At 38.6% G+C, this 71860-nt stretch overlaps 2 protein-coding genes across 7 annotated transcripts; one reads left to right on the plus strand and one right to left on the minus strand.

Moving 5' to 3' along the window:
- Positions 1 to 3359: 3359 nt before the first annotated feature.
- Positions 3360 to 58088, plus strand: Fxr1 (FMR1 autosomal homolog 1). 6 transcript variants are annotated; one of them, XM_028872682.2, is made up of 18 exons: positions 3360 to 3463; positions 23238 to 23290; positions 25174 to 25267; positions 32143 to 32214; positions 32581 to 32729; positions 33130 to 33223; positions 33941 to 34057; positions 35428 to 35598; positions 36436 to 36514; positions 40538 to 40647; positions 44229 to 44315; positions 45779 to 45836; positions 45924 to 45986; positions 49346 to 49549; positions 51813 to 52013; positions 52653 to 52733; positions 55819 to 55910; positions 56571 to 56741. In XM_028872682.2, exons 1-18 carry the CDS (start codon positions 3413 to 3415, stop codon positions 56739 to 56741), a joined length of 1947 nt encoding a protein of 648 aa, XP_028728515.1. In that variant the 5' UTR covers positions 3360 to 3412. The 6 variants fall into 6 exon arrangements, with proteins under 6 accessions (XP_028728515.1, XP_028728513.1, XP_028728514.1 ...); XM_028872680.2 differs by having other exon boundaries at positions 45779 to 45986; positions 56571 to 56994; XM_028872683.2 differs by lacking the exon at positions 52653 to 52733 and having other exon boundaries at positions 3385 to 3463; positions 56571 to 56994.
- Positions 58089 to 65662: 7574 nt separating this feature from the next.
- Positions 65663 to 69734, minus strand: Dnajc19 (DnaJ heat shock protein family (Hsp40) member C19). Its single transcript, XM_028872687.2, has 6 exons — positions 69574 to 69734; positions 68588 to 68639; positions 68438 to 68511; positions 67633 to 67712; positions 67149 to 67219; positions 65663 to 65804 (listed from the first exon to the last, which is right to left on the minus strand). Exons 1-6 carry the CDS (start codon positions 69574 to 69576, stop codon positions 65734 to 65736), a joined length of 351 nt encoding a protein of 116 aa, XP_028728520.1. The 5' UTR covers positions 69577 to 69734; the 3' UTR covers positions 65663 to 65733.
- Positions 69735 to 71860: the final 2126 nt, after the last annotated feature.

A 71860-nucleotide genomic window follows, 5' to 3' on the forward strand; every position in this document is an offset into this window, starting at 1 on the left:
ACTCCCTGGTACCAAATACTATCTTAGTTACTTTTCTACTGCTGTGATAAGACACCAGGACCAAGGCAACTTGTATAAGAAAGAGTTTATTGGGGTTTACAGTTTCAGAGGGTGAGCCCACTACTATCATGGTAGGGAGCATGGCAGCAGGCAGGCAGGCATGGCACCGGAACAGTAGCTGAGAGCTCACATCTTGAGATTCAACCATGAGGCATAGAGAGCTAACTTGGAATGGTGTGGGCTTTTGAAACCTTAAGGCTGACGCCCGGTGGGACACCTCCTCCAAGGCCATGCCTCCTAATCCTTTCCAAGTAGTTTCTCTAATTGGGGACCAAGTATTCAAATATATGAGTTCGGGGAGGGGGTTCATCACCCGGAACCTCAGCATGTTTACTAGGCACAGCCCAGGGGGAGGGGAAGCTCATCTCAGGAGGCTAAATCTCCTCTGGGAGGAGGAAGCCCACGTCCCTAGTCTTTTCACACACTGATCAAGAGAGGAAAACCTTGCCATTCCTCTTGAGCCTGGTTCATATGGGTAATGATGGCTTTGCCAAGTTGTACCATGGGTCTGAGGCCTTGGATTCCTTGGCATTGCCCTGCCCATGGCAACAATACACATTCACTCACTTACATTTTCCTCTGCTCCCTACATAGCAACATCATTTATTAAAAAAAAAAAATTATATTCACTTCATGCTTCTAAGTGTTTTGTTAGTATGTATGTCTGTGTCCACATGTGGGTCTGGTAGCCTTGGAGATCAGAGGAGGGTGTTGAGTTCCCTGGAACTGGAGGTATATATGCTTCTGATTGCCATGTAACTGCTATCAATCAAACCCCAGTCTTCTGCAAGAACAAGAGGTTTTGTTTGTGTGTGTGTGTGTGTGTGTGTGTGTGTGTGTGTGTGTGTGTGTTTGTTCTTTTTGTTTTTGTTTTTTCAAGACAGGGTTTCTCTGTGTTATTTTTGGTGCCTGTCCTGGGTCTCACTCTCTAGACCAGGCTGGCCTTGAACTCACAGAGATCTGCCTGGCTCTGCCTCCTGAGTGCTGGAATTAAAGGGGTGCACCACCGCAGCCCAGCAGAACAAGAGTTCTTAACTGCTGAGCCATCTCTTCTGCTCCAGGTTGTTTTTTTTTTTTTTTTTTTTTTGGCAAGGTCTATGTAACTCTGGCTATCCTGGAACTCACTATGTAGACCAGGCTGGCCTTGAACTTAGAAATCCTCTTGCCTCTGCCTTCTGAGTGCTGGAATTAAAGGTGTTCACCACCACACTGGACACCCACCCCAGCAGCATTACTTTTAACAGCTGAAGGAGAAAATGAGTCAACTATCAACGGGGTTTTTTGTTTTGAGACAGTCTCATGTAGCCCAGACTGGCTTGGAACTGGTAATATAGCTGAGGGTAACCTTGAATTCCTGATCCTCTTGCATTCTCTAGAGAAGTAATGAATTACTAGCTTGACACGTGGCCGTCAAATGAGTGATGAACAAATAAAAGGGCTTAAGTGGATGGTTATGTGGATATCTCAGTGGCAGAGTGGATGGTTAGGGTGTGCACCTGGTTTCAATTCTCAGCACCCTGACCCCTAAACACACTAAAAAACCATAACAGTATAATGTGGTGTGCTTATACAATGGTAATACTGTGACAAAAAGATTCCTAGTAATACCCGCTACGACATGAACCTTGGAAACAATAGTCTAGACGAAAGAAGCCAGTCATAAAAACATGATTCGGATGTGAGACATAGGCTAGGCAAATCTATACATAGAAAACAGATAGGCAGTTTCCAGAGTCCGGGGAGTTCAGGCGAACTAGTAGTAACAGCAAGCACCAGTGCTGTTTTTATGTTTGTAGTGAGAATATTTTAAATTGGTCATGGTGATAGCTGAACTTTGTATTCTAAAATGGGTTAATCTTATATATTTTTTAAAAAAAATGTACTTAAAAAAAAAGTCTAGCCGGGCGGTGGTGTCGCACGCCTTTAATCCCAGCACAAGGGGAGGCAGAGACAAGAACTCTGGAGTTCGAGGCCAGCCTGGTCTAAAAGCGAGAGCTCCAAGACAGGCACCAAAACTACACAGAGAAACCCTGTCTCAAAATAAAATAAAATAAAATAAAATAAAATAAAACAAAATAAAAAGCCAAGGAGGAGCTGGGTGTAGGGCTCCCACTACTAAACCCAGCACTCTGGAGGCTGAGGCTGGAAATTGGTAGGTAACTTCGAGGTCATCTTGGGCTGCTTAATGAGACTTCAGTCTCAAGCAAACAACAGATAACTGTGAGCAGCTGAGCAGTGCCAAGTCTATAATCCCACCCAGCACCTGGAGGTAGGAGGCAGGGTGGTCAGTTTGATGTCAGCTGGGTCACACAGTGAAATCCAAATAAAGCAAAGCAAACTACATCGACTTTCCTTTGAAAACAGTCCTAGAAGAACGCACTTACAAACGAATTCCTCAAGTACTATTTCCGAAAGCCTTGCTTTCGGAAGTTTGGTATTAACTTCTCACAATAAGCCAAGTACTAGACTAACGGTTTCAGAGCTGGGGTAGGGTCAGAGCTGGTAAAGTCACACATCGTGGTTCTTGGATCCTGTTTGCAAAACTTCCCGTGTGTTATGCATCAGGGGGAAAACGCACTTTCTCCTTGTTTTAAAAAAAGTCTTTGAAAAGTAATCCCCGCACTCAGATGGCCGGAGCCGGGGAATGGGGGGGGCGACTCTGTGGGTTCAAGGCCACCCCGGGCTGGAGAGACCGCGTCTAAAGCAAACTCCCCCACCAAATTGGCTCGAGGGTCCCGAGTCTTTCCGAACGCCCTGAGGTCACCGGGCTCGGTCAGGAACAGGTGGTGGTGAGCCGCCTTCGCGAGGGGCGAGGCCCGGGCCCCGTGCGAGCACAGCGGCGGCCCACAGCGAGCCGCGGCGCGGCGTTCCCGGGCTCGCCGTGCGGAGCAGCTCCTCCCCGGGCCGGCCCGAGGCGAGGCCGCCGGCCCGAGGCTCCCCAACGAGCTCCTGAGGGGCCGGCTCCTGAGGAGAGACTTCTCCCGAGAGCTTCGGCCGGCCACGTGTTCCGGGAGAGCCCGCGCGAGCGTCCGCCCGGCTGCGCGGCTCGGCCGGGAGGCTCGTGTGGGGAGCGTCAGGGCCTGAGGCGAGCGCGGCGGGCGGGTCCGCCTCCCTCATTGTGCGCGAGCCGGGACGCGCGGGAGTGGGCGTGGGCGGCGCGGCCCGCCGCAGGGAGGGAAGCCGCCCGAGGACCCGCGCAGAGCGGGCGCCGCACGCCGAGAGCCCGGGAGCGGGCCGGGGAGCGTCCCGCCCTCCTGCCCGCCCCTCCCCCGCGGCGCTCGCCCCTCCCCCCTCCTCCCCTCGCGTTGGAAAGTTTCTAGAATCTCTTCCCGGCGGCCTTTGCGGTTCCAACATGGCGGAGCTGACGGTGGAGGTTCGCGGCTCCAACGGGGCTTTCTACAAGGTGCGGGCCGCGGGGCGGCCGGGGGCGGGAGCCGGGCACGGGGAGCGGGGTCGGGGACGCCGGGGACCCCCCGGGGGCCGAGGCGCGGCGGCGGGCGGCGGCGGGGGACAGCCGGTCCGTGCTGCTGGCGTCTGCCCTCGGCGCGGTTTAACGGTCTCGGGGCCCGGGCTCCGTTATGTTTGGAAACAAGGCGGCGGGCGCCGGCCTGCCTCCTGCCCGGGAGCGCCCCGGGGCGAGGTCTCCGGGAGGCGGGCGGGCCGGGGCCGCGGGCCGGGGTGCGGGCGCGCCGGCGAGGCCTGGCCGGGCGGGGGGCGCCGACGGCGGCGGGCAGCTCACTGTGACCCCGGGGCGGCCGGGCCTGCCGGGCTGCTCTCCTCCCCGGCTCGCCCGCGGCACCCTGCCGGCCTCCCCGGCCTCCCCGGGGTCGTGCTGCCCCGGGGCCCCGCGAACCCTTGGCGTCCGCGGGGAAAGCGGACAGGCGGCGGCGGCGGCGGCGGGCCCCGGTGCTTGCGGCCTGGGGAGCGGGCGGCCCCTCCGCCGGGGAGAAGAGCGAGTTGTAGAGGAGGAAGGGTTCAAAGGTGAAGCGAGGCCGGGCGGCAGGTGGGAGGGACGCGTTTCTGCACAGCCCTCGGGGAAGGTGGCTTTTGTTTTGAGTCATTTTTTTCATCCTCTTTCCCGGGGGTTCTTTTTGTTCCCTGTGAGAGGAGGCCGTGCATTGCTGTGGAGTCTGGGCCGGGAGACGGAAAGAGTGGAGTGGAGGAATTTGTAAGGGACTTCCAGTGCAAAAGGGTGGGGGCCCACCAAGTTGATCACCAAGCCCGAATAGTTTCTTTTTCCCATAGGAACGGCCCCTTCCTTCGCCTTACTCCCTTTTTCCTAAGTGTGCGAGGATCTCAACAAATCAATACAAAACCTCCCCAGCTGTTGTCTGTCAGTCATTCTCTGAGCCAGCATCTCAGATGTTTGAGAGTCTTGGCTATTTTTATGAAGGCCTTCCTTCTCCTAGTGCATGAGTATTGTATGTACGTAGAATGGTTTCGCGCAGGCTTTCATTTCAGTGCATCCTTCATTCCAGAGGATTTGATTTGGTCTTAAGGATTTCCTAATTTGCAATGTTGTGTTTTCCCCCTTTTAGCTTGCTGATTAGCTCTGTGGATTTGATTTGTCACCTGGTAATAACATAGGCAGCTGCTTGTTGACAAAGGTGGAAAGCTCTAATATATAGTTTTTAATTTCGTGATTGTGCATTTCCTCAGGTGGACAACAAAGGAGTTACAGTGATTGTTGGAATCTTTAATATGACCTATTAGCATGTAACTGGCTTCGTCAGTGTCCCAGGTTTAAAACTCGATGTCAACTAATGATCCAAGCAATATTTGAGTAGATACTTACTTTGTTCTTACCGAAATCTTCTCTGAAAAATTGCAGATATGGTTAGCTGAACCACAAGGAACGGACTTAAAAAATTCTTCCTGCCTAGATAAAGTTCATTATCATACATCATCTTTCTCACCTATGGAAAAGTTTCGGTTTTTACTATTATCAGTACAGTTTTTAGGTGATACAGATAAGCATTTCTTTTCCTTGCACATTGAAAGTGTTTTAACAAGTTATTTTGCATTGTGTAGACAGTAGAAAACCACTTTTACTGTATTTTGTGTCAATCTGAAGTACAATACAGTTTGACTTTTTGTCAAGTTTCTTTGCAATCTTTTGGTGTCTTTTTTTTTTTCCAGTCAGTTCACAGTGAGTATCCGTGCTAGAACTCTGAAATATTAGTAATTGATAATGGTTGTATTGAGGATTCAACATAGAACTTTGCACATACTAAGCAAGTGCTTTTTACCATCAAGCTCAGTTTTGACCCTTGTTTTTTTTTTTTTTTTTTTTTTCTTTGAGAGATGGTCTCAGTAAGTCGTTCAGACTGGCCCTGAACTCAACTCTTGTAGTTCTTGCTGGCCTTGAACTTGTAATCCTCCTGCTCCAGCCCCTTGAGTAGCTGAAATTACAGGTCTGTACTATAGGGGCCCAGTTTATTGATCCCCTTTCATACTCTACAATCTGGTTCTCCTTAGACTGGACTACGCCCATTTTTATTCAGAATAAGATGGGGATTTGACGAGGTTGGGAAGGACATTAAGCCACTTTTTTTTTTTTTTTTTTTTTTTTTTTTGTATTTGAACGTTTGCAATTTTTCCTTCCATAATCGATTGTGTGTGTACTTTGTAGAAGATAGTTTTCAGGACCCTGGAATATCAAAATGGTAAAGGGGAAAAACCCTAACTAGAATAAACAAAAGGAAATTCTAGATTCGTACTTCGTTATCATGTAATGGATGTCAAATCAGGGATATGAAGTCCACTGGTCTGAAATATTTTTATACAGTAAAATTATCCATTTGGGTTGTGTCTGTCCTCCCTTGCTTTCCCCGAATGTAGGTTTATTAAGGAAAAATGAAGAAGAATCCCCAGGGTGGAAAGGTCTCCCAAGGGGAGGAATGCCTTTTTCTTAACTAATAACTGAGATGACAGGCATGTATCACCATCATACCTGGCTGAAAAAGTTCTTCACACAAAAGCTCATCATCTTCTGTCACTTCAGTTTTTAAAGTGAGGTTAATTTGCATACTGCAAAACAGCTTTTGTTTCCTTTTTCCTAAACAAACTCTCTAAATGTTTGGATACATGCGGACACTTGTGTGCAGCCACAACCCCTGCGGGATGAAAGCAGAGACTAGTTGGATCGTCTTTTATATTTCCCTGTTGTTCTTTCAGCCTCTAGTGTTTCCTGTCTTCATAGTTCTGTCTCATCTAGAATTTTGTATGTATAGAAGTAAGCAAAACAGTATGTATTGGTAGAAATATTTAGGCAACTCCACGTAGTTAAAAGGGAGGTTTATTTTGTGGGGTAACTTGCAAGTGGTTACAGGGTCTGGAAAAGGTGAAGGGCAGTCCAGCAGTGTTCTCTGGAGAACTCTGCTCCATCTACCTCCAGCGTCCAGGATCCAGGAACCAAGAGAGCCGGCCCATCCGGTCTTCAGGGGTCCTGTCCCAGCCCCGCCTAAGGCGTGACAGTTACCGAAGCCTCAATGGGGGTAGTACTTCCAGGTCAAAGCTGGAACAGACCCACTACAAGTATGCAGTGTTTGAGCTTGGCTTCAACCAAGCATAGAGGAATTTAATTTTTTCCAGTGTAGAAGATAATAGTGAAGGAATTTGGGAAATGGAAAAAACTAGAAGTAGAAGTTGTTCAGAGAGTCAGGAGCTGTTAACATTTTTATTTGTTGTCCTTTTTCTTTTTAGTGGTGGTTTTCGGTGTATGGGTGATTATGAAATTCTGAATTCACCAACTGTTAACACACACTACTTCTGGAAATGCGAGGACACACCAGGCCTTTGACCCTGGGAATTATCATTTGAGAGTTTGAGAGGCAGCATGGTGCTTTGAGCTTTGTGGTCAATATATTGCCTTGAGGCACTGCTCTTAAACATTGATTAAATGGACTTAAAACTTCATAAGTTTAGAGTTAGTGAAGAGCTGAATTTTGAAGATAGTACCCAATGCCTTTTCTTAAAAAAAAAAATATATCATGGTAGCATGGTAAACATGCTAAACAATATGCTAAGCGTTGCTTTGCTGTTAACAGTGTGTTTATAATTAGAGCTGTCTCTTTGCAGCTCTCTAAATCTAGGAATGGGAAAGAGTGGGAAGATGATGTAAAACATTTGGTGGCAGTTTGTAATTTGGTATAAAATACCTGCTTCTATCCATTTCTACCTAAAGCAAAGTGCTTTTTTAGAAAACTCAGGTAGAATGTATACATGCCTAGCTAAAAGGCCAAAAAGAGACAAGAATGTATATTCTGTAAAGTTTATTCAAACAGAATGGCTTGCTAAGAAGGATACTTAAAAGTTGTGCATCTGTTTTAACAGTCCCGTTTGCGATAAACATGCTTAGTTTTGTTTCCTGTTCCAGTGATAAAATACCCTGAAGAAGCGACTTAAGGGAGAAAGGGGTTTATTAGGCTCACAATTCAAGGTTATGGTCCATCATTGAGGAAAGTCAAGGCAGCAGGAACTTGCTTCATCTCATCCTACCACATCTAGTGAGGAGCAGAGAACAGTGAATTAATGCATGTTCGTCTGTGCTCAGCTCCTTTCTCTACTCCTCTCTGGTCACCCACAGTAGGTGAGTTTTCCAGCTCCTCAAAATAGTCCCTCACAGACATACCCGTAGACCTTACTTATCTAGACAGTGTTTCATTGAGACTGTTCCTGGGTAATTTCTATATTGTCTAAAATTGATAAACTAAAACCAACTGTCACATACTCCATTACCCCAAAATAAACCTTGCACCCATTTTCATCATTAACATGCTTTTTAGCTGATGTATATGACACTAAACCTTTGAGGTTTCTGGTTTGAAAAGAGCCTTTGGACTCCTGTGATTCTTTTGTCTTAGTCGCTGGAATAACTTTGCAAGTGTCATGCCCAACCCAGTGACATGAAATTTTGTAATGTCACTGCATTGTATAGTTTTGGGCTGAACATACAATGGTTTTATGGTAGGTAGTTGCACTTGCAGCTTTAATGCTTTATGTCTGTGGTGTATACTGCCACATTAAATAACAATTTTAAGTAGACGTTGAGCAAACCACTCAGTTTTTGGCTCTTGTGGAGGAATTTTTCTGTCTGTACAGGTGAAATGAAATTTGGGGCCTTCTCTATAGTAAGTAGATGGAATTAATTACATTTAGAGCTCTCTGCTTTAACTATATAATTGACACATCTCCAAGTATTGTAATAGATCCATAATTAATCCCATATTTAACTTACCATTAAAAGTAAAAATTGAGGTCAATAATGAAGTTGTGAAGTAGGTATTTTATCACTAACGACGGACACTAAATTAGCAGTGAAGAAGTAGTGTGCTAAGGACATAAATGACTTTTCAGTGAGTACAAAATCTTAGTTGAAAGCCAGGCCTGGTGGCACATGCCTGAAATTCCAGCACTTGAGAGGCAGAGGCAGGAACATCAGCATTCTAGGTCAGAAAAAGAACAGTAGCTAGAGAGATGAATCAGCGGGTTAAGGTGCTTACTTGCTGCCAAGCCTGACAATCTATGAGTTTAACCCAGGCAGTCCACATGAAGGAAAGAGAATAGACTCCCTCAAGTTCTCCTCTAACCTTGGACCAGGCTGGCCTCAATCCCACAGATCCTCCTGCCTCTGCCTCTGGAGAGTGCTGGGATGCACACACAAATAAACAATACTTTTTTTTTTAAAATTTCAGGCCAATGTAGGCTAAACTAGTGAGCTTATACATCCATGTCAACCAACTCCCTCACCAACTCTAGATTTAGTATTTGAGGGAGAAATGGTAGCTACCTTTGTATTAGATAGAGCTCTTTGTTAAAAGATATAGATTCAGATATAATAAGATGGCTTTGAGTTGTAAGTATTTAAAATATGGCTTCTATAAATGTTAAAATTTAAGTGGAAATGAATGGTCTCAATAACTTGAGGGTTTTGAGATAGAGTTGTATATAACTTTGGCTTCGAATTTGCAATCCTGCCTTACCTACTGAATATTGGTTGGGATTATAGGCCTGTACAACCATAACCCAATTTACAATTTTTATTTTGTTCAGCAATAGTGGCCAAATGTGGCTGTTTAAAAGGGGGAAAGAAACTGAAGGCTTGTTATTTTGGGACAGGGTCTGGAATATTTCAAGATGGCTTGGAACTTGCTATATGTTTAGCTCAGACTACCCTTGAATTAATGATTTTCCTGTCTCTGATTCTCCAGTGCTGGAATTATAGGCATGCACCACTGTACCTGACTATTGGATTCATTTTTTAAAAACACATAAATACCCGTGGTTTCATTTTTTTTTTTTTTTTTTTTGATTTTTTTCGAGACAGGGTTTCTTTCCTGGGACTCACTTGGTAGCCCAGGCTGGCCTCGAACTCACAGAGATCCGCCTGCCTCTGCCTCCCGAGTGCTGGGATTAAAGGCGTGCGCCACCACCGCCCGGCCTCATTTTTTTATTTATAGGAGAAATACATAGTAAAGCATCTGAAGACAAAAGCTATAAGAACTGTCTAGAAATAGATAAGGCTCGACTGTTTTTCTTTATGTACCTATATATTTATATATCATGTTTGTGTGTCTTTTGTAAGAGAATAGCTTGACAGCCTGTTATTAGATGTTCTTTTAAGCTTCCACATGTATTTCCTGCATACTCAGGGATTTCATGAGGTATGGTTTTGTGTGGGTTTTTTTATTTTTGAGACAGGGTCTCACTGTGTAGCACTGGCTGGCCTGGAACTCATTATAGATGTGTTAATCTGGTAATCACAGATCCACTTGCCCCTTCCTCTGGAATGATGGGATATAAAGATGTATCCTGCCATACTTGGTCCATGAGGTATCCACTTACTCATTTTATATTCAAGGAAATGATGATGTAGTTTGTCCAAGATTATGCTGTACCTTAAGTGGTATTTAGCTCTGTTTTTCACTTCCAATTGCTTAGTTTATAATACTTTCTTAAACTTCTTGAAAGGATAGTTTTGAGCAATGGACTTTGTCTTTGTATGTGTTTGAATGTGGGTAAGTGCCACAGGCACCAGTGTGGAGGCCCAAAAGCCAACTTTGTGGAGTCACTTCTTCGGGTCACTAAGCTTGTGTGGCAAGTGCCTTTACCTGCTGAGCCATCTTGTGAGCCTGAATTTAACTAGATTATGACTTAGTGGTTGTGTTTTCTATCACACTATTAAGAATGATTCTTAGTTTTGTAGTGGGTAGTTGTGAGGTTTTAGTTTGTTCATCTGCAGTATGAGATAATTGTATTTTTCTGACATTTGTAAAAGTTGATGAACATTGAGAAGTTTTGTGAGTTTCCTAGAGCCTGTTTAGCTCTAACAACAGCCAGTACTTTGAATTCAGATTGCTTCTTAGATGCTTCTTAGAGGTTGTACACATACATGCATTTCTAACTTAGTTTCAGCCACAAATAGTAAACATTTGGGGAAATCAGAAGCCCTGTTGCAGCTCCATAAATCAGGTTGATTCATAATTCCTAGTCTGTTTTTGCCTCCCTGGAGCTTATTTAACTGTTATTTAGTAGTTTCTCCCCTACCCCCCACACTTAAACTTGGTATGTGGACGAAAATGGTTTTGCATTTCTAATCTTTCTGCTTCTGCTTCCTAAATGTTGGGATTATAGGTTTGAGCTAAGATGCCCAGCTGTATGGTGTGATTTTCTTAAGCACAAAAAGGTAGTTCTCAAAATTATTACTAGTTGTAAATTATTAATAAGCTAGGAATGTGGAGGACTGAATTGGGATGATTGCTGCAAAAAAGACTGAAGCTGATTTCTATCACTTTTGCTTTCTAAGAATGTGCTCCTTTTCCAAAATGGTAGTTAGCAGCCACTGAACTGAAATACTGTAGTCAGAATTGAGGTAGTTTGAAAAAATACAAAACATTAACAGTTTTAAAAATACTAATTACATATTGAAATAATATTTTGGGCATATTGGGTTTTAAGTATGTTAAAATAGCACCTGTTTTCATTTAATATGGCTCTATTAAGTTACGTACACGATTCATATTTTATTTGTGGGATGGTTACATCTTCCACGGTTGTCACCTTTGTGTAACTGAGTATGTAAATTACTTTGAAATACTTAAATGCACATATTTGTTTAAATGAACTGCTTGTTCAGAGTTTTTTCTGACCATGCTAGAAATGGAACTCTAAGTCTTGCCCATACTAGGCTTTATCTCCAGCCCTCAAGTAATGTTCTTATGATCAGCATCTCAGTGATTTTGCACTTAGTATTTTTGAATATTAAGACTTTAAAAGAGCTTTTGGGGGGCGGGTGCTTAGCTAATCAAGAGGAACAAATTGCTGAGGCAGCTTTTCTAGGACTAGATTTTCAAAATACTAGCTGGAATATAACAAAATTAAGCAATGAAAGCAGAGCATTGCTTTGCTAATCTGAACATCTATGCATGTGTGTATATTGTTTTATAATTCATTTGTCTTTCTATTAGATTGAAAGCTATGGTAAAATTGAACTATCGTTAATTCTCACATTGTATTAATAGTGAATATCTGTTCATTTGTTTGCTGCAAACACAATTACTTATGGTATCAGATTAAAAAAAAACTATTCCTTTTTGCTTCACCCTTACTATGTTTGCACATTTGTTTTGGGACTGGAGAGTTCTTGGTAATAATGATCAAGTTTGCAGTAGTAGCTACAGTATATATTTGAATAAATAAAAAAAATTGGTCTTGGTTTTTGGGCACAGGTAATTTGTTGTGTCATCTTAGTAGTTCTCTGTAAGTTACATCTTTTTGATTTGGTCCAAATTGAACATTTTAAATGGCTTTTTTTTAGTGGTTATCTATTGATCTGGTCACAAATTCTCATATTGCCACAACTTCATGGTGCATACAGGGGTAACTGGAACTTCGGTGCTTTGCAACAGGAAAGTTAGGGGAGTTTTGGGTAGCCATGTGGAAGCATTAAGTCATTTTGTTTCAAGAGCTTTTCAAGCAGTGGTAGATGTCCATATGGTCTTGTCCTCATGGCCTTGTATCTAGAACAGTTAAGTGCTTAGTGCTGATGCACAGGCTGTTGTTATGATTTTTGTTTGCTTGCTTGTTCTCAGGATCCAAACCAGGACCTCATGCAACTAGCAAGCAGTCTGTCACTGAGCCACACAGCCAGCTCATGAAGGGTTGCTTTAGAAAGTTTTTTTCTTTACTAGAATTTGTTCAGTAATGATGTAATGCTGTAGTAATGTTTGCAGACTTTATTTATAGAGTATGTATCCGTTGATTTTAAGTAATTTTTACTTAGATTTGTTACGTAGCTCTTTCAAAATAAATTGTTTAAAATAAGAATTTCTTTTGAAAAAAGAGGTTCACTATGTTGCCCAGGCTGGTCTCAAACTCCTGGACCCACATGATATCTTCTAAGCTCCTCCACTTCCCTAACTGCTGGGGATATAGGCTGCTGTGTTTGGCTAAAGACAAAAAATTTTGTTGTTAAAAATTAGGGTTTCAAGCCGGGCGGTGGTGGCTCATGCCTTTAATCCCAGCACTTGGGAGGCAGAGCCAGGTGGATCTCTGTGAGTTCGAGGCCAGCCTGGGCTACCAAGAGAGTTCCAGGAAAGGCGCAAAGCAGAGAAACCCTGTCTCGAAAAACAAACAAACAAACAAAAAAATTAGGGTTTCATTATGTAGTCCAGGCTGGCCCCTTAACTCATAATCCTCCTATCTCATCTTTCCAAATTGCTGGGATTACATGCCCAACAACACATGTTTTAAAAGATAAGACACCTGTGTATATCAGTGTTCACATACAATCTTGACATGTGTAATTTATTATTGGTGTGATGTACAAATTGGATTCAGTCGAAATGTTTTCCTTCTTTATTCCTCCTGGTGGTGGTTTGTAGCACGAATCTTAAAAGGGTCTTATTAATAAAATAAACCTGAAGCCAGGTATTGGGGTGAATGCTGGAAGATCAGAGAAGTAGAACAGGCCACAGCTTTCTCACCTTACCAGTTCCTCAGCTGAGCCTGTTTCCTCAGACTGGAAACCTCGTGAGTCCTCATCCAAATGGATCTCAGCTGAACTGTTGCTCAAAAGCCTGAAAGCTTAACCAGGCAAAAAGCTTCTAGTTTCTGGTCTTCACGCCTTATATATATCTTTCTGCCACCACTCCCTGGGATTAAAGGTGTGTGTCACCATGTCTGGCTGTCTCCAATGTGGCCTTGAACTCACAGAGATCCAGAGGGATTTCTGCCTCTGGAATGCTAGGATGAAAGGTGTGTGTGCCACCATTTTCTAGCCTCCGTATCTAGTGGCGGTTCTGTTCTTTGACCCCAGATAAGTTTATTAGGGTGCACAACATTTTGGGGAACAATACCACCACAGTGGTTGATGTTTTTTGTTTCCTTCATTTCAGGTAACCTTGCTTATAGCCAGATAAATGTGACTCCAGTTCTATGCTCAGCATTATGTATGGATGCACATTCAGAAGCAAATGTAGGGGTTTTCAGTATGCCTATAAAAAACTGGAATCACGTACTTAACCTTTTGCATACAGTATAATTTGTAGTGATTACATAATTGTAAGAGTAAAATTCAGACATTCGTCAGTAATCACTTCCCAGTATCTGTGTTTCTATTGGATAGATTTCAAAGAAAGTGGTAGTTTAGGGACTAGGGAGGTGGCTCAGTGGATAAAGTGCTTGCCTCGGAAATAAAGAACCATAGTCCAGAAATTCAGCACCTATATAAATGCTGAATGGGTGTGGCAGTCTGCCTGTAATCCCAGTACTCAGAAGACACAGTCTGGGGAATCCTAGAGGGTAAGCTGGCTGTCCAGAGTAGCTGAATTGATGAGCTCTAGGTTCAAGTCAGAGACCTTGGCTCAGTGAATAAGGTAGAGAATGATTAAAGGAAGATAACCTTATGTCAACTTCTGGTCTTCATGGGCATTGCCCACTCGCATGCATGCATGCATGCATACAACATACACACAAAAAATAATAGTGTATTTTAGAATGGAACTTAACTGCAGAAAACAAAATAAGCCTCTAATATTAAGTACTTTTTCTTCTTAAAGACAACTATATTTTTTTCACCAGTTGATAGCTCTTCCTCTTTATGTCCCAGCCAGAAAAATGTTGACTTGCCTTTTGGATTTGTTCTACAGTTTGGCTGGCCTCTTGTCCATTTTTCTATTGGGATGTCTTTTTTCACTTGTTGAAATCTGTATATTTGTGGATATTAACTCTTGACTTAATGTAAAAGTGCATTCCCATAAAGATAGGCACCTGTGTAAGCACCAGCTATTTAAATAATAAGCAGTAGCTTAATAGTTTGAGTTTATTTGCACACAGAGGAAATAAGCACCTGTTCATGGCTTTCTACTTCCAGGCTTGGAATGAGTGTCATCTGCCATCCAGGATGGCTGAATTCACCCCTTGAATTGTTTCACAAAACCTTGGGTGCCCTAGGAAGACTCACAAAAGGTTTAGAATTGGGAGAATTATGATTTGCTTGTTGTAAAATAAAACTAGCCAAGGAATCTTACTTTCTTGGGTTCTCTGGTTTATTTATCACATGCTGCATAGTGGATTAGAGACAGTTTTAATGGTGAAACTTCTGTATTGTAGTGTCACTATTCAGTGAAATTCTTTTTTTCCTTGTCTTGATAAGGGATTTTTTCCCTCCTGTATCTCTAACTATATAGACAGTCCAGAAATGTAGTGTTTTGAGTCATAAATTAGTAGACACTGAAGATTAAAGGGAGGTTTACTGCAGTATTTTGGAAGTACAAGAGTAGTAGCGTGAAGTGCTCCGTGGCATAACATTTAGTATTAGGGCATGGTACCTCAGTGTAAAGAAGCTCCAGTCTTTTGCAAGTTGTTTCTTTGTTTTGTTTCCTTTTTACATAAAGTTTTGTCCAGGTCTGGGAAGGCATAAGACAGTTTCAGTTGAGGTTCTTGTGTGAGAACATTTAGATAGTATTATTCTAGAAGTACGAGAAAGGTGTTAATTCATTACACACAGTGGTTTGGATGCCTGCCTGCATTGGGCTTTATTGGAACTCTGATTATAAAAGATAGCTGTTTTTCCTTTCAGAAAATTCAATACATGTGTACATGTAGGGTAGGAAACTACAACATGATAGTCTAACGGTGTGCATCTTTGTTTTGTTTTTTGAGACAGGGTTTCTCTGTAGCTTTGCGCCTTTCCTGGATCTCCTCTCTTGTAGACCATGCTGGTCTTGAACTCACAAAGATCCGCCTGCCTCTGCCTCCCGAGTGCTGGGATTAAAGTCGTGCGCCACCACTGCTGGCAACTGTGTGCATCTTGATCTGAAATGTAAGCCATGGTCAAGAGATTAAAATAGTTGAGCTAGGTTTAGAGTTGAGGGAGTCATTTAGGTGTGGTAACTCAAGCCTGGAAGCTTAGCTCTTGAAGAGCTGAGGTGGAGAAATTTCTGCAAGTTCAAATCCAGCCTGAGATTGCAGAATGAGATCTTAAAAAGCAACAACTAACCCAGAGAAATAGGTTGTTTCCGCATACAAGTTTGGATGTTTTGTGAGGGATCCATGCCATTTTATTATACCTTAAAATGATACCATCCGTAAGAGAAAACTACTCTGTGGATTGGTTATCTTTTAGTTAGTACTTACAGGAAACAGTCTTTAATTTAGATACCTAAAATAGGAAATGCAGACTAAATAAGTTGCTTGAAGCACCATTAAACAGTTTGTTTTCAGCCGGGCGGTGGTGGCACACGCCTTTAATCTCAGCACTTGGGAGGCAGAGCCAGGCGGATCTCTGTGAGTTCGAGGCCAGCCTGGGCTACAGAGTGAGTTTCAGGAAAAGGCACAAAGCTATACAGAGAAACCCTGTCTTGAAAAAACAAAAAACAAACAAACAAAAAGTTTGTTTTCAACATGTCCTCTTCAGTGTTTTGAAGATCATTGTTGGAAAAATATTTTAAAAAAGTGCTCTTATTGTTGCCATGATCTCTTGAATGAATTTTCACTCTCTCTGCAAGTATTGATGCTGGTACTTTCTTGATTTTTATCATATATCAACAACTTTCTACTAAGAAGCCTCAGTCCTTCCTTAGAAATGGTACTTCATTGGTTTACTGACTCAAGTGATACAGAAAAATTCCAAGCAAACCAAGTCTGAGCATGCCTTAAGTGGTGACATGTGGTTGTCAGCTATTCTAAGATGCCCTCATTTTTAAGAAGCATCCTGGTTTCAGAGACGATGGATTGTCAGAATTGAGTCTAGAAGTTACATAGGAGCTGGAAAAATGAACCTTTGAACAGACCATTAATTGCCCAAAGCCTTGCAAGTCATAATCCAAAGCAGTTCCGTCAATTGAGAACAGAAGCTAGTCTTGTGTAAACTATGCCAGCAGTGGTCTTGAACCGATAGGATGAAAGGGAAAGACTACAGTAGCTTCTGACACTGAGCCTAGTGCTTTTAGTAGAGAAGTTAATTTGGTTTTAGAACTATTACTTCACCACAAGTTTGCTTTAAGTCAGGAACTGAGCCTTGAATGAAGTGTTTTTAATTACCTTTAATAAGAAGTCAAATACATAAAATTATTTCTGTTGTACCAAATCTAGAAAAAGTTAAAATTTCATGCCAGTAACAAACATGACAAAAAAGCCAATTACTAAACCTATTTCATTGTTTGAAGGTAATAGTAGTGTCAGTCTGAAAATGTGAACCGAAGACTAGATTTGTGACAGGTTCCATGTTTAGCCATGATGACTTAACTTTTTTTTTTTTTTTTTTTTTTTTTTTTTTTTTTTTGGTTTTTCGAGACAGGGTTTCTCTGTGTAGCTTTGCGCCTTTCCTGGAACTCACTTGGTAGCCCAGGCTGGCCTCGAACTCGACTTAACATTTTTTTGAATGATATATTTTTGCTTTTAAAATTACTATTAACAATTGTTATTTTAAGAAACATCTCACTGTGTAGACCTGGATAGCCTAGAGCTTGCTATGTAGTTGAGGCTGGCCTGAACGCGCAGAGATCTTCCTACTTCTCTGTCTCCTGAATGTTGAGATTGAAAGTGTATGTCATTACACCTGACTAGTTTTTATTTTTAATTAATTGATTGATGTATAATTTTTTGTTTTTGAGATAGGGTATCTGTAGCTTTACCTGTCCTAGAACTTGCTGTTTAGACTGGGCTGGCCTGGGGATTAAAGGCACGTGCCACTATACATGGCTTGTTTCTATTTTTAATTATGTATGTGTGCGTATATGTGGGAATGTGTATGTGAGTGTAGGTTCCTGGGGAGGCCAGAGGCGTTGGATCCCATTGGAACTGCTCCTAAATTTTAAAATTACATTTGTGCATGCGCCCAGGCCAGAGGACTTTTCAGAAGTTAGTTTTCTTCTCCTGGGAGTTGGGGGTGGCTTCCTAAGATAGAACTCTGGTGGGCAGGCTTGGCAGCAAGTGCCTTTCTTTACCCATTGAGTCATTTGCCTGCTCAGCCAACGAGGATTTTGAGTAGATTGAAATTTAAAGATCAGAACCACCATAGGATAACCACTATAGGAAGCTGGAGATGGCTAAGCAGTCAAGATTGCTTACTAGTCTTGCAGAGGGCCTGGATTTGGTTCTCAGAACCCATGTGGCAGTTCACAACCACTTGTAACTCTAGTTTCAGCAGACCCAGTGGCCTCTGTGGGCTTCTGCATGCACATGAGGCACACATATTCATTCAGACTCTCACACATACACACAAAAAATAAGCAACTATATAACATAATACACAAATCACTTATTCTTTTATTTATTTATTTATTTATTTATTTATTTATTTATTTATTTATTTATTTAAATTAAGGATTAGGCCAAGGCCTGGTTTCCTCTTTAGGAAGTTGTATTTGTTTTTGTTCTTTCCTTTGCTGCTAGTAGTTTGTTTTGCAGTAGAAAACTTAGATATAACAAAAAACTTTAAATTTTGAGTTTCTCTAGAATGTAAGTCTAGTATTTTTTGATCAAGGCTACTATTCTAAGCCCCATTTTGAAGATTGAAGCTGTTTAGTTCCTGATTATATATAGTTGGTGGTTTGTTTGCAGAGAGCTTTGGTGTTTTATTTTCTGTTTCCCCTTTTGTAAGGAGTGTAAATTAGTTTGTAGTGGGTTGCATAAGTGGAAGGCATTGGGTTCTTAAACAACCAAAAGTTTAATAGATGAGCATGAAGTCAGTTACTTTACAGTCATGAACTTTTGTAGGTCCTGTAATGCTCCAAATGGATTTGGCAGTGGCGGCGGGGCCTGGGAGCTGGAGACACTGCTGCATACTGCCATCTGCTGCAGCCTGAGAGTTCTTTTAAGAGACCTGACTGAGTTAAGAGATTGTTAGGAAGAGATGTTAACACTGGCTCTTAATACAAAGCTGCTCAAGGAAACTATGAGATGCACCAAAGTGAGGGTGCGGGCTTCTTGAGAGAGTTTCAGCAGGAGCAAGATACATAATTTTGGTAGCTCTCAAGTTACCTTGATGCTAAGATGTATCTATTAAAGGGATGCCAAGATCCTTTCCCTCATTCCTAGTCTCTTTCAGAAAATGAGGTTATAGAGTGTCTCTGGAGGTACTTTGGATGGGATTATAGCCTGGTAAGGTAAAAATCATACATCCTAAGGTTCTCATAAGAGAGTGTAGACTTATCCTCTGTAAAGTGGAATTTTTGTGAGACACTTCCAGAATTGCTTGTTACAGCTGAAAAAAGAGGATAGCTATATTGGTCATACATATATTCAGGCATTAAGCATGATTCTTTGCTGTATGCAGGCAACCTTCTTAGCAAATGTTAATTGGGCTGGAATTCTTTACTCTTAGCTGGCCAGAAATTGATCAAGCTGATGGCTCCTTCCCTTTTTTATGTCTCCTTAATTTCCCTGTCCTCTTCTGCCTCAAGTTTAGTGGCAGTGTATCAAACGGTGCATCTCTACAGCCTTTTTTTTTGTTTTGGTGAGGGGGTTGGTTGCTAAGGAACTCCCTTAACTAACCAAAGATGAACTTGAGCATCTGATACCTGATCCCCCTGTCTCTAAGATTTATAGATTTTTTTTCGTGCATAGTAGCTGTAGCAAAACCTCAACTATGTTGATCAGTATTTTAAACATTAAAGTTTATTATATTTTAACTCAGATTTGTGTTGGGAACTTAATTGTGCTTTCTTGTTATGAATTGGGTTTTGGCAATTTGTTCAGTAATTATGAAAGTCTTAACCATTTCTACTGGTAGTATAGGTATCAGATTTAGTCCTCATTTTGCTCCATTATGAAAAGAGCTCTTAAAAGAATGAGATTTTTTTTTTTTTTAAACTATAACCTCCCAGGGAGTGAAACTTTGGGTTTGTGTTGATATGTTTTGCTGCAGTTGTGTCTTTCTCTAAAATGAGAGGTCTGGAAGGTTCATAGATTAATTAACTTTTTTGGAACCAAGGTTTACAAATCATTTGTTCTGCTTAACATCAGACATTTAAACTTGGAAAATTTACCATGACTCCTGGCTCCTGGGTGTGGAATCCTTCTTTATGAACTGATGGGATCAAGTTGAAAAACTCTTCTGTTTATATTCTGTAATTTCAAAACGATATGTTGAGTGTATATTCTGGGTTGTACTGGGTTCTCTCTTTAAGTCATTATGCTTCCACCTCAAAATTGCCAAGTACCTTAGGCAGATGATTTGAAAACTGAAGAAAAGTTGTGTATTCACGAAATGGGGGAGCAGGAGGGAAAAAAGCAAAGGTAGAATAAATTGTAACACACGTAACATCTTAGAAGTTCTGTATATTAAACCTTTATTTCCCCCCTCTAAATGAACTGTTCCCTCTCACTGATGTTCTTACTGACTGGAGAATAATGCTCAATTCACAGTTGAAACCACCCTCCTGTTCTTTTCTTTGTGATTATCATGGCTCATTTTTAAGTAGGGGTGTATGTATGTGAGTGCACGCACGCACATGCGTGCGTGTCTTTTAAATTTTTTTTATTAGAAAGGACTCCTTACACTGGACTATGAGTAATTAGTTCACTCACAGTCACTCATGTTTTTCCCCAGATATTTAGCTTTATTTTCTCCACCCCTTTTTTTTGAGGTTTGGTTCACTCTGGCTTCAAGCTCACTATGTAGTCTAGACTGTCCTTAAACTCATTACTCTGTTGCCTCAGCATCTTGAACATTGGGAATATAGATACGTACTGTAACTCCTGGCAGAATTTTTAAGTCTTTTAGCCATTTATTTTGTGACGACAAATTCTTCGTGGTGCTGAAAATCAAGTACAGGGACTTAACACAACTAAACAAGCACTCTACCATTGAGTTAGAGTTTTCATCCCTGGGTTATTTTGAAAACTAGATCTTTGTAGTCTTGGTTGGCTTTGAACCTGCTCTGCCTCATAAATGCTGGTATTACAGCCCTTGTGCCACCACACCCAGCTTTATTTTTCCATAAGAAATAACCAAACATTCCAATACCACTTAAAAACAATCCATTCTTTTCTCATTTTAAAGTTCTATAAAGCCACACATTGTAGCACATGCCTTTAAATAACCAGTACTTGGTAGACAGAAGTGGGCAGATCTCTGTGAACTTGAGGTTCCAGGATAGCTGGGACTACATGCCACCCTCCCGCCCTTCTAAATAACTGACTTGTTAGAGAAGCATTTTTGTAGTCTGTGTTCTATACTTTAAAATCATGATTATTGAGTTTTAAAGTAGGCATTATTATTTACTTAGTATATTCTTGTTACCTATGGGCTCCCTCTCCACAATTAAAAAGTGCTTTTTTTTTTGAGAGAAGACTTCACTTAGTATTTTTTTCCCCAACAGATCTTCTATTGCTGTTGTTAGTGAAAGCCTTTTGTTCCTTTTCTTTTCCAGCCGCTCATTGTTTACATATTACAAACTACATTGGTTGTTGATTAACTTGCAGACACACTGACTTACTAATTTTTTTCCCATAAATTCTTAATTAAGGTGAATTGCCACAAGTTTGAGGCTTCTAGGGCTCAGTGGCCATTATCAGGCCAGCAGCAGTTACTTAGCAAGACTACTTGAAAACAATAACAAAAATTACTGGTCCTGTATTGAACTAAATTTTATAGAGATCTGGAGATTAGAAATAGCTTATAGAAATAGAATTAGCCATAGCTAAGTATACATACAGACCTTGGGAGAGTGAGCAGGAGGAAGCTACTGATTGGTAAGTCACTTAATAGTCTTACAGCTTGTCATACTGTGTTCTAGTGAGTAATAAATAGTCCCATCTGCTACTTTCTCTGAGACTGACTGTTCAGTTGCAAAGACTTTTTTCTAGGGTTGTACTAAGCTTGCTGTTTAGTTTTCCTTGTGCTGGTTTATGTTTTGTAGTCTTTAGTTTGTTAATTGATAGTAGACATTTAAATATCGCTCTTTTAAACTGCTTTGTTACTTAACAAGCAGTTGCAATTTTTATCTTTGTCTTTCGTGAGTTATCTTGGCATGAACTTTAGTGTTAAATAGATTTTTTTGTTTGTTTTTCTTGTTTTTTTTTTTTTTTTTTTTTTCCTTGAGCTGAGAACTGAACCCAGGGCTTTGTGCTTGCCAGGCAAGCGCTCTACTACTGAGCTAAATCCCCAACCCCATGTTAAATAGATTTTTAAGGGAGCATAAACAGAAGTATTCCTTTATATTGTGCTTTGTCCAAGTACTAAGTGCATGTGTCTGTGTGGATAGTCTTCAGTGCACGTTTTGGAGTTGTATATGTGTTGAAGAGTGTTAACTAATTGGCCAGTGGGTTAAATTATATATGGAAGTACTGGACTAGGGTTGAAGGATTTGCAGTTCTGTTTGGCAGTAATGTTAAACTTTTTTTTTGGAGCTGAGGATTGAACCCAGGGCCTTGCACTTGCTAGGCAAGCGCTCTACCACTGAGCTAAATCCCCAACCCCGATGATTGCTTTTATGTTGATTGATAAGCTGTGATGGTTTTGAGGCAGTATATTAACTACTGCCAAATTTGACAAAGACAATTATTGTGTGTGTGAGTGCAGGCATTGGTATACTACAGCATGCATGTACAAGTAACAACTTTTGGAGTCAGCTCTCTCTTCCACTGTGGGTTCCCAGGATCAGACTCAGGTTGTCAGATTTGCATGGTGGGTACTCTTCTCTGACTTTTTTAAGGGAAAGAAAAGTAGGTGGGAAAAACATGTCTAAGATAATGCTAGTTTTCAAAATGTCATGTTTTACTAGAGTTGGGCTGTAATTTAATAGTTATAGTGGAATTGAGTTCTTAACTTTGTTAGGTACTTTGTTGAATATTATTTAATTTCTGATATAATGAGACCTAATTAAGTACATTAGATTAAAATTATGTAAGTTACAGAGTTAAGATGTTACCTGGCAAGAAGAGTTTGAGGTCATTAACTCTTAAAGTACTAAATTACTGACCCCTCAGTCACCTTAGTATTACTTCATCCAATTAATGCCTGTGTTCCAAGGATGAGTATGTGCTGTGTTTCTTTTGCTTATTTTGAGGTAGATGATAACTGTGTTATAACCAGAGTTCAAGAGGACTAAAGAACAGCTTTTTACACAAATGATAGAATTGAAAACCAAATTCACATCTCACAATCTTTTCAGTCCCTGTGGTTGTTGGGGAGTGTGGTGGGTTGGTTGGTTTGTTAGGGTGAGTGAGTGAGTGAGTGTGTGTGTGTATGTATGTATGTATGTATGTATGTGTTTGTCTCCCTCCCTCCTACCTTCCCTTCTTCCCACATCTACCCCTCTCCTTTTCAGTCCTCCCCCCAATTTCTTACCCCATCCTAGGCTGGCTTTCAACTTCCTGTATAGCCCCCCAAAAATGACCTTGAATTTGTGATCCTCTTGGAGTTTGTTATCACACTCTTAAATTATGGAGGGCTTTGAATATGCTAGGCAAGTATTCCACAAACTGAGCTGTATTTCTAACCCTGGGTGTTTTATTTCTCCCCTTCCAAAGACAGGGTCTTATGTAGCCCTGCCTTGTCTGGTTTTCACTGTGTGGCCAGGCTGGCCTGGCACAGCAATCCTTCTGCCTTAGCGCACTGGTCTTCCTTGATCTGTGTTCTTTAATCATTCTACAGTTTTTATATCTATTACAGGTTTTTAGAGTTAGGTAATAACATTAATACTGATAAAACTTTTTGTTTTATGCAGGGATTTATCAAAGATGTCCATGAAGACTCCCTCACAGTTGTTTTTGAAAATAAGTAAGTTATTGACAGATTTTAATTTTTAAGATTGTTAATATTGATTGTTCCTAATGATGCCAGTAGGAAAATTATTCTGCTATGGAGTGGGAATGCTTGGAGGGTTTTGATCCTCAAGAGTTCTCGTCCAGTTTTGATAACCCTTCACTTGTTTCTGTATCTACAATTTACCTATTTTCATGTTGTTCTTTGTCAAAATATGCATGAATATGATTCACTCAGCTGTTTATAGAAGTAGATGGCACAAATAGCATGATGGTAAAGGCCCACCATTTTGAAGTGGTTACAAACGGCCTTCCAAGTAGTTACCAGTAGTGAGTTTGAGGCTATCCTTAATTGCTTGATACTGATAAGAATAGGTAGTAATTCTCTTGGTATCCCAAAATCCAGGCAGGCTAAAAGTGAGGAAGACAAGTATACTAAGCTTGGTTGGGAAGGATTATAAAAGGATCTGTTAACTTGAATATTGAACTGTGACTGCCTGAGTGTCTAACAGCTACTTCATGAAGAGACAGATATTCAGCTGGCTTCTCTTTGAGAGCTGCCATGCAAACAGTAATGTAAAAAGAAAGGCCCTTGAAACCCTAGACTTTGAGTTGTCTACTTGCTCAGCATTCTCCTTAGTAACATTTCAGGTGGGATATGCCTCCTAGGCTTGAAGTGGAAACTTGAGAGCCAGGTAACAACAGCTAAATTAGTTCATATTGCTACAAAGATTAAGCCTTTTCTTTTTCTTTTTCTTTTTTTTTTGTGTTTTTTTTTGTTTTTTTTTGTTTTTTTCGAGACAGGGTTTCTCTGTGTAGCTTTGCACCTTTCCTGGAACTCGCTTTGGAGACCAGGCTGGCCTCGAACTCACAGAGATCCGCCTGCCTCTGCCTCCCAAGTGCTGGGATTAAAGGCGTGCGCCACCACCGCCCGGCTTTTTTTATTTTTATTTTTTTTTGGTTTTTCGAGACAGGGTTTCTCTGTGTAGCTTTGCGCCTTTCCTGGAACTTGCTTTGGAGACCAGGCTGGCCTCGAACTCACAGAGATCGGCCTGCCTCTGCCTCCCGAGTGCTGGGATTAAAGGCGTGCGCCACAACTGCCCGGCAGATTAAGCCTTTTCTAGATTCTAATATTTTCTAGATCAATTAAGAAACTTTTAGAGGGGATGTTTGTGCTGAAATTGAACCATGATGCTGTGAACATGCTAAGTACAAAGAAGTTCTCATCTGGGCATAAACTGAGTTTGAACTGTAAACTTTCAAAATATCCTTTAAAATGTATGTATATGGTTGTTTTTCATGCATGCATATCTGCATCAAATGCGTGTCTGGTTGTCTCAGAGGCCAGAAGAGGGTATCCCCTAGAACTGGAGTTAAAGGCATTGGGAGCTACCATGTGTGTGCTGAGTCTTCTGGAAAAGTAGCAAGTGCTCTTAGCCACTGAGCTCTCTCTTCAGCCCCTAAACTACTAATATTTGTATTACTTTTGTGAACATGTACACTAAAGTTACTTAGTTTTTATTGTTTTGTAATTAATAAAATTGTGGGGTTTTTTGACACAATAATCTGATAGCTATGAATATTATTTTGAACCTTAGTCATTATTAATAGCCTATTTTGTTTGCAGGGTTGTGATGTATTTGCCATTCTTAGGATAAGTAATTTGGAGTGTAATACTATCAGTATTAATTATAAAGTTTATAAAGAATCATGCAAAGTTCTGTTCCACCTCAACATATTGAAAAAATTAAAGAACTAAGATTCTTTTTTTTTTTCCATTGAGACATTCTGAATGATAGAACTAACTTAAAAATGTATTTAAAACATTAGGCAGAGACTATAACTTTTCCATATTAGGGTGTGCTAGACTAAAGCTAAATTTTTTTTTTTAATCTTTAGTTGGCAACCAGAACGCCAGGTTCCGTTTAATGAAGTTCGATTACCACCACCACCTGATATAAAAAAAGAAATTAGTGAAGGAGATGAAGTAGAGGTATGTGTTTTTAAGTTTTCTTTATGGTGCCTATTTTTTTGTTATAAATAAATATCCTTGGGAAAATCTGTAGCTGATGAATAATCATTCTCCTTTTCCTGTTCTTTATTGGCAGTGACAGTAACGTAGTGTTACTGGAGACGTGGTGTTAAGTGAGAAATGGATTCATATGTCAGTGCTACTAATTTTAGCTTTGGTGGACTTGATAAAGTTTTTCAAAATGAAAGTTTCTTAAAACATTAAGAATGATGATGCATTAATTTTTAGAGAAATCTAGCACAGAACCATACAGTGTTAGTAACTTTCTAAAGCTAGTTTTAGTGGTTTGTCCTTCACTGTCTTTGGTTATTGCTGTGAAGAGACATCACGACCACGGCAACTCTTATAAAGGAAAACATTTAATGGGGTGGCTTACAGTTCAGAGGTTTATTTAGTCCATTGTCGTCATGGCAGGAAGCATGGAGGCATGCAGGCAGACATGGTGCTGGAGAGTTGTTGAGAGTTCTGCATCTGTGTTGGCAGGCAGCAGGAAGAGTAAGACAGTGGGCTTGACTTGAGCATCTGAGACCTCAAAGCCCATCCCTAGTGACACTTCTCTAACAAGGCCACACTCTCTTTGGGTATATGGGGGTCATTTTCATTCAGACCACTACAGTTCTGTATGTATATGTTTATGAACTGCTTTATGGACTAGTGTAGGAATGTCTGGAATGTATATAATCCTAGCACTCCTTTGAGACTATCTTGAGCCATATATGAAATCCTGTCCTTTGAATACCCACCCTTCAGGGGAAAAAAAAATTGAAAATTATTATCACAATAAATAATGGTGAGTTAAAAAAATACCTATTTTATTTATTTAAGGTTTTTTAGTTCTTGAGAGTTTGTACAATATTTGCTGATCATATTTGTTTTCCCTACCTACCCTACCAACAGCCCACACACCCGTTAAACAACACATCTTTAAGACCAGTTTGTGCTGCCCAGATACTCTTAGATTGCACTGGAGATGGTTATAGTCTGAAAAATATCTCTCCCTCTCCTAGCACCTAACATAATAGATCTATGACAAGGGGATGGGTCGCTTGGTGAACTCCCTTCTCCATGCTGGCATGTCTGGCTAGGGCTTGCATAGGTTTTGTGAATACTGTCACAACTGCAGGAGTTCGTATGTACAGCTGCTCTGTATGTCCAGAAGATACTGTTGGATTGTAGTCATCCACTGCCTCGGATACTTAGATTCTTTCTGCCTCTCTGCCACAGTGACCCCTTAGCCTTGGGAGGAGTGGCTTCAGTATAAGTGTTCTGTTTAGGGATGAATAGTCTGCAATCTTGTAGTCTTTGCACTTTGCCCACTTGGGGTCTCTGATGATCACCATCTACTGTAAACAGCAGCATTTGAGAAATGCATTGATCTGCAGAAGATATGCTGGAAGGCTACAATAGCAAATTTTAAATTTTTAAGAAATTAGTAACATTATGAATTCCCAGACACTTAACGTATTTGTCACAGGAAGCTGGTGTGGTATTACTGAAGAGATTTTTTTAAAAGTCTCTTTTGTGCCTGGTTTATAGGGCTAGATAGTATATTAACCATTTCTCACTGTAATATCTAACAAGCAACTTAAAGATGAGCTTATTTTGGCCTTTGAGAGTACAGTTTATATTGGTAGGGAAGGCATGGTAGCTGAAATTTGAGGCTGCTGCTCATGTTGTGTCCACAATCAGAAGAGGAGAATGCTGGTGCTCAGCTCACATTCACCGTTATACTTGGTCCAGGATCCCGGGCTATGAGATAGTACTGTAGGGTCAGTCTCCACAGCTCAGTCAATCCATTCTGAAATCTCCATCGTAAACATAGCTAGGGGTCTGTTCCCCTTAGTGATTCTCGATCCTGTCAAGTTGACAGTAGTAACCATCACAAAGAGTAAAACAAGTGGGTCCACTATTTTGCTTTTGCTAGGGCAAAACTCTGTTACAGTTTTGTGTCAGTGCTATAAGCCCAATCCTTAAGCAATGTAGTTACTCCTTTCTTAGAGTTAATTTCCATGAAAATTAGCACCAATAACTAACTTTGTAAGGAGAGCCACAGCTGTAATCTAGATGTATGTGGTCACTTGAATGAGAATGGGCCTCATAGGCCCATAAAATTTGAATGTTTGTTCCGAAGGTGGTAGACTTGTTTGAGGTGGATTAGGAGGTGTGGCCTTGTTGAAGAAGGTGTGTCACTGGTGGTCAGCTTTGAAGTTTCAAAAGCCTTGTCTTTCCCATTTCTCTCTGATTTGTGGTTGCTGTTTCAACATACATGAAAGGTCTAAGATCTTGCTCCAGTACCATGCTCCCTGACACGATGGTCATAGACTCAAACCTTCTGGAGCTGTGAGGAAATAAAAACTTTTTAAGTTGCCTTGGTCATGGTAATAGGAAAGTAACTAATACAGTATACTATAGTAGTGTTCTTGAGGCATGGGGGAACCTGAGAAAATAGTACCTAGTGACTTCCATGCAGACAGCAACTGTGAGGGGAGGTGGTTAGGAAATAGTTAAGGCAGCGATGCTGCAGGTTTCCATGGTAATTTGTCTTTTTTAATATATATATACATATTTTTTCTTAGATGGCCTAGAATTTGAGAGCTTCTTGCTTCCGTTTTCTTAGTGTTGGAATTACAGGCTTTATATTACCATGTCCTGGTTTCTATAATTTTTTTGCTGTTAAGATAACTATTGTAAATCTCTGTGGTTGGACTTTTCCTTTGTGCTGCTGGCTCACCAAAAAAAATGACAAGGGAACTTATTAATTAGGAAAGCTTGGCCTATAGCTTAGGCTTATCCTACTAGCTCTTAGAACTTAAATTAACCCATTCATATTAATACATATTTTGCCTCGGCTTTTTTATCTCCCATCTTGTACCGCCTCTTTCCTCACTGTGTCCTCTGGCTTCTCTCCCATGCCTCAATTCATCTCTTTTCCCTCTCTCTCTGCCTGGAAGTCCCCCCTAACCTCTTCTTGCCTAGCTATTGGCCAATCAGCTATTTATTAAACCAATCAGAAGGCACCTTGACAAAGATGACCTCTCCAGTGTACAAAAAGATTATTCGACAACAGATCTCTGATTTAAGATGAGGTTGAGGGTAGAGTGAGGGGTTAGGGAGCCCAACCTAAATCAGCAACCACAGCTCAGCGAGATGCTGAGGATGTTTTATGTGAGTCTTTACAAATCTGTGTTGAGGTAAGCTCAGCAGCCTTCCTCTGCACCCTCTGCAGCCTGTTTCTCCAATTGGGATGAAAACATTCATGTCAGAGATTGAGAAACCATTGTTCCTAGGTTATCATTTCATTTTCCATTTCATAATTCAGTCCTCGTAAAAATTTGCTCTACAGTTTTGTAAAACATCACAAATGAAGATATAATCAAACTTTGTTCATTTTTGAAATATTAGGGAAAAAGTTTAATTTTGCCTCCTGTAGATTGACCAATCCTCCCTTCTTGTGAAGCCTCTCATCATGGATTGAAATTTTAAAAATATTTAGTGTTTAGATGTTTTGGCTTCATGGATGTCTGTTAAATGTATGTGCCTAGTGCTTGAGATGCCAAAAGAGGGCATGGATCTCCTGGGAATGGAGTTACATACAGACAGTTGTGAGCTACCATGAGGGTGTTGGGAATCAAACCTGGGTTCTCTGGAAGAGCAACAAGTATTTGTAACTGCTGAGCAATCTCTCCATCTCCTGAAGTTTAAGTTTTAAAAATAAGTGAAATTAGACAAAACTATAAAGTAGAAATGAAACCACCCTTTTTTAGCATAGATGTGATGTCCAGTTGTTCCAGATTGTGTCAGCTAGAGTTGAGTGCCTCTGTAGATTCTTCCTTTGCATATATAAGAATTTTAAGTTGTAACAACTGACTATATTACGTTGTGACTTTTGTATTAATAATTAGAGCATCATAAGATGTTTTCATGTTTGCTCATATAAACTTATTTTTTTATTTTTAATAAAAAAAATATACAAATATACAGTTCCTTGTTGTGGATGTATCCAAAATTGAGATCAGAAGTACTACTGTTAAGATTTGGCATAAGGACATGCTTTTTGTTTTAAGAGGGTCACTTGTTAGGGAGAGTTGGCCTAGTGCTAAAAGCACTTTGTTGCACAAGTGAAGATCCCAGCACTCAGGTAATGAGCCAGGCATAGTCTTTCTCAGCTGTGCTTGTAGCCCCAACTCATCACTGTTTGCTGGGGAGAGGAGATGGGTACTTACTTGCCTCCAGCCTGCCTGAAGAAAACAGAAGTTCTAGGTTCAGTAGAGATCCTGCATCCGACTAATAATACAGAGTAATAGAAAAGAATACTTGGCACACATATCACAGCAACAAACTCACAGAAGAATTAGAAAAGCCTTTTTTTTTTAAAGGTAGCTTGTGAAAACAAAATGCATGTGTATTTAAGATTTTGATACTACCAAAATTACCATTCTTTTTAGTGTCCAAAAATGTTTGAATTAGTAAAGTCTTAGAAGTTGGAGCTGAACTAATTTCTATTGATTTTTTTTTGATTGCTAGTGATTCTGAATACCTTTAAAATTAAGTTTGGTTACTGTTGATCTTGTGTCGTGTGACTTGTCTTTTTTTTTTTTTTTTTAAATATATGTAATGTTTTGTGCTACAGACAAATCTAACCTAAGATTTCACTCAATGCTAGGCAAGTCTTCTACCATGGGCTGTACACTTCAGCCCCTAAAGATGGGGTTTTTGTTCTGTTTAAACGGTCTCATTGGTGGCCCTCTGTAAACTCTTCATCTTCTTTCCTCTGCTTCCTGGGTGCTTGGATTACAAATGTTTGTTAGCATATGGCTTTTATTTTACTTACTTCCATTACCATGTCTTTATATATTTGTTGTGTTTTGTATCTTGTCCTTATCAGTCATCAACCAAAATACTGTTTGAAAGCAGAATACTTAAAAAAAAGTACATTGGTGTAGATAACAGATTTTACAGTTTTGCAATATCAGAGATTGGAACATACATCTTTCTTTGTTCATGTGAGGCTAGCACTTGACCCCCAAACTGCTGTATAGCTTGAGAAGTTTTGTTTGGTTGTAGTTTAATTTGTGTGTCTGTTTCTGTAATTGAACAGAGGATCTCATGTGAGGTGTATTCTACCCCTGAGTGATATGTTCAGTCCTTATTTGATGGTCTTATGAATACATTTTTTTCCTGTATGGTATTTTTTTTTTTGGGGGGGGCGATTTTTGAGGCAGGGTTTTCTCTATGAATGTTCTTTTTGTTTGTTTGTTTTTTGTTTTTCGAGACAGGGTTTTCTCTGTAGCTTTGCACCTTTCCTGGAACTCACTCTGTAGCCCAGGCTGGCCTCGAACTCACAGAGATCCGATCCGCCTGGCTCTGCCTCCTGAGTGCTGGGATTAAAGGCGTGTGCCACCACCGCCCGGTTCATGAATGTTCTTTTAAGTCTTGGAATTTTGCAGGTTAGCAGAGGTTAGCTGATGTTCTTCAAAGACCCTTCTAGAGTAGATAAGGCTTGTTGATTTACTGGTTAATTGTAAGTGATCATGGATAGACAAGTGGAAGGAATATAGAGACAAGGTTGGGAGATAAGAACCCAGCAATCAGAACTTACGTATCTTTTGTGGTACATCGTACTACCAGCACTTCAGTGTACTTCCCAGTACAGCAGCTCTACTGATGTACTTCTTAGGCTGAGTATTTCAGGTAAATAAGTAATTTTTCCTTTTAAACTCTGAATACTTCTGTTGGTTCCAGGACCCGCTTCGCTATGAAATTTGAGACTACAAAACACCGTTTTATATATATAAAAATGATATGTGCATATAACTCAATCTCCTGTATGCTTTGATTCATTTCTACTTCACTTATATTGAACACACGAATGCTCTGTAGGTAGTTGTATTCAATTGTTTATGGGAAAGGCACATTTCTTTTGAATATTATTTAAATCTGTGAAGTCCTTATATGAAAGATAGACTTGAGTTTGTCAACCCTGTAGGCATAACCAGTTTGTCTATTTATTATTCAGTGTCTTGCTGGGTAACCTAGGCTAGCCTTTGTACTATGTTCCTGGCTCAGCTTCCTGAGTGCTGTGATTGTAGGCATATACTACCATACCAGTGTAAATTAAAACAAAGAACAAAAAATAAACCAAAAATACTACCAGAATTGTGGTGTTTTCTGTTTTAGTACTGATAGTTTATAGATTTCACTCAATGCTAGGCAAGGCTTGGGGAGATGGAGACAGGATCGGGAATTCTAGGTCACCTTTGTGACTGGTATGTGGAGTTCAAGGCCAGCCTGAATCCTTAGGAACTCTGTCTGAAGACAAAGCAAACAACAGTGACAAAATTATATAATATAAAATTCATTTTTTTTTTGTTTTTGTAAGTTTACTATGCTGGATGAACTTAATGTGTCTCATATTTTACTTTTCAGATAAACAGTTGTAATATATTGGATGCCATGTTTTTAACACAGTTGGTTGTCTTAAGCCTTCTTATTTTTAAAATTGGATTTTTAAGTCCTCAAAACAGTTCTTAATTTTGATGACTAGTGTTGGTATGTGTTACATATATTTCCTACAGTCATCTTGTAAGAAGCATTTCTTTAAATTTATTTAAAATTACTTCAAGAGGTGTTTGGTAAGATAAGATAGATTTCCAAGAAGCTAAGTTACTAAGCTTTAAGCCTTATTTTTTAAGTAATAATATCTATCGACACTTAAAGTGCATTTAGCTTGCTAGTTGCAGCAATAACAATTTGGTTTAGTTTAAAGAGATTTTACATTTACATCTATGTCAGGATCTTTTGGGATGAATAGATAAAGGAATGTTTTTGCTCTTTAGGTATATTCGAGAGCAAATGACCAAGAGCCATGTGGATGGTGGTTAGCTAAAGTTCGGATGATGAAAGGAGAGGTAAGTGACTGTTTTCCAAGGAAACACCTTAACTTTGGGTTGCTGTGACTATCACCCTTTGTTTTCTTTTTAAATTCCCACCTCAGGTATAGTTGATTAGTTATTTGAAAAATTCATTTCATTGTACTATAGATTGAAATTAGTTTTTTTGTTGCCAAATACCAAGGATTCTTTCTATAGGTATGCTTCAAGACTGTATGACCACCAAGGTTCATACTTGTAAACATTTATAATCTGGCTTAGGTAAATGATATTGATAGTATAAAGGTATACTTAGTGTCTGTATGTAAGTGGGAGGATCTAGAACATCATCTAAAGGTTAGTATTTTTGTTCACATGAGCTTTTAAAAGAACTTTGTCTTTTAGTTTTATGTCATTGAATATGCTGCTTGTGATGCCACTTACAATGAAATAGTCACATTTGAACGACTTCGGCCTGTCAATCAAAATAAAACTGTCAAAAAAAACACCTTCTTTAAGTGCACAGTGGATGTTCCTGAGGATTTGAGAGAGGCGTAAGTAATTTTATTTAACTTCTTTATGAGCTAATCTTAAAGTCTACAAAACAGTATCATTCTACAACCAACCAACCAACACCTTATAGAAATAATCTTTAAGGAACTGGAAAGATGCTTAACAGATAAAAGCACACACAGAGGACAAGTGTTCAATTCCCAGTGTTCCTATTCATGGGTAACTCAAGCTCCAGTGCATCTGGTCCCTCTGGTTGACACTGGCACTCGTGTGCACAAAACCATCACAGAACACACATAATTAGAAATAATAAAATAATCTTTAGAAAAGAGCTTTTAAATTCTAATGGGAGAGATCAAAATGAAATACTGAGACTATATTATGCTCTTCCTAGATTTAATCCATTACTGAAGTGTTGCATCCACGTTCCTTTCTCTTTAGGTGTGCGAATGAAAATGCCCATAAGGATTTTAAGAAAGCAGTAGGAGCGTGCAGAATTTTCTACCATCCTGAAACTACCCAGCTAATGATACTGGTAAGATAAGACCATATTTTAAGTTAATGACCAGATTCCTTGTTAGATATTTCAGTGGCTTATTAAGCTTTTGTATAATGAATTTACTAATAATGTATCATGTTTTTTTGCAGCTATGTTAAATTTTCTCTCCTTTAGTAGGAAGGAGCAGATGTTTTGGTCTATTTTTTTGTTTGTTGTTGGTTGACTTTTTGATAAAGGGTCTTGCTATGCAGTCCCAAGCTGGCTCTGACTTGTAGCAGCCATCTGGTCTCAGCCTGCCAGGTGTTGCAATTAAAGTTGGACTCTTAATGACATTCATAACATCTTGAGATCATCCACCCCCCACTCCTACCCCACAGGGTTTCTCTGTAACAGCCCCAGCTGTCCTGGAACTCACTTTGTAGACCAGGCTGGAACTCACAAGAGAGCCTCCTGCCTTTGTCTCCTGAGTGCTGGAATTAAAGGCACATACCATCATGGCTAGTGCCATCTTGAGATTCTTAATGTGTAAAAAGTCTTGGATCTTTTTCCCCTAACACACATCTGAGCAGTAGATGTAACTAAGTTCCGGAGTTCAGAAAAGAAAGTAAGATTACATTAGAGAGGGAGAGCTTAGGATGAAAAGAAATAAGTAGCAGGTAAGAAGAACCAAGGATGGCTTCATTTAGAAGATTCTATTTGAGTTTGCTTGGAAAAATGATTCAATTTGTGAGTGATTAACATGTTTGTTTGTAGTCGGCCAGTGAAGCAACTGTGAAGAGAGTAAATATCTTAAGTGATATGCATTTGCGAAGTATTCGGACGAAGTTAATGCTTATGTCCAGAAATGAAGAAGCCACTAAGCATTTAGAAGTAAGTAGGTTTGCTTTTGTGTCACATGAACTTTCCCGTGTCTCAAACTGCATGACTGGTAACCGAAAACCATCTAAGACCTAGATATTTACAGCTAATACCCAGAGTCCTTAGGAAAATTAAGTAAAATTTCTGTTTTACTTTTATTAAATGTTACATTAGTTTTGCTAAGTGCCTCTTGTTCGGGCTTAGAAAATAGGTGCCAAAGGGCTTCAGAAATTAGTAATTAGGCATACCCAGAAAAACTTGCTTTTCTTTACTCTGCCTTTAATCTGAATTTTACTGCCCTATCACCTGTCAGATGTGACCTTAGTTCTCCGTAAGCCCAAAGGAGGGTTACAGATAGGCAGGTAGAGCATGCTTTACAATATGCTGCTGCTTTGTCTCCTGGGGCTCTCTGTCTTCTACTGTCTACTGCCAACACTGAGGGTGCTGGCTCTGCACATACTGCTGCCATCTGAATATGTATGTCCTAGAGAAAGGGAGGCATTTTATTCCTCAGATGTCTTCTAAACAGAAGGTGCGAATGCATTTTGAAACAGCTCTCTGAGTTGAAGAATTGCTGGCATTTTTTTTTTTTTTTTTGGTTTTGTTTTGGTTTTGTTTTTCGAGACAGGGTTTCTCTGTGTAGCTTTGCACCTTTCCTGAAACTCACTTGGTAGCCCAGGACAGAGATCCGCCTGACTCTGCCTCCCAAGTGCTGGGATTAAAGGCGTGTGCCACCACCGCCCGGCGGAATTGCTGGCATTTTACTGTTGAAAGTCATTTTAGAGTTAACTGTTTTCTGTGACTGGAATTAAAGACTGAAATATTTTGATTTCTTTCCATTTTATGATGAACTTTCTTAACTTTGTAAGACACTCATTGTTGACCTTGTTAAATTTAGTTTTTTGTTTTGTCTTGAATTTAAAAATAAATGCAAAATACTCAAAATATTTTTTTTGAGACTGGCATCCAATTTATGATAATCCTGTCAGTATGTCCAGTTAAAATTTTTACACTTTAATTGAAATAGAATTTTCCCCAAGTAATGAGATACATCCCAGTGCCTTGCCTATGCTAGGCAAGGTTTCAACAGATCTTTTTTTTAAGAACTTGGATAACTTTGTATATGTAAGTGCAATGTTTTTACGGTAGCATTGCTAATGTTCTTGGGGTTCATCCATGTGTTACTTTCCTCTTTAAAGTTTGCTGCTTCATTGTGTGAATGACCCACATTTTGTTCACCCATTTATTAGTTGGTTGACAACCCCACCCCACCCCCGCCACCTCATGGTTATTTTGAGTGATGTATGAACATCAGTATTTTTAAAAAATAAACAAAAAATAGAGTTATAAAAGAAAATTCCTGACTTCCCTCTTTTAAATAGTGCACAAAACAGCTTGCAGCAGCTTTTCATGAAGAATTTGTTGTGAGAGAAGATTTAATGGGCCTGGCAATAGGAACCCATGGTAGTAACATACAGCAAGCTAGGAAGGTTCCTGGAGTAACCGCCATTGAGTTAGATGAAGATACTGGAACGTTTAGGATCTATGGAGAGGTAAGTTATCTGCTTCCTGCCTTTGCTCACTTAGTTGGACGTAATAGTCTGTTTTATCATTTTTTTTCTGTAATTTCATTTTTCAGTAAAATACCTTTGAGGTAAGAATTCACATAAAATCAGCCTAAGTATCATAATATAAGATAATTTTTATTTTCGAAATCTTCAGAAGTGGCCAGTGTAACATCATTATGAGGACAGACTTTGAGCCATACTGCCTAGAGTAGAGTCCTGTGTCTAGAGAGTGGGCTTGGAAATTTACTAAACTTTTCTGTTGTAACATGATTATGTTTACAGTTCATGAAGGAACAAGCAATGGTTAATGGTTATGGTTAAGGAAAAAGCAATAAAAGAAAGTAATCATCCACAGAATCATTCTAATCTTAAAAAGCTATACCTATTAGAATTTAAAACCTAAATGGTCTTATCAGTAGGTCATCTTTAAAAATATGTCTGTGGACAAGCAAAGCAGCCTTGTTTTATGCAGACGTGGTCTTGCTGTGTAGAACAGGCTAGCCTCATTTGCCAGCAGTGATTCTTTCCCTCTTGAGCTCAGAGTACAGGTTTGCACTACCATGCCCAGCTTGCAGCTTTTTTATCTTTTTTTTTTTTTTTTTCCTTTGTTTTGTGGTACTGGGAATAGAACCCAGGGCTTTTGTACAGGGCAGGCAAGTGCTTGCCACTGAGCTATTGAACAAATGAATTCCGGTAGACTGAGCTGAATCTAGTGGCATAGCAAAACCGTTAGGAGTCCCCCTCTCCCCCTTTTATATGTATTTTGGGTATGGAGTTGTTTCAGGATGTTAACGGGTTTATATTTGTCTTTCCTCTGTCTAGAGTGCTGAGGCTGTAAAAAAAGCTAGGGGTTTCTTGGAATTTGTGGAGGATTTTATTCAAGTTCCCAGGAATCTTGTTGGTAGGTACTTGTATAAAAGTTAAATGTGAATATAATTAATGTAAATTAATTTAATTGGATGTTAGTTTTGTAATTTGCTTACCAGTGTACATGTAATCTGAGCTGTTTATAGACAGCAAATGCTGTGCTTTGTTCGTGTGTGTGTGTGTGTGTGTGTGTGTGTGATTGCATTTTATATGTCTTGTACCTTTAATATTTTCATCCTAGAAATATTTGTTCTGTGCTATTAATAAGACCCATAATTTGTGTAACAATTTGTTAAAGTTTTTCTTAAGTCTTCTCATCCTTTGGCTATTTCCTGTTTAATGTTTTTTTCATTTATATGTCCACCAAAATTGTGATAATGAAGGTCTTAAGCTATCTGTGATATTTTTCATTGGTTTAGAGTGCAAATTAAAGTAAATCTATGCTAATGATAGAATACTATCTTTGTACATAGAGGTCCTGAATAAATAATTGGTTGTGGCAGTAGCATAGCATAAGGTAAGAAAGAAGTCTTGGGCAGGAGAAAGGATGATGATATGAGGAGAGCTTACACTCTTGTTTATCACCATCTGTGAATATTACTGTATCGATGAGTTACAAGTTATCTGATGACATTTTTTGAGTTTGCTGTGATTAACTTACACTTAGGTATATTAATTAATGGTGGTGATGTTGATGTGCTCTTTGTTCCTGTGCCTTTGAGAAGCTGAGGACCATACCATAACCAGGGCCTCCTGTGGTAGCAAGTGCTATACTACTGAACTATCCCGTGCCTCTGATGTCATTTTGGTTGCTACTTGATACAGATAGGAAGGCTTTGGGTATATAGTAAGTACTTAGTGAACTCCAAAATAGTAAGTGTAAAATTAATGCTAACACTATGGTGGACTTTACTAGCAAGTCATGCAGTTTTGCTTTCCTTTGTCTACTTGTTTTTGACCCTAAGGAATTGTTTCCACACCTTTGGGTTCCATTAGAAGGTAATTTACTCTCTTGGCATGTGCCATTTGTCATATCCTGTAAAGTAAAATTGGGAAAAACCACTTCCCTTCTTAAAGTTAGTTGATTTAGCCCTTACTGAAGGGGATAGGGCTCACTGAGGAAAGTGCTTGCAGTCCAGCCTGAGTTCAGGTCCTTTTGCACCTCTATAAAAGCCTGTTGGGTTACCCTGGTGTGATGGAGGCAGATCCTGGGGATTTGATGGCTAGTTAGTAAAGCTGGAAAAAAGTGGATTCCAGGTTAAGTGTGAGACCCTGTCTCAACTCAAAAGAGACAGAATCATGAAAACACCCAAAAATTGACTTTTGACTTCCACGTGGGTGAGTGCACACATAGGAAAAATGGTTTATAGCAGAAAAGCTTGTTTCTTGTAATGCAACTACTAGAAGTTATGTAGGATTTCCAGGGCTCTTAAATAGGTAGGATACATTGCCAGTTAATGGCAACTCTATAGTTTTTGATGTGCCGTTGTTCACTACATAATTACTAGAGAGGCGAGTTGAGATAATAAAATTGAAGACTACTATATAATTTTAGTAAACATGAAAATGCAAAACTTTTTAAAATAAAATTATTGTTGGAAGAATGAGCTACTTTTGGATTTTTAAAAATTGATGTATATGTATGCTTGAACATAGTCATGCTGTCTTTCTGTAGGTAGAGGTCAGAGAATTGTTGTGTAGAGTCAATTCTCTCCCAGTACCTCCATAGTGGGAGATCAAATTCAGGTTGTCAGGCTTGGCTTGTGTGGAATGTGTCCTTACCTGCTGAGATAACTTGCTGCTCTGCCGTAAAGTTTACTGTCCTGCTTTTTTTTTTTTTTTTTCTTTATTTTTTTTCCTTTCTCTTCCTTCCAGAACTAGGGTTTGAACCCCAGAGCCTTGTCCATGCTAGGTAGGTCTTCTACCACTGAACCAACCATACTCCAGGCACAAGGGCTGCTTTTGAAATAATGGTTGTATTCTTTAAGACATTTATTTACATGGATGAAGTAGCTATTCTAAGAGCATTATTTAACTCAACTAAGGCTTCCTCACTTACAAAAAGGTTTTGATGGTGCTTTTATGAAAAGGAAATCAAGTTTTGTCCAGCTTAATTTTACAGAGATACTACTTGGTCTTCCAGGGTTTGTAGTATTAGTCATGGTATTTCAGAAGTAAGAAAACTGGATGTATCTAGTTCTGGTTCTCTATCTATCTCCTTATCAGTGCAGTGATGGAAATCTATGCTATGTATCTTTTGTCCACTATCCTGACTTGGTTGGCCTTTGTGATTTGAATTGCTTATGTGCTGTTTAGAAAGCATACATTAGCAGGAAAAACTTCACAGTGGTGAAACTAGACATTCTGTTGCTTGTGTATAGTAATACACTATTTCCCTCAAATGTTTCATGGGTTAAGAAGTCCTTTGAAAAATAGGTTCTTAATCCAAATGAAAGGAAAACTGAGGAATAAAAGGGAATAAGGACCTCTTGGTGGGTAAGTTCCAGAGAGGATGAATTGCTTTACATGTTTGAGGCATTCTAGTTGATCATTCCCACCTGTCCAAAATCAAAGAAAAAAGTATTTCTTGAACACTAATTTGAAAATGGATCAAAACCATTCACCTTTTAGAAGCTGCCTTTAATCAGTTCTTTACTTTGTCCCCTCAACGTTGATACTCAATGCTCAATTTATACTACAGGTCTGCTTCAGTTTGTCAATATGCTCTGGAATTTAAACTGTGGAAATGATCATTATAAAATATTGAAGGTCTCTGGTGGGACTAAGTAAGACTTGAAGGTAGGTCCCTGCCAAGGACCCAGAAGGGTGATGGATGTTAACTCACCAAGGTGTAGTTCCAAAGAAGCAAGTGAACAAGATTCTGGGGGAAGGGCTCATGTGCCATCAACTTCATTTTTGTTTTCTGAAAAGACATTTGCTTATTTTTAGCAGGATGGAGGATGAAACTGCTGCTTAAGCTTCTTTGTGTAATCTGTGAAGGTTGCTTGTGATGGGCTGCTGCTAGGGCTTCTCCGAGAAGAAACAGTCATGTGACCTCTGATGTCTGTTTTAATTAACCTCTTCAATTACTGCTCTTTAAATTGAGGCTTACTGATGGGGAAGGGGGTTTGAGATTAGGAATAAGATTTGGAAAAAAAAAACCTAGAAAAAGTGTTTGTGCATTTCTTTTTTTTTTACCCAGTTTACTGTTGACATTGTTCCTTATGTAATGGAAACTGTTCTTTCAAGCACACAGCATGACAGACTTACTTTATCTCATTTCAACTAAAATTTAAGCTTTTATGAAAAATGACCTAATTAAAAAATAATTGTGAACTTGATAACTTGTATAAGGCATATTTCTATTACTTATATCCCAAGAATATACCAGATACTTCAGTTACACATTGACTCTTCAGGTTAATCTTTATAATAGGGAAAGAGCACCTCCGTGTTCCCTTTGGAGTTTTTCTTTTAAGTATTAATATACTCAGTAACTGCTGTTTGAGTGACAGGTCCAGTATGAAGAAGGTATGAGTTTTCTCTCATTTTATAGTTTGTCATTGTTAGCAAGACAGCAGAATATACATGATATATGCTCTTATGTAAAAGTATGAAGTACTTAAAAACACTTGGTGTACAATGTAATTTTTTAGTTTGTAAGAATATACATGTGTGTGGATGTGTGTCTTCATATGAATGAAATGAACAAATTGACATGGTTAATGCCAATTAAAATTGCTTTCTCTTATGTTCAATGGGCAGGGTTTTGAAATGGATGAGTTGATATTTTAAAGTATTTTAAATGGCTCCAACGTTTAAAAATGTTTAGGCTTGGAAATGGTCTTGCATATGAACTGCATTGGACTATTGCAGGCAGTTGCCTAAGTCATACTTCAGACGGAGTTTAGCAGTCTTTAGGTGAGGTTATTAAAAGTGAAAAGAATCATCTTTGCTTGGTATTTATCATTTGATAGGAATGTCATAAATAATCTAGATTGGTACTGCATGGATAACAAATCAGTTTTTAACTTACATTTGTTTTCTTTTACTAAAGGAAAAGTTATTGGAAAAAATGGCAAAGTTATTCAAGAAATAGTGGATAAATCTGGTGTGGTTCGAGTAAGAATTGAAGGCGACAACGAAAATAAACTACCTAGAGAAGATGTAAGTATCTAATGCTATTTGTTTGCCTTTTTTATGTTAGCTTCTTAGTTTGCAATACTGTGGATATTGGTTTTGAAAATTCTATTTCTTTGGATTATTATTTCACATACTTAGAAAAATCAATTTTTTAATAAATTTTTTTTTTGAGCTGAGGATCGAACCCAGGGCCTTGTGCTTGCTAGGCAAGTGCTCTACCACTGAGCTAAATCATCTTTCAGTTATGTGGACTGTGGCTTCTTTGTTGGTTTGTCAGTACTTAAGCCAGTTTTTGTAAAAGTTTCAGTTTGTTAATCTTTTATTTTTGGTTTGAGTGTTGCCTACATGTAGATATGTGAACCATGTGCATGCCTGGTGCTTGTGGAGGTCATAAGGCATTGGATCCATTGGTACTAGAATTAGGAAGGGCTGTGAACTGTCTCATGGGTGCTAGGAACCAAACCTAGGTCCTTTGCAAAAACAAATGCTCTTAACTGCTAAGCTGTATCACTCCAGTTCCATTTTAGAACCTTTTTACTCTTGAGTATAAAGCTGTGAATTTGATGCTACTCAATGAAGCACTCTGCCAAAAGTAATTCTTGATCACTCCTTGGCCATTTCTCGGTCTCTTCTCATGTTACTATTTTGCTTACAATTCTGTTATTAACTGCTTACACATCAAGGTGTTTATTTAATCACATTTGTAGGTTCAGTGATCAACATGGTATAGCTGATTTGGGGCTTTAAGGCCTGAAAATAAGCCAAATGTTGTCCCTAAAATAATCAGCCAGAATTCAGGACACTACAGTTTCTTCAGTTTTGCACAGTAGGGTACTGTTCAGAGAACTGGCTAACTCTCAGAAAGAATCAGTCTTTTAAAATAAATGAGATCATTGTCTTGATACCAAGTATTGGGTGTCCCAAGATGGCTACTGAAGGTAGCACTTCTTTATTTATTTGTATTAGAATATGGAGTTGAAATACACTTAAAAATAAATATACTTAAGTATTGTACATTGATTTCACAAGGGTCAGAACATTTTTCTCAGTAATTTCATTCACACTTTTAAAATGTGTGTGTCACATAACTTCTGCTTGCTTCATATGATTTTAGGATGTCTTTCACAGATAAGGATTAAAAAATAGTGTCCAGCATACTAATCTTCACTTTTCTCATATACCTAGTATATAACAGCAATCTCAATTCTGATCTGATGGCTATGATAGTCTGAATCATTAAATAGCTCAAGCTCAACTACAACCTTTTGTTTTTGTTTTCTGTTTTGTTTTTCAAGATAGGGTTTCTCTCTGTAGCTTTGGAGCCTATGCTGGTGCCCCCCAAGTGCTGAGATTAAAGGTGTGCACCACCGCTACCGGCTGCAAATACAACTTTTGAAGTTGATAGTCAAAGCTAGTTTTTCCTTGGCGTGTTCCCACTTGCTTTTCAGTATTTCCATTTCAGTGCAAATTTATTCTTGGTGGGTTCTTTTTTTTTTTTTTTTTTTTTCTTGGTGGGTTCTTGATAAAAAAGAACTTACTGTACTACCTACCCTCTCTGAGTAGCTTGGGCTATTGTTATTGCTATTTCCGGGCCTGGGTTAAGAAACATAAATACATCCCGGGTATGGTGGCACATACCTTTAATCCCAGTACTCAGGAGGCAGAGGCAGGTAGGTAAATCTCTGAGTTCTCAGCCAGCCTGGTCTACAGTGTGAGTTCTAGGACAGCTAGAACTACACAGAGAAACCCCGTTTCAAAAAAGCAAAACCAAACCGAAGAAAGAAGAGAAACAAAACATAAATACATTGCAGAGGGCTCCCATGGTTGAATAGTCGAGTAAGGAGGTTGGATGTGTGGGAATGAGACTGCTGTTTTCAACACAAGCTGCTTGGGTTCATTTTGGTTGCTGCGTGCAATTGCCTACCTCATATGCTGCTCTAAAGTGTAAAGTTTTATGCGTTGAAATGTTTTGTGGGGTTGGGTAAGTGACGTTCAAAGTGTAGGGAAGAAGCTTGATGACGAACCCTAGTTCCGTCTTTGAAGTCTATGTTAAAGTGGAAGGAGAAAAGCAGTTCCACAGATTTGCCCTGCCCCTCCACATGTGGGCAGGCAAGGACGGACACACACACACACACACACACACACACACACACACACACACACCCTGCCCCTCCACATGTGGGCAGGCAAGGACGGGGACACACACACACACACACACACACACACACACACACACACACACACGCGCGCGCGCGCGCGCGCGCGCTGTATTCCTTCTTGGGCTTCGTCTTGGTTTGTACCTTCATAGTTAAAATTACTTCACGGTCAGTGCAGGTTTCTGTGCAGGGCCCTTAGCAACTGTCATGGTTTATTATCTACTTTTTAAGCAACTATACTAAGTAAGTTACCTGTTAGAATTTTTAACAAATTGCTTTGAAAATATATTCATAAGGAGAATGAAAAGGTATTTAGATAGTCTATTTAAAAGGTATTTTTGAGAGGAGAGATGCAAACTTGCAGGGAATTATTGCTGTACTATGATTTTTGTTAAATAGTAGGAAGTTGATGTATGTTCATAAGGCAGAAAATGTTGACTAAGCCATCTTGATTCTCTTTATTCTTGTTTTTTAAAAACATGTATTTTGTGTGTATGGTTGCTTAGTGTGCATGTATGTATGTTTACCTTGTATGTGACTGGTGCTTTTGGAGATGAAGGCATCAGATCCCTTGAAACTTGAGTTAAATATGGTTGTAAGCCACCATGTGGGCACATGGAACTGGACCTGGGCCTACTTCAAGCTCAACAAATACTTTTTAACAACTAAGCCATTGTTTATACCATCCCCTTTTTGCTGTACTTTTTAAAAGCCTTCTTGTTCTGAAATTTAACCAAATAAACAACAATTTGGGATAGTTGTTTGATGTTTATTTTTGTTTCTTGGTATCTGCTTTTCAGTGATTTTCTTATATTTTACATTGTGTAAATAGTAATGCTCTGTATTCAGTGTCTTTCTCGTGTGTGTGTGTGTGTAGACCAGGCTGACCTCAAACTCACAGAGATATCCACCTGGCTCTGCTCCCCAAATGCTGGGATTAAAGGCATGTACCACCACTGCCTGGCAGAATATGTCTTTTAGTGCTCAGAAGCATCTACATACTTAGCTTTTTGGTTGTTTTGTTTTTTAAATTTAGATAATAGGATCTCACCCTATTTTATATTGAACTAGTAATTTTCCTCTTTCTTCAGCCTCCAAGTGCTGAGATTTATGGGCATGTACCGCTATGCCTTTTCAAGGAGGTCTTACCTGAGCACTTACTATAGGGATAACTTGTCTAATAAGTGTTTGGCTTATAAAGCTGTGCCTGCTGTGATAGTTTTTCTAGTCTGAAAGACCATGACCATTTGGTTAATTCCTGAGATTGATTAGAAATCAGAAAACTAGCATGAACTGATTTTTAATTTTTTTTTTTTAGCAAACAAATATAATTTTGCACGAATAAGGCATTGAAAATCTGCTTTTCAGATTAATTACTGTATATTGCAGAAAAATTTGCCAAATGATATAATTAGTGTGTTAAATTGAAGACATTGCGCTTTCTTATAGGGAATGGTTCCATTTGTATTTGTTGGCACTAAAGAAAGTATTGGAAATGTACAAGTTCTCCTAGAATATCACATTGCTTACTTAAAGGTATGTATACAGTTCACATTGTATTCTTTTTTCATCTCTGCTGCATTTACTGTGTGAATGTTCTTACTGTAAATAAGCTGCCTATATACTGAACAGGCTTGTTTATGGTGATGGTTGGGTATTTAAATATTTTTAATTGACTTCAGTTTTTGCCTGGTTTTTGTTGAAAACTTAGAGAATAAAGTGTTCTTTGCCCTTATACTTTTTTTTGGGGTGGGGGGCTTTTCTCTGTAAGTTTTTAAGGTTCTTTTAAAGAAATTGATCATTCTTTGGGTTTGAACAGTTTGTCATTGTTTACAATAGCTGTGTGCTCTTTATTAGGGATAGTTTATTTCCATTTTCGCACTTTAGCCATCTGCACACAAGGTAAAATTGGGCATCTTTGAGATCTCTGGTATTGAATCAGCTACCTTGCTCCCAATAGATGTTGTTGCAGCAATTCTAAGGGTGGGGGTAAGTTGCTGGAGATGCAGACCAAAGCCAAGTGCATAGTAAACAAAATAGGAATTGGCCTCTGAGCTACACCCTCAGCCGCCATTTGTTAGATTTGAAACATAATGCATAAGAGTTATAGAAGTGCCTGTAAGTTAGTAAGCATCATAGAAATATCTTATAATGTTCTCTACTTCTAGTATATTTTCCATCCAGTCTCTGATATCAGTGTTACACTAGTATTTTATGTCATTCTGTTTCTTTGAGTTCTGTCATTTCTGGCCTTGTAAACAAATGCCTTATCTTATCTATTGTACCTCCAAACTAATAGTTCTGTTTAGACGGGCTACCTTTATATGTTGCAGGACTTCAATTTCTAAGTGAACAAGTCTGCTTGTCTATCTAGGTCCTAAATAATTAAAAATGTTGCTAATCTGATAGTAAAGTAGCTCATTAATAATGCCTTTAAACAGACTATTAACTCCCTGTTACAGAGACAGTATCTGGCCAGTGAGCTGGCTCAGTGGCCAAAAGTATGTGCAGCTAAGCCTTACAACCCATATTGTGGAAGGAGGTCTTCAAATTGTAGTTAGATCTCACAGGCACACGGTAGCACACACGTTGACGTGTGTATGCATGCATAACCTCTTGAATTCATAAAAAAGGACAGTATTTAGTAATATGATTAGCAATTAACTGATAAGTCTGTTACAGTCACTTGAAAGAGAAGTGTTTATACTGTATGCATATAGCTATGTGTTGGACACACTCCAAAGCATTCAGTGTTTCTTGAGTTGACTAGCAAGTGGCATTGTGTATACAATGCTGCTTTATGGGTTGATTTCAAACATCAGTTTGTTTCTTGGGTAGATTGTAAAATTCTAGCTCTAGGCTAACACATACACACAAGAAAAAAAACCTGTACAGAACTTGGGTCAGAAGGTAGGATAAAGGTATTTGCCGAAGGTCTCACGTGGTCTGACCTGTACATGTACACAAATAACAAAAACAATTCTTTGCTTTGTTTGTAGGAAGTGGAACAGCTAAGAATGGAACGCCTTCAGATTGATGAACAGCTGCGACAGATTGGTATGGGTTTCAGACCTTCTTCCACCAGAGGGCCTGAAAAAGAGAAAGGATATGCCACTGATGAAAGTACCGTCTCTTCTGTACAAGGTTCTAGGTCTTATAGTGGAAGAGGCAGAGGTCGTCGGGGCCCTAATTACACCTCCGGTTATGGTAAAAAGAACATTATTGTATTTCTGTACTAGTGTGTAGTAGTGGTTCTAGTTTAGATGCTGCATACATTTTCATACTAGCTCTGAGTTGTTTTTGAGGGTAAAGGTAATTCTCAGGTATATTATTGCTGTTTCATACTAGTGACAGGGAAAGATAGATAGCTTACAAACAGTTACATAATAAAGCATAATTTTAAGCTGGTAGTTCATAAAGAATATGTATAAAGAGTGGTATAGAGCCTGTGTTCTATATAGTGTGGTTTCATACATTCCCTATAGAATCCTAGTATGTACTGCTACCTATAAGAAAAACACAAATGAAAAATAAACTGATCACTAGATCAGTGTTACATACAATAAATCTTCAGTAGCTTTGAAATAGACTTTGCTGATTTGGCAGGTTTGAGAAAAAACACAAGTTTTTTCACCTTGTGTGCAACTATTTTATGTAGTAACATTTTGTGTAGCGACCTAAAGATGAAGGCTTATAAAGTCAGTTAATATTTTATAATGAACATCTTTATAAGCTATATTTTCACTTTAAAGCTGGGGCCTAACCTGGGTACGAACAAATCAGTGGATCCTGTAGCAGTTAACAGTTCTCTAATCTTAAATTCTTATTTATTCTTGTTTAGCTCTGGAGTTGTTCCTCTTTCTCCATTTGGACTGGATCTTAGCAGTGACCTGATCCTTCTGCCCATCCCTCCTCATTTCCTTCTCTGTTCTGTTACTCTTGTCTCCCTGTGTTCATCTTGTTTTGAGGAAATACTCTGAATGTAGGCCAAAATAGGAAGCATTTCCAGAAGGTAGAGATGAATGCAGATTTGCACCATGCAGGTTCAGATCCAGACTTGTTGTTGAACTGAGGAGGCTAACGATGCTAGAGTTGTACTCCTGTCCTAGCTTTCGTTTGTTGTACAGATGGAAGGCTAAGTATCTCTTCTCTTTAGTATTGTAACCTTTGATGCATTTTCATAAATACAGTATTGAAGTTTCTAAATAAAATTCTAAAAAAAGTATAAGATGGAGAATTGTAAGCTAATGCTATATTTTCAAAAGTGTGTTTAATACCAGTAATTAAATAGAAATCAGGTATATTTGCATTTTTAATTCTAAATTAACACATAATCAGATGTGACTTTTGATTGACTAGAATGAGAAAAGCCATTGAACAGCTTTGATTAGTGTCTGAGACCTTTGATTATTGATGACGGAGTCACTCTGGTAAATGGCTGAGGAGTAAATAATAGATGTATGGGGAAATGGCACAGGAACCTTCTGTGTTGGAAAACGCTGTACAGATCCTTCAGTAGATGGCAGACTGAACCTTTGTGGAACAAGAAACGTGTTTCTTGAAGTAACTTGAGAGACGAGAATTTGAATTACAGCTGTTCTTGTACCTATCAAAAGGACTTACAGTAGTAACTGTAACAAGCATTTACTAGTAGAACATGTATAAAGTTGTGCTAAATTTAGTTTGAATCTTGGAAGCTTATCACATCTTGGTTATGATAAAACATATTTAATGTAAGCTTTTATCACATGATGATTAAAATGATGGCAACCGTCTTGGCTTGGTAAGAGTGGTAGTTAGAAGTTGTAGGGTTTTGACTAAAAGGAAGTTGTGACTGAGTGTCATGGCTCATCTTTAAAAGCTTTTCTGGGTTTTCTTTGCTTGTATCCTGCTTGTACTTTACAAGATGGAGAGGTTAAAATGACTATATTGTTATCAGCAGAGCAGTAATGAATAACCTACAGCAACTTAGAGGTGTGGGTAGTACAGCTTTATCATTGTAAAGCTGACCATTGCCTTGTTGGGCTCACCTCATACATGTCACCTGGCTGCAGGTTTTGTTTTTTTTTTTTTGGGAAGTTTGACAGAACCTGATTGCTTGACATTTCCAGATTCTAGGGAACACATTTGTTTCCTCGCTTATGACCACCTACCTCTATTTTTTTTTTAAATGTCAGTGACTGACAGTTCTCATGCTGTCATCTTTATAACATGAGGAAGATTTAAAGGCCGATGAGATAAATAGTTGAGGACCACCTGGATATTTTAGGACAATCTCATCTCATGGTGCAACCTTACACTTGACTTTTTGTGATCATAAAACACCCAAGTATTAGCCCGTTTATCAACAACTTCTTGGCTTTTTGTAATGTTTGTCTCACAAAATAAATACTGGATTTATGTTAGTCATTTCCTTGCTTTTCTCCTTGGGTAAGATAAAATAGTTTCCTAAGCTTATCCACCTTTACATCTTAACACAGATTTGTTTCATTGTTCATGAAATGATTATTTTGACAGTTAGAGGATACAGTTAATGTTTTTGGCATTTGGACAAATAATTGTTAATGGGTACTTTATTCCTTCTATGAGGTTTTCATTCCAAACAAATACCTGAGAGTGAAAAATAAACTGGATTTTTTTTTCTAAACTTTTGTTATCTTTTCCTCTGTAATTTGTATTTGTAGAGTTCTTACTTTATTCCTGCACCTCATTACTTGTTTACTATCTAAGGAGTACTAGTGTTTTACTACTATTTGTAAATACTTATGGAGTTTAAATAGGTATTTCATGCAACAAATTCATATATCAAGGGGGAATTTTTGCACATTATGACACATTTGGGACACTGAGATTAAGTTTTGCCTTTTGACATATATACCAATTGTAGATCTATAGAGAAAAATACACGTGACATGCTAGACAAACAGTACTTTCAGTAAAATGTAATGTTTTCAGTTAAATTGTATAAATTTAGAAATCAATTTCTGAAAGGGATAATCATGTGGACTTCATTTCATTGGTCCTGTCTCTGTTCTATTAGTTGTTAGATAGTAGCTGTTTTCTCAGAAACATTAATGTTATACTAATCTGCGATAGCAGTAAATAAAACATTTTATATATATTAACTGACAAGTAAACTCCCAGCTATTAAGAAAGACTAGCAATTATAAGAACTGTTCTGATTTTAAAGATGTTAAAATGTGAGAGAAAAAAATACACACTGGAGTCAGTATTGATTAACACTATTGATTAAAACTTAAATTTTTCTGAATGTGATTAAATTTATCTTTAGGTATTAGATAACATTTGGTGTACTGATGATTTAACTATCAATTTAAAATGAGCAGAAACCTTGACATTAATTGCATTTTTATAGTGTACGCTTCCTCTAATTGTTAGTTGAATCTGATAATTGCATATTAAATTTAAAGTTTTTAATTTTGCTCTCTTTAGAGCAGTTACTATACTTATTTTAAATGATGCTCAGCAATGTTTTGAAAATTTTTAAGCATCTATATATGTGACCTAATTATTTTACATACTGTCTCTCTCTCTTTTTCCCCAAGGTACAAATTCTGAGCTGTCTAACCCCTCCGAAACAGAGTCTGAGCGTAAGGATGAGCTGAGTGATTGGTCATTGGCAGGAGAAGATGATCGAGAGAGTCGCCATCAGCGAGACAGCAGGAGACGCCCAGGAGGAAGAGGCAGAAGTGTTTCTGGGGGTCGAGGTCGTGGTGGACCACGTGGTGGCAAATCCTCCATCAGTTCTGGTAGTCTTTTACATACTATGTCTGCGTTCATGCTTTGTAAACAGTATAACCCTATAAGAATTACTTCCTCCCTCAGAGCCACCCATTTCTCAGAATTTGTGATTCTGCTTACTGTCTTAGAGAAAATAGTAGACTGTGTAGCAGTTAATAGAGACAAAGTTGTGTAGAGCAGTTCTGAGTAAAGGTTTCCATAGGAATATATAGGTTAGAACTTCCAGTTGGTTGTTGTCCTCTGCTTTGATAATCATATTTATCCCTTCCCATTTGGGGTCTTTGGTAATTAGGTAATATTTTCTTGTTTCCCAAGAATTCTTTGCTACAGTTTGAGGACAGAAAATGTAAATTCAATTCTGTTTTATTGAGAAATTGAACTGTAAAGAATATAGAGGGACTGGAAAGGTGGCTCAGCAATTAGGAACAGTTATTGCTATTGTAGAGTAGGGAGCTAGGCTCCTAGCACCCACTGTGGGTTGCTCATAGCCCTGCAACTCCAGCTCAGTGGGATCTGATGCCCTCTTGTGGCCTCTGGGCACACCACATGTTCATAAATACAGTGTAGAGATGCAGTCATATATGCAAGCATCTGTTCGCTGTGGTAATTGGATTTTTTTTTTTTACCATGGAGTGGTATTGTTTCTAGAATGTTCTTTCTGAGCAAATGAGTGTTATTACTTACATGTCCTTTAAGAAGGTCATACTTTATAATGATTAAATATCTCATTTTAAATATTTTAAAAATATTTAAATCCTTTAAAATATTAGTCTTTGCATATTAAAGCCAGGCCGTTGTGGCACACACCTTTAATCCCAGCACTCAGGAGGAAGAGACAGGTGGATCTCTGTGAATTCAAGACCAACCTGGTTTTACAGAGCAAGTTCTTGGAGAGCCAGGGCTACACAGAGAAACTTTGTCTCGAACCTCCACCCCCACCTCACCCCAGAAAAATCCAAATATGTTAACATACAAACAATGAAACAAATCAGCATAAAATGAAGGGAAGTGTATTTAGCTCCAATTGTTTCCCAATTTTTATTGGGTCCTAAGTTTAGTTTTATTTAGGAAAGTTTAGCTTAGTCTTTTAAGGGAAGTAATTTTTTTTATTAAAATGTATACTACATGCTGTTACTATTATACAATTTTATTTTGTGGAACTGCAAAATAAATGTATTTTACGTAGTGTTTATAATTAATAGATAAACTTAGTATCTTTTGCAAAGATTCTAGCTGTTACCAAAGGAAACTTAGGAGTAATAGTGATTAGGTGAATTTCTTCTGTAATTTGAATGTTGGAAGTAGATGCACATAGGAAGACAAGTGTTTTTCTTTTCATTTGTATCTCGAAACCATTCTTTTTAACTCCACTCTGCTTCGTTTTTAGAGTTAGAATACAAGTTAACATCTGTTTCATTGTCCTTTTCATAACCAGTTACTAGTTCAGCCTGGTTTAGCTTGTGACACCTCTGTAGTATTGTTTTGGTTGTTTCAGTTTATAGTTAGCTGATTTTTCTTTGGTCTTGGGTGCAGATGCTGAATTTTATTTGGAAATAATTGGGTAGCAGCAGTCACCTTAAAGTTGTAAAGAGAAACAAAAGGCTCTCAGATTCACTACATAGTAGCTGAACATTATTCTTCATTTTTATTTTTATTTTTCTATCCTCTGGGTAGGATTATCTTGAGTGTGAATGTCAGAATTAGATAGTACCATATTTTCTGATATAGTTATCCTTCAGTATCTATGGGGGATTGGTCTCAGTAACCCCCACAGATTTTTTTTTAAATCCTTAATGAAAGGTGATACAATATTAACACATCATCTGTGCACACTGTTCTATATCATCTCTAGATTACCTGTGTCTCCGAAAATGCCATGTAAGTAATTTGTATTTATTTGAGGGACAGTAGTAAGAAAAAAATTATGTAGGAAAAAAAACTATGTGTTTAATACAGATACATCCCCTTCTATAGTTTTATGTGAGGATGTAGAGGGCTAACTATTTGTAAAACAATTCAAAGGAAACATTACCAAGCTAATAAATAACCTTTTGCTTTATTTACAATTTTTCATTCCCATTAAAATTTTATTTAATCACCTTGATTTTCAGATAAATTAGTAATAACAAGAAAACATTTTTTATTTCAGGCCTATATTTTTATTGGGGGGTATTAAAGTTTATTTACAATTAGTTGATGTAGTTCAGTAGATCAAGCATTTTAAGTGCAGTCCTCTTAAATGACTATTTCTTGCCTCTGACATGAATATAGTGCTCAAAGATCCAGACAGCAATCCATACAGCTTACTTGATAATACAGAATCAGATCAGACTGCAGACACTGACGCCAGCGAATCTCATCACAGTACTAACCGTCGTAGGCGGTCTCGTAGACGAAGGACTGATGAAGATGCTGTTCTGATGGATGGAATGACTGAATCTGATACAGCCTCAGTTAATGAGAATGGGCTAGGTATGTAAGCATTGAGGGAAAAGGTGTGTGTGTGTGTGTGTGTGATTGTATTATACTGGTAATAGACGAGGCTTTTTGTTTTTTAAGTATGCAATTCACAAGTGATTTTTCAGTCTTTAAATGAGGGAGATAACTTTCTTGTCTTGGGTGTCTAGTTTTCCTATTTGTCAAACTATCAGAAACTGGGAGGATTAATTAAAGTGCCCTTTTATACTGTTAAATCAGTACAAATACTCAGTTGATCTTACTGTCCACAAACAAAACTAGCACCCCCTTTTAATAATTATGGTACATTTGGGGAGATGCATAGTGTGAGCATTTATTATTAAGGGGATAAAATGTCATTAACTTTGAAACTCAAAATATGTTGGAGAGAAATCTTTTTCTGAATGATGGTAGTTTCAGTTACATAAGACAGTTTGCTTTATTATGAGTTAATGCCCTTAATTTCCAGAGAGGAATGCTTTATGCTACAAAAGTGTATATAATACTTTGTTGATATTGTATGCTTTACCTTTGACGTTTAATTAAAAGTTTCTCTTTCCTTTTCTTATATAAGGAAAGAAGTTTTTTGTTTGTTCTTTTTTGTTTTGTTATTTTTTTTGCCAGAATAGTTGATGGTAAACTTTGCAATTACAGATGATAGTGAAAAAAAACCCCAGCGACGCAATCGTAGCCGCAGGCGTCGTTTCAGGGGTCAGGCAGAAGATAGACAGCCAGGTAACTTGAGTGGGCCTGTTGGTGTCAGGTCACAAGCATGAAAAAAATGTCATGTGTCTGCATTCTAAATATAGTTACATGTTCACATGTGTGTATATACATTCAGAATTTGCATTGCATAAGCTATTCAACTAATGACACTGCTAAGACAATGCATTCTTCCTTCACAGTATCAATGTTTAGTATCCAGTCTAAGTGAACTAATGTTGTGTCTTAATTTCTTACATGGAAATACTTCCAAGACTTTATTCATTTGGCAGTATTCCTCAAACTTAAGGTGGGGACTGCCATTGCAGGGGCTGTTGTATGAATTGTGTTTGAGGTTGATTGGCAAAACTAGGCAGTTTCTGCATGGTGCCTGCTTTTACTATATCTAGATTGGGCGCCTCATTGTGGTGGGAATTACAATACTCAAAATTTAAAAACAAAATGTAGAAGTGTCTTTTTTTTTTTTCTTAAAAGAGGATGCATGTTAATGTTTTTGTGTTATCGTAGTGTGATGTGTTTTCCTTTACACATACTAATCATTCAAATAGTATTTACTTAGTTTCATTCAATATTTTATGTTGTCACAAGTTTTGGTAACTGGAAAGAATCATGTTTGCTATGTCTATATTTTGAACACAATTCATTTCTTATTGTACAGAGAATCACTGTATATTCACCATGAAGAAATTGTGTGCAGTAGAAATAAACCCCTTTCAAACCAATCAATTTTTGCATTCTTTCCAAAACATGTATTTTCATGTGTTTCCCCCCAAATAATGTAAATTGTAAATCTTTTGAGTATAGAGGTTACAGAGACAGTAGGGAAGTCTAGGTAAGGGCATTAATTCCCATTCTGAAGAGTTCATGTTTTAAAGATAGATGAACATATAAAAAATAATAAAACACTATTGAAGAATTTGTTTTCCTTTTATATTTCTTCTTCCCCTTAATGTTAGAACTGTGTTTTAACTTGAAGAGGTCAATGAATTTCAGTTTTGAAGGTGGCACAGCAGTGAATATTTTCTAGCCCTACTTTGTAAATAAGAAAATCCAGGCTATCAATATGGGCTTATTAACCTGGACTACATTTCAACATAATTTAACCCCCAGTGATCATGGTCAAGTGTGCAGACATAAAAATATCAGAACAGGATTTCTTCTAAGTTAGATGATTTTGAACGGAATTCACTGAAATGACTAATTTGGAGTTTTGATCATTTGACAGTAATGTGCTATTGCATACTGTATCTGATCCTGTTTTCACTCTTCTTTGGAACCATTGTGTTTCCTCTTACCAAATTCCTTTATTTCCAGTTTATTTCACAGTTTCTTCGTGCCCCAGCAAGGGAGACAGCCCCCACACAAAGTTGATAGGTGTTTTTCCTTTTCATAGAATTTCTAGCTGCTCTTAGTTGTATATAAATTATCCGTTGAGTGGTCTTTCCTGTGCTTAAACACTATAGTGGTGTCAATTGAATTCCAGGGTGCTGATTATGCCACAAAATTGTCTATAGTTTTTCCTTGAAATTTCAATTTTTATTGAAATTTAAGGGGCTGTATTCCATAAGAACTATAAAACAAGTTACTTAACTGGCTCCTTTTGTTTGTGGGCAAGGAACAGAATTAAGTGCTGCTTAGCTTTGGAATCACAGCTACATCAAAATTTTCATTTTATGTAGGGGTAGGTGAAAGGCTCTAAGAACTGTTTGCACACATTTCCATTGAGCAATATCTGCAGCAACCTCTTGAAGTAGATGCATTCCTTCAGGTCACTGAGGTCTGCACTATGAAAACAAAATACTCATTGGCGTGTCCCCTACCCATGGTTACAGTCATTCTCATGACAGTTCTGTTGCCCTGTAGAGTACACAAAATGAGTAGATTATACTCCTCTCCCAGAGTATTGCTAAACATGTTTATAAATTTCTTAAAAGAGATTTTAAAATGAGGAGCCATTTAAAGGCTTCAGAATGAGCATACTGAATTCCTTATAATTTGGAAGGAAAGCAGTTTTAGATTTGAAATGTCTGTAGTTTTCTAATAAATCTTGATTCAAGATGCTTATAAGGTAATGAATTACTAGAGAGTTCTTCAGTCTTAATGTTAGCACATGAATTATTAAGATGAATGAATTGTAAAAGACAATTCAGCCTTTTAGTAAGTGATTTAATTTAATGGGCTAATTAGATTTATAATGGTCTTCTCCCCAGACATGGTGGCTTTATATAATGTAAAATTGACTTGTTTTTAATTTTTACAAATTGGGGTTTTTCTTAAAACTAGTCTGTGATAGAAAATAATTATGTAAAATTAAGTATTTTGAGTTTCAAGTCCTGAGGCCAGTGCATGATACTAATAAACAAAGGTCATTTATTAGCATGATAGTTTACTCTGTTTCCTAATTCGTTCCTAATGTGATTATCTTATGTTTAAGACCTAGCAAGAGAACAACGCTGATGAGACAGCATCTCTGTATTTATTTACTCTGTTCTTTTCCCACCCTTGACAAGTGTCTAACCACATTAGGATTGTGATTTATTGTCTTAGTCTGCCTATACTTCTTAAAATCTGAACATCAGATAGATTAAATGCTGTCTAGCATGAAATGGTAGGAAGGAACCACAAAACACCACAATTCAACATCTTAATTGTGCTGTTTTTCTTGGGCCAGAAGAACAACCAAAAAACATAAAACATAAAAACTTTTAACCATCCCATCATGATTAGTGCCAACATTGCCCCCCCCCAACACATACATTAATGGTTGCAGACACCACCCTGTACTTAGAACACTGCCCTGCAGTACTTGTGGTGGGTTGCTACACCAAATTTGTCCCAGTCTTAGACTCAACCAAGAGATAGCTGGATTCTTGGGAAAAAGGACTTCAATCTAGATTTCCTCAAGTTCCAGCTAAATTTTAAAATCATAGGCACATTTTTCCAAGCTATGTTTTTGTTCAGAGGTGGGTACCCAGCGTAAATTTTTGAAATTGGGTGACCCACCATTAGTTTACTTTAATAGTGAAATTACTCTTTATCCATAATAAAATTTAGAAATATTTTTCAACACCTGTAATTTTTTTCTCATCTTTAACAGTCACAGTTGCAGATTATATTTCTAGAGCTGAGTCTCAGAGCAGACAAAGAAACCTCCCAAGGGAAACTTTGGCTAAAAACAAGAAAGAAATGGTAAGGAGAATTTAACCTGTAGGGTTTTTTTTTTAATTATTATTTCCGTATTGTTTAGATTTATTTATTTTTTATTTATTACTGTATGGTCACTTGTTTCCCCTAAAAGATAATATTTAAAGAAGATCCTTGGTTCTATCCCAGGCCCTGATGAATGAAGATAAATATATATGCATGCTTGAGCGTGAGACACTTGCCAGATAGCACGTCATCATTTACTTGATTTGCTATATACCTCTTGTCAGTAGTGGGAATAGACCCTTTAAGTTACAATTCTTTTAAATGTTTTCAGTGATTAATACATAAATGGGAGTTTCAGAAAGGTGAGTAAAATGGGTGATTGTTGTTTACCCTATTGTATTGACTGCTTACACCATTTATATGGTGAACTCTCCACTGGTTTAAAATAATACTAGTACAGGTTTCTTTCAATAGTGCAGGTGCTTTTTGTGATATGGGCACTCATAGGTACTAGAGATGTTGTAGTTTAAAAACCCCGAAACTGGGATGCATTGGTATTTGTTTTAAATTTAAAATGCTTTCTGTATGACATATGAAAGTTATCTTTTTTTTTCTTTAAAGTAATGTTTATGTAGTTATTTTCTTCCTCAGCTACAGATTTCTTTATAAAGATGTTGAAAAGTTGTCTCCCTTTGACAGGCAAAAGATGTGATTGAAGAGCACGGTCCTTCAGAAAAGGCAATAAATGGTCCAACAAGCGCTTCTGGCGATGAAATTCCTAAACTACCGCGTACTCCAGGAGAAGAAAAGACTAAGAACTTAAAAGAAGAAAGCACTCAAGAAGCAGCAGTCCTGAATGGTGTTTCATAACTGAAGGAAGTTCCTAGTTTACAGTTCTTTTACATTACAGTTACAATAGTGCTTGTACAAGCTTGCCAAAGATAGAATATGGATCGCCAGTCTTACATCGCACTTTCAGTTCCTCCATTTGGAATTCAGAAAGGGGAGGGATCCTGAAGAAATCATATGTTAAACATACTTTGACACCTACTGTGTTAAAAATATATCATCAGATGTGCCTTGAGAATAGTATATGTAACATTAAAAAAAGTTGCTGGCTATAGGAAATGTTATTTTGTTTTCAAAATATGGCAGAGATGGGGGGAGGTGGGTGGGGTGGGGTCCCAAACGTAATATTCTTTATGAAAGCATTAGCTGCTTTTGTTACATTTTTAATAATATGCAACCACTTCTTCACCTGAGGAAAACTAGAATGAAGCAGTTTAAAAATATTTTGCACTGAATTGTAATTTTCTTCATTAGTTTAGTCTGGAAACTGGTCTGTTACGTGTTTTTTAAATGCTGTTTGTAGAGGCAAGTCTGCAGACCACTGGAATACATATGTTAACTCATCTGCAGGGACACTGGGTGATATTGGCAGTGACTGTTCTACATTGAGGCTTTGTTTGGTTTATTTATTAAAGTGTACAGTATTTAAAGAAATCAAACATAGCTTTAGTTGAAACACTAAGCTGATTAGTCATGTCCATTCAGACATAGCCTGAACTACTGAAAAGATAATTTCCAGAGGGTTTATTCTGTATAAACTACATGTTTAGTCTTCAGTAGAGTATCTTTCACATTTTCTTCCCACCTCCTTTTTTCCCCTTTTTTTCCCCTCTTTTTTGATTTTGGTTGTTTGATGTGCAATATGTTTTTGTATGCAGGTAGTAAATAAACTTTGATCTTCCATTTGCTGATTTTAACTTTCTACTTTTTATGCCAATTGTTTTAAAGCAGTAGGACTACTTCACAGGCCTAGAATAGAGAGCGTTATTGGATTGCTTTTCAAAAGCATTTATTCTGCCTCAGATCTAGTATTAAAATGCTAATTGCTTAATCATTTTGTCATGAACCCTCTAAAGTCTTAACACTTAAAAATTTGGCTGTTAAATGGTTTAGAAAATACATGTCTTTGCTGTTGGAGAAACCTCTTCATATTAAATCCTAATCAAAAGCAAGTTGTGGAAGATATGGGAGGCAGAAGATAGCATTTTACTTTTGCCTTTATTTCTTTATTAAAAAACTTTTTAACATATGGTAAGCAGTTTTTACGTAATAGGCCAATAATGTGCTTTTTGATTGACAAGGAAATGATTTTGAAGGTTCTCATACCAGTGACTGAAAATCAGTAATTAATTAAAAATATTCAGAAGACTTAATTTTATGAAGAGATTTTTTTCAGATGGAAGTTTAACGATAAATGTGTATTTCTGTGGTTGTTGATCAAATGAATTATTTGTGGACTTAGGATTTTGCTCCATGTGTTACATAGACTGCTGGAAGTACTTTAATTTTGTCATTGGAAATTTTTTATGTGCATAATTTGTTAATTATGTTCATAAAAATCTTGAGCTTGTTTTATAAATGAACTGAGGGATAATTCACATATAGTTACAAATGGACAGTTTGCTCATCAGTATGTGTAGCCATAGCCTATCACATATATTCTAATTGAGCTTGATAGTAGATTTTTTTTTTAACTCTTTAGTAGTTCTGATAATAGAACTTTTAAGTGAAATTCTTGCACTTTGTATACCAGATGAAATAACCATAACCTCATTTTGAAAAAAGTTTTGAAAACAAGTTAAATAATTGGCTTCTTAATTACTTAGTTCTGTGTACGTGGGTCACAGATTTAACTCTGAAGTATTGGACAAAGAATTTTGTGTCTGATGGGAATTGGTGTTTTACCACTATGCTACATCCCTAGCCCACAAAGAATTTTAATTCCCAAGCTGCTAAAAATCAAGTATTGATGAAATAGTTCTTTAGGATAAGAGCTGAGATTTCATTACCTGAAAATAACCACCCAGTGACTTGCCCTTTAAGACTCCGGCACTAAAGAACTGTCAGGTTTTTTTTTTTTTTTTTTTTTTTTTTTAATTGCAGATAGCTTGGTCAGAGTTTTATATAGTGTTAGTGAAAATTCACCTCCCCAGAGGTAACAGGTTGATTCAGGTTGCTTTTGGTACTTTGGTGCTGCTACCTTGGTTAGATTATGAGCGGGAGTCTGTGCTCTAGCACATACTACAAAACGTGAACTCAAAAGTATATTCTGAAAGGTTTTGGCAGCTCAAAGCACTGAAGTATGGAGACCCATGAGGTACACATAATTTTGAACTGAATGTGAAGCAGGAGTTGAGATTATGTGAGGGGCAAAAATGATCTGGTTTCCTGATTCATTGGGGTGGGGGATAAAGTAAGGATTCTGGGATACTTGTGCACCCTACCCACCAAAAGTGCAAGCAAGGATGCAAAAAAAAAAAAAGAAAAAGAAAAAGAAAAAAAATTCTTAGTTCTAAAGTTTTCATGTGGAACTGAGCAGCATGTCAGTCCAATGAGTTCTTGGGAAATTACCCGAGGTGCTGGTCAGACAAAGGCAAGGGATTTTGCTGAAATTAGTTTTGTTTTTTTTGTTTTTTTTTTAAGTACAGATGATAATACTTGGTAAGCTGAAGAAATCAATAGTGAGGCACTGAGTCTGAAGTGAGAAACCGTAAATGGTTTACTCTTGAGTCCTAGCACCGTTAATCCAGAGTGATTGCTGTAGCTGACTATGATTTGACTTGGGCATTTTAACCCGAGGAAACTCTGGAGAAGTTGATATGTCTGTCCTCTGCAGACATTCCAGTTTTCTTGTGGCTCAAATAATTAGGATTCTTAAAGACTAAGTCTGTGGTATATGTATGCTAAGGGAAAGCAAATGGGAAACTGACCATAATGTGTGAAGACATGGGTCTTGTCAGTAAAGGAACATCACATTTGTACCTAGAATTTTGTAGAGTTTGAAAAGGATGGTATGTTTTTTAAATCTTATTCCGTCTTAATTTGCTTTTTTATGGCTTGGATTCTCCCATATCAACTCATTACCTCCTAACATTTTTAATTGGGGTGTTATAATTGCTCCTAACCTTTTTAAAATGGTAAGAGTTTGGGTTTAATCTGTTGGAATTAATTCCAGTTGGATACACCTAATCTTTGAACAAGTGGTATTAACTTGAAAGTATGTACTGCTGGTTGAAACACACCTGTAGATTAGGGTTGTTATTTCATTGTAAATTATTACTCTTAGGGAGTCAAAAATGACCAACTACTGATAGTTTTTTGTTAACCCAATTATATGTTTTAAGTAAAAAGCACTAGAAATTTAGTAAGAGGTTGGTGTCCATTAAAGCTGGATGATAGAGGCACATGTAATCTGTAATAAAGTAATACCTTTTTAAAAAATTCCACTTTTGATGATACTGGGAATTGAACCCAGGAGCCTATAGAAGAAGTACTTTGAAACAGTTGTATCCTTAGCTTTTCTTCCTGCCTTAGGTCCAGCATTTCTACCTGGCTGTACAGATTTATTTAAACGTTGACCAGGTTTGGCCTTCACTTCTGAGTACTTGAGAGTACAGGCAGATCTGACCGTGATTTCCCACAAACCACTGTCTTATTCTTCTAAAATTTGAGATGTTATAGATAAAAAGCATATCATTAGGAGCCATTGTGTCTGTTCTGTATGTAAGGAGTTAGGAGTAACATTTTAACCGTATGTCCCAAAACCTTGAGAGTATGAAAATACTTACAGTGGTGTGTGTTGGGTATGTCCATTCCTTACATTCCAGTTAGGCTCAACTCAAAAGAATTCCTTCTGACACAGCCTGGCAGCCCTAAGTCAACTCAAAAAGAATTCCTTCTGACACAGCCTGGCAGCCCTAAGTAGCATGTATATCATTTACTCCACTGCTACACTTCGTAGATTCTTAACTTTCTCTGTATTTTGGTAGTTGTATCTTAATGAATTCTAAAATTACTCTGTTTACTAATCTTGCAGTTTGAAACCATTTTTAGCAAACAAAAGCTTTCTACTAGGCATAAACTAGTTCATATTTATTGCCTGAACCTTATATTAATTTGGATGTCTATGTGGGTTCTGGAGTAAATTCAGGTTGCCAGGCTGGCCCCAAGTACCTTCAACCAGTGAGCCATCTTGCCTAGATTTGTTGCTTTTAAGCAAAGTTATTTTTAATCCCACCACCAAGGACTACTATTATGGTAGCATGTGTTAACAGGTTCCAGATTATACCATAACAGGACTTGCCTGTCATTGGGTCACAGGGATTGAGAGAAGCACCAACATCCCATTTCTGCCTCAGCACAGTAGAACTGTGGGCATTGATGTTTCCTGTACTCAGGGTTACTTGCTCTAGTGTTCTTAGCCATTGAGTATATTAAATATATTTTAACATAGCGTGTGATTTATGTGCTGTTCTTTGAACTTGAGTTATGTAAATTCCTCATAACTTAGAAGGGTGACGGCATTTAATTTCAGGTTTCTGAATTGAAAACTCACCTTTATATAGGTCATTACCAGAAAAAGATGTTATGAATTCACATATACGAGAGTACTGTGGTCTAGATAGTAATTTTTACTAACACTTATTTGAGGTGAAACATTGCCTTGTTTATTTTAATCGTTTGTGTGTAAGGTTTCAGGTAGGAGATATTCAAAGGTTTACAGGATTGCAGTAACAGGTTTAGGGTTTTGCCTGGATTTTTTTTTTTTTTCCCCAATACATTTTTTGTAAGTGGGATGCTTGTGCCATGAGACACTTGGAGGTCAGGATATCTCGGGGGATGTTTATTCCATCAACTCTGAAGTAACTGAGCTTGCCAGGCTTGCAGCAAGTGGCCTTAACCCACTGAGCTATTTACTGACTCTAAGTTTTACCTTGTAATTTCCCCTAGTACTTCTCAGTGGTTCAGAATATACAGGTGTAAAGGGTCTTAGATAACTAACTTCTGGAATAGTAGTTTACAAAATTTGACAGTATCATTTTTGTATCAATGCTTCCTTAAGTACTCTTGTCATTTGGAGAATGCTCGAAGGCAAGATTTGCTAAAAATCCACCGTTGCCAAAGATGATTGACTTTCAGGACTACTTGGTCTACTTGGCATTATCAAAGAAGTACAATTTCTAAAGACAGTGAGCTAGGGCTTCTGTCCTAGCAATGTCAACACCAAAGGCAAGCTGTGGACAGAAAATCAAAGTATAAATGAACATGATAAACTGGGAAAGACAAGTCCAGGGTTCAGTCATTTCATTAGCTAATCGCTTTGCTCTTCATAGAAGAAAATTTTATTCCATTTATCCTCCTGTCTATAGACTTGCTCAAAGCTACCTAGGGTCTGGGGACACAGCTGTCAGTAAAGTGCTTTCATGAAAGTGTGATCCCCACATTAAAATCAGATGTTGGAGTACAGGCTTATAATCCCAGCACTGGGAACGTGGAGACAGATTGTTGGGGTTCAGGGGTGTCGTCCCAATGAAACCCTCTCAGAAACAAAGCTGGATGGCTCCTGAGCAAAAACATTCAGGCGTGATATCTGGTGATATCTTAGCCTTATTGTCTGATTCCTGTGGCCCCAAGTTTAGGCTATTGCTTTGCCACTGATCTGCTCCTGACCCTTTGTCTCCCTTTATAGTACCTGATAAATGAATGTTGGCAAGTGCTTGCCTAGCTTATGGCAAAACAGTCCAAACCTCGACACCTTATATGTGTGTGTAAACAATTGGATGCTTAGCAAGTATCACCAAGAAACATGCTTAAATGATTGGATTAGAACTGTGAAAGGTTAACTACAGAAGTTAGGGGCGTGGAAGTGTAAATATGAAAAGAAACAGGTTTTCCCACTCAGCCTTGTCTCCTTGGACATGTTACTTCACTAAACCTTGGTTTCCTTGTGTTAAACACATAGTAGTTGAGATATACTAAGAGTGCTTAACACAACACAGGAGGCTTTAAGCACTTAGAAAAAGAGCATGGAGAAGGCACTTTTACAGATCCTATACCTAAGAGCCCTTACATGTATGACATTTAAACGTTACACCTAGAGCTTTCAATGAAATACAGATTCTTCAGCTTGAAAAAGGTAAGCCTAGAGAAAATAAACATTACTATCAGTGAATGGTTGTGCTCCTTAGTATATGAAAGGCTTTCAATGCTTTGGTGCCTGTCTTCTTTTTTTTTTTTTTTTTTTTTTTTTTTGATTTTTCGAGACAGGGTTTCTCTGTGTAGTTTTGCGCCTTTCCTGGGACTCACTTGGTAGCCCAGGCTGGCCTCGAACTCACAGAGATCCGCCTGGCTCTGCCTCCCGAGTGCTGGGATTAAAGGCGTGCGCCACCACCGCCCAGCTGGTGCCTGTCTTTAACAGGCATGCACAGCATTTGACACTCAAAGGTACTTGTGCCTACAGTGTTCTGTCCTTTGCAATTAATGGGCGACTGCTCGGGGGCATGTTGTAATACTACTTGTTTTCCAAAATCTGCTTTTAAATCTAACCAAACTCTGCTTTATTATTGTCCATAGAAACATTTACCATTTTTATTTTGTATATATGGGTGTCTTGCCTGCATGTATGTCTGTGCACCATGTGTGCAGGCTGTGCCCAGGGAGGCCAGAAGATGTTATCAGATCCCCTGGAACTGGAGTTATAGGTGGTTGTGAACTGCTATGTGGCTTCTAGGAATCAAACTGGGTCCTCTAGAAGAGCAGACAGGGCTTAGTGAATGAGCCATCTTTAGAGCTCTGAAACATTCTTTTATTATTAGTTAAAATGGCCAGATAAAAGGTTAATACTTTGGATTATAAACAATATTTTAGATACCCTCATCTGTGGATTCTTTAAGTGCATTGACCTGCTTGCTAACATAAAACCCACATCACTTAACATGCATTGCTGATCATTTCTAATACCATGCCTTCAGGTATGAGTGCTTTGTATTGGTCGTTTCTCTAATCCTCTTAACTGTAGTGGTGTAGTGCTGTGTCCTTCAAAACAAGAAAAGGCTGTATATGCCAAAGTTAAGCTGTAGTGCTTCTGACTTTAACATTAATGAAGCAAGAAATATATTAAATAAGTCATGTTTGCCGGGCGGTGGTGGCACACGCCTTTAATCCCAGCACTCGGGAGGCAGAGCCAGGTGGGTCTCTGAGTTCGAGGCCAGCCTGGGCTACCAAGTGAGTTCCAGGAAAGGCGCAAAGCTACACAGAGAAACCCTGTCTCGAAAAACAAAAAAAAAAAAAAAAAAAAAAAAAAAAAAAGTCATGTTCAAAGAGAGGCATGTGCCTAGAAGCTCACAAGAACCTGTTCCACTAGGAACACAATCTGCATTTGCCAGTTTAGTGTCATGGTGACTTCACAAAACATAACTGCTGTGAAGAATGAACTGTAGTGGGCTGGAGAAATGGCTCAGTGGTTTAAGAGCACTGGGTGCTCTTCCAAAGTACCCAGGTTCAATTCCCAGCACCCACATGGTAGCTCACAACTGTAACTCCAGTTCTAGGAGAGCCGATGCCCTCATACAGACATATGTGCAGGCAAAACACCAATGCAAATCAAAGAAATTTTTTTAAAAAGTGAATTGAAGCTGGGTGGTGGTGGTACACACCTTTAATCCCAGCACTCAGGAGTCAGAGGCAGGTGGATCTCTGTGAGTTTGAGGCCAGCCTGGGCTACAGAGTGAGTTCTAACAAAGGTGCTAAAGCTACACACAGAAACCCAGTCTCAAAGCCCCCCCCCCCCCCAAAGTACCTCATCAGGACCTGGCCTCTTCCCTAATGTGACCAGGTTTGGGAGACTTACCTTGTCACACTCAGACTTTTAGCGCTTACTTATAAGGACTTTGAGCAAGGGTACAAAAATAATCCAGAGCTATTTGCTAGTAATTACTGTTATCGTCTACTATTAATCCCCTTAGTGCCCTTGACCACATTCAGACAGCACGTTGTTAACCTCTGCATGCTCTGATTAACTGAAAGTTGAGGCAGTGAAGTGCTGACAGGATTAAATGCTACAGGGACCACCAGCTAGGGATTGTACCTCCTGACCTAAGTCCTTACATATTTGAATGTTGGACTCAAAGTTACCTGCCTTCAAATGTCCCTTGGATTTAAAGTATGTAAAATGTTGTGGCTGAAAATCAAAAGCACTTGCTTTTCACATGCTGGGATTAAAAGCATGCTCTACAACTGGCTCTCAATATTTTAGTATTGAGAGGATTTTATATTCACAGATAAGCTTGGTCATAACCATTTTAAATGAATTATGTAAAAAGCAAAGCACGTACAACTTGGATTAGCTAAGAATTTTAAAAATTAACAGGGCCCATACACTGAAATTATAGTTTTAATGTAGCTGGGTGTAGTGACATACAGCATTCATCACTGCACGTGGAAGGCAGAGACAGTGGATCTCTTGAGTTCAAGGCCAGACTGGTCTACATAGTTCCACGACAAGCCAGAGCTACATAATTTAATAGAGACTCAGTCTTATTTTTAAAGAAAGTTTTAATGTACTGAAATTTAACTGCCAGTGAACTACCTAAGAAATGTCTTAGATGAAAGTTCTAGCTAAATTAGTAATTTTGAATTACAGTGTTCAATTACCTAGGCCAGTTGTACCTTGAGTTTTGCCTCCCAAAGAATCACTGCTTCAATAGTTAGGTTGTCTGTCTGAGTAGACTGCAGTGGGGCAGGGGCATTCTCAGAGCGAAGCCTTAGCCTTGAAGAGTAACACAAGTACCAAAATTTCTCTAAGTAATGAACAGTGTTTATATTCAAATGGTGTGACTCTGTACTCATAATTGCTAATACTATGGTCTTAATTTTGAAATCCTCAGATTTGAACAAAATATACCAAGACATTGATTTAGCTTATGCCAAGCCATTTACACAAATTATAGCTCTGAGGTATTTTATTGCAAAAACATACTCATACATAGACTAATGGGCTTAAAATTCATCACATTTATTTCTTAGCTTGACCTTCTAGTAAGTCTTTAGCTTCATTGATTTTGGCTGCTATATAAGGAGATCCTCCTATAGAAGAAAGGGGAGGGGGAGACATAGTTTAGAGCACAGATTCTAAATCTGTCAAAAGCTACTTGCATTTCGAGGATCCCGGGCCTTAACAGAAATACTATCTTCATTCTCTAAAAAGCAACTATGATAACTATAAATAGGTCACCAAATTACAGGGTAAAATATCTGACCAATGGGAAATGAGGTGTTTTCACACAATTTTACCTTTAAAAACCTTAAAATCTGACAAATACAATTTAGCACTTCCCACATAAGTGCCTGAAACTAAGCACTTGTGAACATAATCCAATGTGTTACCTGTTCTCAGGGCTTCTGAGCTTATGTTGGAAAGACCTATTTGTTTTACATCCTTTCCCCGCTTCAATTTTCCTCTCTTGATATTAGCTGACCCTTTCTATTATCTAGATTTGCTGTTTTCCTAACCTGATGTAGCAGCTAATCAGTCCATCAAAAAGCATCAAGAGAATGCTGGTAGAATGTATATGTATGGACTCTTTACCTAAGCATCTTGAACATTAGAAGATGTTAAATTCCTTACACTGTGAAGTCAAATACTAAACATTTGTCCTGTTTAAACTTATCAATACCCCTTTTCCTATAAGCAAAAAGATTTGTGCATGACAATAGATTTTTGTGTGGTCTGTTAGTCAAAGAAATTCCTTGCTTTTATCAGTTAAGGCTACTTAGAAGTTCATCAAAAGCAAACAGCTCAGCTCATAGGTTTCCATATAGGTAATTTCCTGTTCTAAGTGTCCACTATAAATGGAAGTCCCTTAAAAAGTTTTCCTTAATTAAAACTTAGCACTTGGTTATTTATGAATATTTATGAATCTAAGCAAAAATATAGCAAAAGTAAATTAAACTCAGAGCCAAGAGTTAGGGTGTACGCTTTTAATCCCAGCATTTGGGGCTGAGGCAGAATGGTCATAAAGTTTACATAGCAAGATGTATTAAAAACAAGCCAACCAAAGTATTTAGTATTTGTGATGTCCATTACTGGGAGATATTTTATCAAACACAACCTAAAAGCAGTATTAATGTTTATTATTACTGCCAAATCACAATGACTCTTATATTGCTGATTATACCTTTGTTTCGGTGAGAGAAGGTATCCCTTGCAAACCAGGTTGGCTCTTGATCCTCTTGCCTCAGCCCCCCTCTCTGAGTGCTGGGACTACAGGAGTATGTCACCGTATCTAGTGGATTTCATTATTTAAGACACTACAATGTGATCCATGCCTGGGAAACTGCTCATACGTACATTTAGACATAACTACCAAGAATCAGTTATCCCATTAATAGCAGTCCAACATGTTTCATAAAAACTGAATAGTTACTTACCCTTGTCTGGGTGGTTTAAGAGCATAATCCGTCGATGAGCATCCCTGATCTTTCCTTTATTGGCAGTAGGACTAGTTTGAAAAGGGAAACGTAATTTGTTGCTTCAGTTTGCTTAAATCACACACACACACAAACTACAGAAGGGCCAAATTTAACACTGTAAGCCTCACACAGATGTAAAATGCATTTTCTAAGTCAGAACCAAATTATAGTGCTTAAAAACAAAACTAAGTGTAGTTGACCTGACAATTCTTATTCAACACTTCATTTGCAAATGGGGGCAGAATTTCACTACAGATCACTCCAGGCAGCAGTGAGCACTGTCATAATCTGTTGTATCTTTCAGTGAAAGCCCTATACTTCTATAGGAATGTTAGGCTTAAAGATTCTCATGGAAGGAGTTAACCAACATAAAATCAATGTCTTCTTGGGACAAAATCCCCAGGAACTACCTTACACATATTAAGAGTGAATAGAAGCTTACCTTACACCTAGTATTAATGCTGCCTCCCGTTTTGTCATTTTGGGTTCAAACCCACCTCTATAGTACCCACCACTGAAGGCCTGAAAGGGATATTGAATTGGAAGGGAAGATTAATGAAGTAAATGGAATGTTGGTTAAATCAATAAAGACAATAAAGAAAAACAGTACATTTCAGAGAACTACAAGTGTATTTCCCGAGGTATTTTAGCTTGATTAAGTAGTAACTATTGTAACAAGTATTACGCATCCATTTCTTCAAGTCAAACTGGAACAAACTGTTGATTTAAGACAAGAACAAAACCAGGAGTGAATGCAGATCATTGTCACCCATATTCCTCATAAAAACTTGATTCTCATAAAACAGTTTCATACCTGGTTCAAGGCAACCACTAAAACAAGACTTTATGATAGTGTAGGGGAATTAGGCCATCAGGACCTTAACCTTAGCAGAAATCATGCACACCAAGCTGTCCATGACTCCGACTTTGAAAAGTCCAGAAGAGCAGCAGCTGTGTGCGCTGTATCCGGTTCAGATTCGTTCTTCATCACACAGGGTGTGATGCTTGAATGTAGTTCTAACAGCACTGCAATGCTACCTGTGTCTCGTCTGACAGAGCAGGTATGTGAGTAGGAAAGACCTGTGAAGGTCACCCACCCTCAGTTGTCCCATGTGACAACTGATTCCTAGTGTGGCACCTCTGCAAGGTTTGCAGCTCCTCACTGAAATTCCTGTGGGATTCAGGCTGCAGGGCAGCTCCAGGCTTCAAATACAGGCAATACATTTAGCAAAAAAATTAGGTCTTACAGATTTTGGTAGGCTTTGAAAAACTTGTTTTACTTGAGGCTCCACATGCTTCATGGCTTGTAAAACATAACGGCCTAAAAACAAAATCAATAGAATAAGCAAATGAATCCATAACCAGTCTACTCTTCCACCCCCAAACCATAGACAAACCTGCAAATCCTGCAGCAGCAATGGTCAGTCCAACTGCTACCACTGTACTGGCCTGGTAAGGGAGGAAAAGAGGAAATGTTTACTTATCTAATGGCCACCTATTCTTCTGCATTCAAGCTCTTTACAACCTTCATTTCAGTGAAAGGTGGGTTCCCCCACCCCTTTTATTTGCCAGGACTAGGGATGGGACCTAGGGTGTCACACATGCAAAGCGCTATACTGGTGGGACTACATCTCCAGCCTTTGTGAAAGTTCCATTTTTATTCTGAGGTGGAGTCTTGCTAGCCATGAATTTACGATCCTTCAGCCTCAGTTTCCTAAGTATCTGGAAGTGTATAGAGTGCAGCACCAAGCCTGCTGGAAGAAACATTTTGTTGCTGTTGTTGGCAAAAAAAATAAATAAATAAAAATAAAAATAAAAAAAGAAATCTTTAAAACACTGCAATTTGACGCTGTGCACGATGGTGGCTTTTTAATATCATTTAATCCCAGCCCTTGGGAGGCACTGGCAGGTGGATCTCTGAGTTCTGGGACAGCCCGGGGTTACACAGACCATGTCTCAAAAAATTAAAAACCACTACAATTTTCATACACAATTTACTGTCGGGTGTGGGATTTTCACTAAGAAGAAAAGGTTAAGTCAACCTGCTTATCCACAGTAAGGGTAATTTTTTTCAGACGTCCAAGAGAACTTTAACCCACAGGCCCTTGAACCTCATTAAAGTTTAAACAAGACCGGTGGAAATACGATTTCTGCTGGGTTAGGAAACAGTGCTTGCAAAGGCTCCCTGCAAGATTCTCACAAGGCTTTTCCACTGTAAAGGATTTGTTGGGGGGCCTTAACAGGCCGACCTCGCAGGAGGCGCCAACGTTTTCCTGCAGCAGAGATCGGGGCTGGAGCCAGCGGGAGGCCGGGCAAAGTCTGTCTGCGCGTCCGCCCGGGCCGGCCAGCGCCATGTTGGAGCCCGTCAGCGCCGGCCACTCACCATGACTCCGCTCCGCGGCCGGGCACCGCGCGGTCATCCCAGCGCGAGCCCCCGCCACAGAACGTCTGTGCAGACCGCTGCGCTCCAGCCAACGCCGCCGCCAGGTCCAGCAGCGCCGCGCAACACGGCAGGAGCGCCGTAAAGCGCGTCGGGAACTGTCGCGCAAGCTGTTGCAAAAGGGCCAAGCAACGGGTTGACTGAAAGGTCTGACGGGGCGGTGCTTGCTGTGCCCTCCGCCCTGGGCTTCAGATTTGGAAGACTAATGCCCGGCCCTAAAATGAGTTTCCAGCTAAAACATATCGCCCTAACTTCGCTTTATATAGGTTTTTCCGTCCACACTGTGGAAGTAGCGCTGTTTTTCAGATGAGGATATTCTCAGTACATTTTTGTTTTGTTTTGTTTTGTTTTGTTTTCTCTCCACGTCTCATGTCTCTGCATTTTTTTTTTTCTACCCTGTTCTTGATATCAAGAAGCCAGGAGACTGATCTTCATGGCCTGCAGAGAAATCTTTCTTCTGACTTAGAACTTAGGTCTATAAGTAGATCAAAAATTATATGGAAAGTTAATTTTCCATCTCTTTCTTGGTTGTCTTCTTGAGGCTACATGAATTTGTTCACTGTTTTCTCTCTCCTCTGTTGTAGCCTGAGTTACTACTTTTCTAATTAAAAGAACTATATCTGCATTGCCCTGAGCATGTGGTTCGTTGGCCCAAGAACGGCAGTGCTCTTGACCAGAATGAAAGTGACAAGGAGGTATCTTCTGCGTGAAGGCTCTAGGTTGTGAGAAAATATAAGCCATGTGTAATCTCAGCGGAAACTAGAAAACTAAGGTAGCTTAAGTAACTGGTCTTTTCAAATGAAATCTCCTTACCGACTCTCCGTTTCATTTATCACGGCATGTCTTTGGCTGGGCCTCCCTAAACTCTCCTCCCCCTTTTTAGCCAGAGGTCCATTATATGAATGTATTATATTTTGCTTATCTTTGCATTTGCTCATGGGTTGCTTCTGTGATGTAGCTATTGTGAATGTCGTTTTTGTGGGCGTGGGATGCACATAAACTAGTCTGACATTTTGATTTCAGTTCTCTTGGCTGTGTAGGCAGAAATGAAATCCACGTATCCTGTGATATTTTTAGTTGCTGTAATGGTTTGACTCTGAACTGCCTCTCAGAAGCTCATGGTTTTGTGTGTGTGTGTGTGTGTGTGTGTGTGTGTGTGTGTGCGTGCGTGCGCGTGTGCGCGCGCGCTTGTGTGTTGAAGGTTGGGTCTGGATCATGAAAGCTCAGTGGATTAATCAGTGATGGGTCGTGGATTGGTGGACTGTTGGGAGGTGATAGAGACTTAGCTGAATCGTAGTTATGTAGAGCAGGTCCTTGTCTCCAGTTCCTCCTTTTCTCTCTCTGCTTCTTGGCCATCATTCATCTCTGCTGTAAAACTCTGTGTTCCCTACCCTAAAGTTCCACTTCGCCACATATCCAGAAACAGTGGAACCAGACAATCATGGATTGTGAGCTCTAAGACTGTGAACAAAACAGGTTTTTTTTCTAATGTGAGTTAATTCTGTCAGTCATTTTGCTACAACAAAGGAAAGGCAACCAATATAGTTGCTGAACTACTTTACATTCCTGTTAGTTGGTAGATGAGGGCTTTGATCCACATCCTTGCACACATTTGGTATTTTCTGTTTTTTATTTAATAGTAGTCATGCTAACAAGTATGAGGTGGTAACTCATTATACTTTTGAATTGAGTTTCTCCTGATCAGTAATATGGAGTGATTTTTTTGTGTGTGTGCTTGCTTGATAAACATGCACGTACCTTTTTGGAGAAATTCAAGTCTTTCACCCATTTTTTGAGTGTAATTTTTATTTGTTGTTAAGATTCAGGAGTTCGCTATGTTTTCTGGGTGTCAATCCCTTGTCAGTTACATGATTTTCTATTATTTCCCCATCTCTATGATGCCATTTAACTCTGCTGGTAGTGTGTTTTGAGGCAGAGCAGTCTAAAAATTTTATAAAGTTCAGTTCTCTGGCTTTTTGGTTCTTTGTTGTTACCTGGGCCTTTGATACCCAAAGCTAATGTCATGAATGATTTGCCCTAGGTTTACTTTTAGGGATTTCTGTCTTTGATCCAGTATGAGTTGCTTTTCTGTTCAGCATTAGGCAAGTGGGTCCATCATTTTGCACACATGTGAGTAGTGTCCCAAGCATTGCTTGTAGAGACAGTTTTTTACTTTTTAAATGCTAGATGCTGTGGAATAATCCTCTTGTAGAGATTTGTCACCCAGATT

The sequence above is a fragment of the Peromyscus leucopus genome, chromosome 6 (genome assembly GCF_004664715.2).
Source record: "Peromyscus leucopus breed LL Stock chromosome 6, UCI_PerLeu_2.1, whole genome shotgun sequence".
In the NCBI taxonomy this organism is placed as follows: domain Eukaryota; kingdom Metazoa; phylum Chordata; class Mammalia; order Rodentia; family Cricetidae; genus Peromyscus; species Peromyscus leucopus.

Coding starts and splice junctions, on each gene's coding strand:
- Dnajc19 (XM_028872687.2), bottom strand. Junction 68,512..68,587: donor TGCTGCTGCAGGATTTGCAG/GTTTGTCTATGG, acceptor TTTTGTTTTTAG/GCCGTTATGTTTTACAAGCC. Junction 65,805..67,148: donor CTTAAACCACCCAGACAAGG/GTAAGTAACTAT, acceptor TTTCTTCTATAG/GAGGATCTCCTTATATAGCA.
- Fxr1 (XM_028872680.2), top strand. CDS start 3,413: ATGGCGGAGCTGACGGTGGAGGTTCGCGGCTCCAACGGGGCTTTCTAC. Junction 32,215..32,580: donor TTCGGATGATGAAAGGAGAG/GTAAGTGACTGT, acceptor TTTGTCTTTTAG/TTTTATGTCATTGAATATGC. Junction 45,987..49,345: donor TAATTACACCTCCGGTTATG/GTAAAAAGAACA, acceptor TTTTTCCCCAAG/GTACAAATTCTGAGCTGTCT.